The sequence below is a fragment of the Zea mays genome, chromosome 5 (assembly GCF_902167145.1).
Source record: "Zea mays cultivar B73 chromosome 5, Zm-B73-REFERENCE-NAM-5.0, whole genome shotgun sequence".
Lineage (NCBI taxonomy): Eukaryota > Viridiplantae > Streptophyta > Magnoliopsida > Poales > Poaceae > Zea > Zea mays.
This window is the reverse complement of record NC_050100.1, coordinates 102,884,747-102,956,835: the sequence shown is the minus strand read 5'-3', so window position 1 is coordinate 102,956,835 and position 72,089 is coordinate 102,884,747. Positions and strand designations below refer to the sequence as shown.

At 46.0% G+C, this 72,089-nt stretch overlaps 3 protein-coding genes and 1 pseudogene across 3 annotated transcripts; 3 read left to right on the top strand and 1 right to left on the bottom strand.

Annotated features, from left to right (window-relative positions):
- Positions 1–2,664: 2,664 nt before the first annotated feature.
- On the top strand, positions 2,665–3,802 carry LOC100276201 (uncharacterized). The gene is made up of 2 exons (NM_001150046.3): positions 2,665–2,933; positions 3,037–3,802. Exons 1-2 carry the CDS (start codon positions 2,837–2,839, stop codon positions 3,303–3,305), a joined length of 366 nt encoding a protein of 121 aa, NP_001143518.2. The 5' UTR covers positions 2,665–2,836; the 3' UTR covers positions 3,306–3,802.
- A 16,011-nt stretch (positions 3,803–19,813) lies between these two features.
- Positions 19,814–34,106, top strand: LOC118471952 (protein NARROW LEAF 1-like; annotated as a pseudogene).
- A 1,877-nt stretch (positions 34,107–35,983) lies between these two features.
- On the top strand, positions 35,984–37,790 carry LOC100383002 (pink scutellum 1). Its single transcript, NM_001175684.1, has one exon. The coding sequence runs from the start codon at positions 36,031–36,033 to the stop codon at positions 37,501–37,503; it is 1,473 nt and encodes a 490-aa protein (NP_001169155.1). The 5' UTR covers positions 35,984–36,030; the 3' UTR covers positions 37,504–37,790.
- A 143-nt stretch (positions 37,791–37,933) lies between these two features.
- Positions 37,934–52,448, bottom strand: LOC103626758 (protein STRUBBELIG-RECEPTOR FAMILY 8). Its single transcript, XM_008647131.4, has 16 exons — positions 51,716–52,448; positions 51,461–51,593; positions 46,123–46,194; positions 45,982–46,047; positions 45,838–45,909; positions 45,663–45,734; positions 41,626–41,697; positions 41,472–41,537; positions 41,334–41,399; positions 40,924–41,252; positions 40,176–40,429; positions 39,474–39,745; positions 39,258–39,393; positions 39,013–39,152; positions 38,773–38,929; positions 37,934–38,505 (listed from the first exon to the last, which is right to left on the bottom strand). The coding sequence occupies exons 1-16, from the start codon at positions 51,801–51,803 to the stop codon at positions 38,347–38,349; spliced, it is 2,154 nt and encodes a 717-aa protein (XP_008645353.1). The 5' UTR covers positions 51,804–52,448; the 3' UTR covers positions 37,934–38,346.
- Positions 52,449–72,089: the final 19,641 nt, after the last annotated feature.

Here is a 72,089-nt window from a genome sequence, read left to right as displayed (position 1 = left end):
AACTCAATGGTTCTTCACAAAATCACAAAAGAGGCTAGGGATGAACCTAAGAACTAAAAGACTCCAAAAACTTCAGCAAGGCACAAACTGAGATTGAAGCCAACCAAAAGCTATGGGTGGTACCGACCACCCTTCCTCAGATTAATTGTTGCAGATTACACAAATGCAGTACAAAACTATTTGTGGATCTCAAGTAGGAGCAACCTAGACAGAAAACTAGTGCTCTCTCTCAAGTGGAAGTCTAAACAAGTGCTCAAAGAGATGTGGCTGTCGATATGGTTGTAACAACTGCCCTACCCCTCTCTTTATAGATGGTTATTACCCCTATGTACATAGAGCGTATACACTTCGTTCGGCCAAAATGGACCAACTCCTGGGATTTTGATCTGATTGCCACACGTTCCACATGAAGTTGCTTTTTTCCACAACTGCACACTACAAGCCAACAGACATGGTCGTCTACATATGAATTGAATGGATCACATGCATAAGGGGGTTCAAATAGTTGCATAAATGATTGACTCTAGTGCAAGTGGGAGATTATTGAATATAAGTCCAAGAGATAACCATGATCTATGTGAACGCTAACATGTCTTTAGGATAAAAGCCATTAGCAAGGGTTTATATACGAAGAAGCTGGTGTTGCTTGAAGACTATCTTAGCCACTACCACCGCCTCTCCCTAGGCTTGCGAGCATTGTTATCGTTTCTTTCTCTACACGCATGGTAATAACACACGAGCGTTGTGGCATTTCATCCCCACATGCATGGATATCATAGAGACGATGTTGATATTACTTTGGTGTTGATCAGCAACTAACTTGACAAGGATGGGTGAAAATGTTGTGTTGTTAGTACGCAAAGACGTTCGACTATTTCCACCACATCGATGTGTTCTTTCAATCTGTTGTACGTCTAGTGGTAACAATCTATATATTATCTAGTCATATATTATTATCGTTAAACGATATAGATATGATAGTGTATAGTGTACATTTTTTCTAACGATCTCCATACCCAATAAAAAATAAGAAGGGATGCTGTTCCATGAACAATGCTAATGAAGACAGCATCGAAGTGATGACGATGCCGGAGATAATGGCCTGACTTGGAGGACGGATTAAAACATGGAGAAAGATGAGAAGGACGATGTGGATAGTAAATAGAAAGACAAGGGTTCCAGTAAAAAAGAAAAAATATATAAAAGATTTGAAGATAGCTTAGAGTTCTTAATTTAAAATTGTTTATTACCCTTTTGTTATCTTTTAAAAATGGTCAAATCTATCGCCGTATATGTTTGATAGAAATTTATGGTTCCTTTATAGAACGCACGGACGTAGGTACGTAGTGATGGCTGATGGGTAGGAATAAACGATTCGTGTCAATTGACATCCAAATCGACGGCACATATCGTTTTAGCCGGCGCGGCTCCGAGTTGCGAGCGAGATCATGCCGTACATGGGACGGTGGAGGAATAGAGGATGCACATGCCCCCTTGAAACGGCAGCGCTAAGCAAACATGCATGAGACTGGGACCTCCCTTCCAAAAAGACCGAGTTGACTGTCTCATGGGAATAAAAAAAAGAGACTGGCGCGCAGTTCGTTGTAGTAGTGGTGCTAGACTACACTGCAGTCACTACTGCTAGCCGTTCAGTTTAATTCGGACCAGATCGACGCCTAGCCACCTCTAGCAGGTTTTGCATTGGTAGCTCAAGTTCGTGGATTGTTCAACCACTAAAAGCCGATTAAACCGCCGACGGTTCAATAGTTCTGAACCGGTCATGAATACTATAAACCAGTTGTGACTTACGTTTTCACGCTTCAGACTTCCTAGAATTTCTGATAGTCGGTTTGTTTTCTTTCATTCGACAATACTATTACTGGCCAATTAGTTTTTAACGATAGATATAAGGTGTTTCAAAGAATACACAGAAGAGTACTTTAATCAGTTTTTAACGACGGTTTGATTACATGAGTGGTCTTCTAGTTGAATCGAACAGTTATAATGTCTAGTTCGGTCTTTTACTGATCCATCGGTCCGCGATATATACTACTATGCCACGACGTCGACGGACACCTCTCCTCGTAACCAGCAGGAATAACATGCAGCACGTCCCGGTGTCGAAGCCATGGCACGCAGGCCGTCGCGGGTTTCGGAATCATGCCGCCATGATTGGCGCGAAGGGCCACGCCTCAAGTCTGAAGACGAGGCCAGAAACCATGCGCCCGTGTCGCTCACGTACGCAATACCATGGCGCGGCACGGGCGTCGTCGTCTTGAATCCAGACGGCTGCACTGGCCCACGCGGCGTCGTGATCAAGACCGATCTTCAACCCCAGGCAATGGCGAGGCCTCGATCCAAGTTTTTTTTTTTTACTTTTACAGCAACTCAGAAGCTAACAAGACGTGCGTAGCAGCTTGACAAGTGACAAGGGACAAACTGACGATCAGGCCAATGACAGGCTTGGTTAATATCATGTCGATCGCAAAGCCCCGTGCACCAGCGAGGGTTTAAAAGTACACCGAGGGGTTTAAAAAGTACAGTACAGTACAGGGACGACAGCACACCATGCTTGCATGGAGTCCAAAGCTTTGACCAATGGTGCATGTGTACGTGTGCGTGCCTGACTCTGAAGTCTGAACCAGAAACAGAACTAATAATAATAAATCTCCTTTAAAACATCTCTGCATGCCAGCCTTTATTTCCAGTTTGTTCTCCTCTCCCTTTTTCCCCATCAGACTTGAGTGTTCAGTCAGTCAGTCAGTCGGCCGGTCGTGTTATTCACGCTATCTTCTTTCGGAGGAGCAGGCGCAGAGGTAACAACAACAGGGTAGTTATGCGGCGGCAGTTGAAGTGCGTCGGCCTGCTGCTCCTGCTGAGCCTCCTGCTGCCCGCGCTCAGCCCCGTCGTCGTCGTCGCCACCGCGCGCAGAGGTAAACCAAACACACGCGCGCGCACTTCAGACAGATTCTGTTTGTTGCGCATGCAATGCGGCTGGTGCTTGACGCATGCACGATGCGACTCTTCCGTTTGCAGAGCTGCTGCCGCTAATGGCCACCGGCGACGAAGGGCGGCCGCAAGACGTGAGCAGCTCAGGAACTTGGATGCCACCGGGAGCCGCGGAGGAGGCGGTCGTCAGGAGGAAGGACGAGGCGATGAAGACGAACGGCCGTCGTTTTAGAAGAACCAGCAGCTGGAACTGGAAGAAGATGCCTGCCGCTGCCTCGCAGGTTAGCTTCGGTGGCCGGATACCCTTCACCGCCGACTACCACTCCGTCCACAGGCACCCGCCCACGCACAACTAGCTGCTAGAAACTTGCCATGTAAGGTAAGCTAGCAGCAGAGCAGCCTAAGATTTGCGCCTTTGAGGAGTTCTCCTGTCTTCGTCGCAGCGAAAGAAAAAAGGAAAAAGAAAGGAGATCTGCTTCTCTGAATATCACTCCTCCTACCGAATAGTTGCACCAGTGTTTAGTTTTTTTATATATAGCCTTTGTTGTGGTTTAGGGTCTTTAGTTCATTAGTGGTAGTGACATATATACTACGCGTGGAAGCTGCATTGTTATGTTACCTTTTTTCTAGGTTTAGCTCTCTAGTGACGATATATAAATGGGTACGCAAGCTGTACGTATATGTTGGGGCCATTTTGCCTGAACATGTAGTCATCAGTGTAAGGTCTCGTCACAGGGAGAGTTGCTGACGGATCCATGTTCTCTTCAGCTTCCATCCTCTGTGTATGTGTGTACTAACAAGTGGGGTTTATGAATTATGATGAACATGGTCGTCATTTCGAAATAATGTTCAACCCGTGCGCCTGAATATTTTCACTGAATTTAGATGCAAGACAATAATGAGTTAAGGATGTACTCCCTCTGTTCATTTTTATTTAATGTCGGTCAGTACAAAGTTGAATTGTATGGCGTCAAATATATAAAAACGAATGTAAAACAACAATTGTCAGCACGGATATATACATGGATGATCCGAGTATTCTTTGTTGTCAATTGCCAGCCTGTCTAACTGTAGCCGCTAAAATTATAGCCTTTTAAGATCATTTCCAACAGACTAACCAAATAATTGGTCAAGCCAAATTTTGACTATTTAACCGTAAAATAACTCTCCAACAAACTAGTCATCCAACTCGTCAAGCTATCCAACTGTCCCCTCTAGCCAAACTAAGAGCATCTCTAAGAGACTCTTTATTTTTGGCTCTCTATTTGACTCTCTATTTACCTTTTCATAAAAATTACACTCCATGATAGAAGACGCGGTCCGATCTTCCGTGAGATACGATAACTTGATTGAGTGGAGATCTCGGCGTTGATGATCCAAAACTCCGAGCAAACGGTTCCTCGCAATCACTACACCACGACTCCGTTGGTTATCACCCGTGACACGAATGACCTCGCCACGAAGGCTTATCCCTACAAGCGCAATCAAGAACACAAGCAAGAACAGGAAAGAAAGGCAACCAAAATTGTATTGATTACGGGATGGGGTCTCACAAACCGATGACGGCGATACTGTTCGATGACAGAATTGATCTAAGCAAAACCCAAAACCTAATGTGGCGGTTGCTGCTGAAAAAATAGAGTATTAGGGTGTGCGTGACCCCTAGACTCGTCCCTAATAGGCTTCGACGCGATACACGGCCCAACGGCCCAACAGACGGTGTCGCAGCACCAAAACAGAATCTGAATGCTGAATTGTTTTGACGATTCCCGTTGACTCCGGATGAATTTTAAGGTGGAACCAGTTGGGTTGGTTAGATAATCTCTTTATCTTTCCCACCATATCAAGTCTGTTGCAATCGGAGTCCGGATGCATCCTGGGCGTCCATTTTAGTGCAGACTGGTCCTGGAACCCGAGATGGAGTCGCAGTCGAGTCGGACTTGATCTCCTTCCTGTTGTGGCCGCCCTTGCTGCTCCTCCTCAACACCTTGGCCTTTCCTAAGTCCTTGCTGGTCCTCTCCAAGGTACCTAATCATCAAAACATCCATGGCCCCAAGCGTAAGCTCTAAAACACAATTGACTAGGGTAGAATGTACCTGGAGATTTAGCTGTCGTGCACGAGATCATGTTATCGGTCCATTCATTGTATGTATAGAAGTGATGTCCTCATCATCCTCCTCCTCTTGAATTGGAGTCGTCCTTGACTCGATCTCATCTTCGTCACCCATATATGGCTTCAAATCTGAAATGTTAAAGGTGGAACTAACTCAAAGATCTGGAGGCAACTCAGGTGGTAATTCAGGGGGGTATCTCAGAGGGAAACACATCCATATACTCTTGCAAAAGGTTAGCAATAGCCGGTGGCAAAGCAATAGACGTATCATCAATGGAATAGAAAACATTTTTGCACACTAAGGCATAGCAAAGTCCAACAGAGGCATGTAACTCATCAAAATCAGATTTAGTGGCTAGCAAAGTAGGAGTTTTTAACTTAATATGTTGCTAATTTTCAGAGTTCAAAACACCTTTTTGCTTAGCGTTTGTCTTTTTCTCATGTTCAAAGTGGACCATTTCAGTGGGAGTCATAGGAAGCAACACAATTTTCTTTCCCTTATGCATGAAAGTATATTTATTAGATCTACCATGGTGAATAGCATCAGTATCAAACTCCCAAGGACGTCCCAGTAAAACAGAGCAAGCATCCATACTCACCACATCGAAATCAGCAAAGTCATGGTAAGAGCCAATATAAAAATGCACCCTTGCTGTTTTTGTTACCTTAAACTTACCACTGTTGTTAAACCATTGAATGTGATAAGGGTGGGGATGTTGTCGTGTGGTCAAGCCAAGCTTCTTGACCACCTCAACGTTCACCAAGTTGTTGCAGCTACCACCGTCAATGATGGTATGTACACGGCAGTCCTTGACGATAAGGAACATGTTGAAGAGGTTGTGGTGTTGTTTGTTGTCGTCGTCACTAGCCGTGGCACTCAAAGCTCGTTGCACAATCAAGGCCTTATAGGTCTCGGTCGCTGTTGTACCAAGAACCTCTTCATCACCATCATAAGTCTCTGCAATGTTAGCTCCAACAGTATCTTCATCTTCCACATCAGAAGCACTAACATACCCACCATCACCAGTAGCAATGTATGCCCGTTTGCTGGGGCAATCTCGCTGAATATGTCCAAGTCCCTGGCAGCGGTGGCACTTGATGTCGGAGGAGCGGCCTGTGGAAGAGGTGGTCGTAGCAGGTTTTGCTGCAACACCCGAAGGCACCAAGGACTTGCTGTTGTCGTGTCCCTGTGATGCTGAAGGTGCGGTGCTGCGTGTGCCACTGGTGGAGGAAGATGTGGACGTTCGTACGCCCGAAGAGGATGACGCCTTGGCTGGCGCCGGTGGCTGGTGTGGCGCGAAAGTGCTGCTCCTCCGCTGTTGACGACCCTACAATTCTTTTTCTGCCAACATAGAAAGATAGAACAAGTGTTGTATAGAATGATATTCTTTATAATCAACAATATCCTGAATCTCCCGCCTCAATCCCCCATAAAACCTAATCATTTGATCCTTTGGATCCTCAATTACCCCACATCATAGCATACCTTTCTGAAGCTCTTGGTAGTATTCCTGTACCGACATGTCTCCCTGATCTAAGCGTTGCAATTTTTTTCGAAGATTACGTCTATAAGAAGGGGGAGCAAAACGAGCTCGCATCTCCTCTTTTAACGCATTCCATGTTTGAGGTGCAGCACGTGTGTTAACAAGTTCATTCCACCAAATGATAGCAAAATCTCTAAATTTACTAGTGGCTTGTCTAACCCTATGCTGCTCAGGAACAAGATGGGAATTAAATTTTTGTTCTACCGTCATCTCCCAATCTAAGTAAGCTTCAGCGTCATAAGAACCCATGAACGATGGAATAGAGAACTTAATCTTAGCAAATGGATCATGGTCTGGTTCAGGATTATGATGACGATGTCTACCATTACCTCTCATACCTTGTCGATTACGTGTGAGGCGTTGTCACAACGGTGCATAAACATCGTCGTCATCGTCGTCGTCGTCCACAGGAGAGTGAGCTAGGGCTGGAGTTGGTGGGGGGACGAGCGTCCAGTACGTCCATGCGTGTGACAAGTTCAGCAACTCGTCGATCAAGCTGCTCAAAGGATGTCGCCTCAGAGTCCTGGTATTTTTTAAAAGCTTCAGTCATCGTGTGCATCATCTTCTTCAATTCCAGCTGAGAGACACACTCATCGTCATTAAGCTTAAGCCCCTTGTCCTTGTCCATTTGATTCTTTGGTCCTGTCATTGTTAGCACAAAACAGAGACAAAAAGGCAACAAACAATGTGAACCCTACAACTATCTCTCAGGGTGGTGGTGGTGGTGGTGGAATACAAATTATGAAGCATATTACCTCACCCTTACAACGTTCTTACCAACACTACAGGTGGCAAACGGTGACCGGTGCGACTGTCCAATGAGCGTGGGTGTGATTGCAAAGGAGTACCTGTTCTGCTCGAGAGAAAGCTGGAGTTCTGGTAAGGCTGACTAAATATATATATGTGGCACACAAGTCAGTAACAGATAGTGAAAGGGAAATAGGGTCAAACCTTTTCCTAAATGATTTTGGTGGTTGAATTGCCCAACACAAATAATTGGACTAACTAGTTTGCTCTAGATTATAAGTTCTACAGGTGCCAAAGGTTCAACACAAACCAATAAAAAGTCCAAAATAGGGTTCAAAAAGAAAGGAGCAAAACCAACCGAAGGTTGCCCTGGTCTGGCGCACCGGACTGTCTGGTGTGCCACCGGACAGTGTCCGGTGCACCAGGGAGATCAACTCTGAACTGCTCAGCTTCGGGTTTTTGGACAGCCACTCCGCTATAATTCACCGGACTATCCGGTGTAGCACCGGACTGTCCGGTGTGCCATGCGGAGCAACGACTACTACGCCAACGATCGTCTGCAAAAGTGAACAGTGAATGTGAACAGTGCACGGACAACGCGCGCAGAGTCAGAGCAGCGCCAGAAGGCGCACCGGACAGTGAACAGTGATTGTCCGGTGCACCACCGGACTGTCCGGTGGTCCCAGTTGTCAGAGCTCCAACGGACGAACCCTAATGGTTGGGTGACGTGGCTGGCGCACCGGACAGTGTCCGGTGGCGCACTGGACTGTCCGGTGCGCCCATCGACAGATAGCCTCCCCAACGGCCATTTTGGTGGTTGGGGCTACAAATACCCCCCAACCACCACACTTCAAGGTATCCAAGTTTTCATCCATTGCATTCAATACAAGAGCTCTAGACTTCACTCCAAGACACAAAACAAAAGATCAAATCCTCTCTAAGTCCCAAACTCATTCCAAAGACTTAGTGGCTTGTGAGAGAGAGACATTTGTGTTCATTTGAGTTCTTGTCGCTTGGATCGCTTTTCTTCTTCCCCATTCTTGTTCTTAACACCTTTGTAATCAAAGCAAGAGACACCAAGTTGTGGTGGTCCTTGTGGGGTCTAAGTGACCCAATTGATTGAGGAGAAAAGCTCACTCGGTCTAGGTGACCGTTTGAGAGAGGGAAAGGGTTGAAAGAGACCCGGTCTTTGTGACCACCTCAACGGGGAGTAGGTTTGTAAGAACTGAACCTCGGTAAAATAAATCACCGTGTCACACTCTTCATTTGCTTGTGATTTGTTTTCGCCCTCTCTTTCGGACTCGACTTTATTTCCAACGCTAATCACGGCTTGTAGTTGTGCTTAAAGTTTATAAATTTCAGATTTGCCTATTCACCCCCCTCTAGGCGACTTTCAATTGGTATCGGAGCCGGTTCTTCATTAGAGTCTAACCACTCGAAGTGATGTCGGGAGCATCCACCAAGAGGGAGATCGGGACCGGCAGCGACAAGTCCGCAAGCTCGGGGAGAACCCATTCGAGGGAGTCTGCCCACAAGCACAAGGAAGAATCCTCTTCCTCCATCAAGTCACAACGGAAAGGTGACAAGAAGAAGAAGATGAAGAAAGTGGTCTACTACGAGACCGACTCTTCGTCACTTTCCACCTCTGGCTCTGAATCGGCATCCGCCACTTCTAAGCGCCATGAGCGCAAGAAGTATAGTAAGATGCCCCTCCGCTATCCTCGCATTTCCAAACGCACTCCATTACTTTCTGTTCCCTTAAGAAAACTACCAGTTTTTGATGGTGAAGATTATTCTATGTGGAGTGATAAAATGAGGCATCACTTAACCTCACTCCACAAAAGTATATGGGATATTGTTGAGTATGGAGCGCAGGTACCGAAGGAAGGGGACAAGGACTATGATTCAGAGGAGGTCGACCAAATCCGGCACTTCAACTCCCAATCCACTACTATACTCCTCGCCTCTCTAAGTCGAGAGGAGTATAATAAGGTGCAAGGGTTGAAGAGTGCCAAAGAGATTTGGGACGTGCTCAAGACCACGCACGAAGGAGATGAGGTGACCAAGATCACCAAGCGGGAAACGATCGAGGGGGAGCTCGGTCGATTCATGCTCAACCAAGGGGAGGAGCCACAAGCCATGTACAACCGGCTCAAGACCTTGGTGAATCAAGTGCGCAACCTCAGGAGCACAAAATGGGATGACCATGAAATGGTCAAGGTTATTCTAAGATCACTCGTTTTTCTTAATCCTACACAAGTTCAATTAATTTGTGGTGATCCTAGATACAAGCTAATGTCTTTCGAGGAGGTTATAGGAAAGTTGTGAGCTTTGAGTTGATGATCAAAGGCTCCAAACAAATCATCGAGCGAGGCGCTACCTCTACACTCGAGGTGCAACCCATCGCATTCAAAACGATGATGGAGAAGAAAGAAGAGTCTACGTCAAGTAGGCTCCCCTTCGACGCATCCTAGCTCGACAACGAGGAGATGGCGCTAATCATCAAAAGTTTTCGCCAAATCCTCAAGCAAAGGAGGGGGAAAGATTACAAGCCTCCCTCCAAGAAAGTTTGCTACAAATTTGGTAAGTCCGGTCATTTTATTGCTAAATGTCCATTATCAAGTGATAGTGAAAGGGGCGACGACAAGAAGGGAAGGAGGAAGGAAAAGAAGAAGTACTACAAGAAGAAGGGCGGTGATGCCCACATGTGTCGGGAATGGGACTCCGATGAGAGCTCCATCGACTCCTCCTCCGACGAGGACGCCACCAACATCGCCATCAACAAGGGCCTCCTCTTCCCCAACGTCAGCCACAAGTGCCTCATGGCAAAGGATGGCAAAAAGAAGAAGGTAAAACCTAGAGCTTCCACTAAATATGCAACATTTAGTGATGAGGCTAGCTCTAGTGATGATGAGGATGATTTGCTTACACTTTTTGCCAACCTAAACATGCAACAAAAGGAAAAATTGAATGAATTAATTAGTGCTATTGATGAGAAGGATGAACTCTTGGACAGCCAAGAGGACTTCCTTATTAAGGAAAACAAGAAGCATGTTAAGGTGAAAAATGCTTATGCTCAGGAGTTAGAAAAATGTGAAAAATTAACTAGTGAGCTTAGCATTTGTCATGACACTATCTCTAACCTTAGAATTGAAAATGCAAAATTAATTGCTAAGGTTGAGAAATTAAATGTTTGTGATGATTCTCTTGTCAACCTTAAAAAGGATAATGCTAGTTTGATTACTAAGATTGACAAGTTGAATGAATCTCTTTCTAGCCTTAAGATTGAGAATGATAAATTAATTTCTAAGGCTAAAGATTTAAACGTTTGCAATGTTTCTATTTCCAATCTTAGAAATAAGAATGCCATGTTACATGCTAAGATTGATGAATTAAATGCTTGCAAACCATCTACATCTAGTGTTGATCATGTTACTATTTGTACTAGATGTAGAGACATTAATGTTGATGCTATCCATGATCACCTAGCTTTAATTAAACAACAAAATGATCACATAGCTCAACTTAGTGCTAAAATTAATGAGCATGACTTGGAAAATGAAAATTTTAAATTTGCTAGAAGTATGTTTTATAGTGGTAGACGCCCTGGCATTAAGGATGGCATTGGCTTCTAACAGGGAGACAATGTCAAGCTTAATGCCCCTAAGAAATTGTCTAACTTTGTTAAGGGCAAAGCTCCCATGGTTCAGGATAACGAGGGATATATTTTATATCCTGCTGGTTATCCCGAACATAAGATTAGGAGAATTCATTCTAGGAAGTCTCACTCTGTCTCTCATCATGCTTTTATGTATAAGAGTGAGGCATCTAGTTCTAGGCAACCCACTCATGTTAAATTGCCTAAAAAGAAATCTCCTATTGCATCAAATGAACTCAATGTCTCATTTAAGACTTTTGATGCATCATATGTTTTAACTAACAAATCAGGCAAAGTAGTTGCCAAATATGTTGGGGGCAAACACAAGGGCTCCAAGACTTGTGTTTGGGTACCCAAGGTGCTTGTTTCTAATGTGAAAGGACCCAAAACCGTTTGGGTACCTAAGAACAAGGCCTAAATTGTTTTGTAGGTTTATGCATTCGGGGGCTCAAGTTGGATCATTGATAGCGGGTGCACAAACCACATGACTGGGGAGAAAAGGATGTTCTCCTCCTACGAGAAAAATGATGATCCCCAAAGAGTTATCCCATTCGGGGATAGAAATCAAGGTTTGGTCAAAGGACTTGGTAAAATTGCTATATCACCCGACCATTCCATTTCCAATGTTTTCTTGTAGATTCCTTAGATTATAACTTGCTTTCAGTTTCTCAATTATGCAAAATGGGCTACAATTGTCTTTTTACGGATATAGGTGTTACTGTCTTTAGAAGAAGTGATGATTCAGTAGCATTTAAGGGAGTATTAGAGGGTCAGCTATACTTAGTTGATTTTAATAGAGCTGAACTCGATACTTGCTTAATTGCTAAGACTAATATGGGTTGGCTCTGGCATCGCCGACTAGCCCATGTTGGGATGAAGAATCTTCACAAGCTTCTAAAGGGAGAACACATTTTGGGACTAACCAATGTTCATTTTGAGAAAGACAGGGTTTGTAGCGCATGTCAAGCAGGGAAGCAAGTTGGTGTTCATCATCCACACAAGAACATCATGACGACCGACAGACCGCTTGAGCTACTCCACATGGATCTATTCGGCCCGATTGCTTACATAAGCATCGGCGGGAGTAAGTATTGTCTTATAATTATGGATGACTATTCTCGCTTCACTTGGGTGTTCTTTTTGCAGGATAAATCTCAAACCCAAGAGAGCTTGAAGGGATTCTTGAGACGGGCTCAAAATGAGTTTGGCTTAAGGATCAAAAAGATTAGAAGCGACAACGGGACGGAGTTCAAGAACTCTCAAATTGAAGGCTTTCTTGAGGATGAGGGCATCAAGCATGAGTTCTCTTCTCCCTACACACCACAACAAAATGGTGTAGTAGAGAGGAAGAATAGAACTCTACTTGACATGGCGAGGACCATGCTTGATGACTACAAGACTTCGGACCGGTTTTGGGCGGAAGCAATCAACACCGCTTGCTACGCCATCAACCGTCTCTACCTTCACTAAATCCTCAAGAAGACATCATATAAACTCCTAACCGGTAAAAAGCCCAATGTTTCATATTTTAGAGTCTTTGGTAGCAAATGTTTCATTCTTGTTAAAAGAGGTAGAAAATCTAAATTTGCTCCTAAGGCTGTAGAAGCCTTTTTACTAGGATATGATTCAAACACAAGGGCATATAGAGTCTTTAACAAGTCCACTGGACTAGTTGAAGTTTCTTGTGACATTGTGTTTGATGAGACTAACGGCTCCCAAGTGGAGCAAGTTGATCTTGATGAGCTAGATGATGAAGAGGCTCCATGCGTCGCGCTAAGGAACATGTCCATTGGGGATGTGTGTCCTAAGGAATTCGAAGAGCCTCCACAAGCACAAGATCAACCTTCATCTTCCATGCAAGCATCCCCACCAACTCAAGATGAGGATCAAGCTCAAGATGATGAAAATGAAGATGAAGAGGAGCCACCTCAAGAGGAGGACAATGATCAAGGGGGAGATGCTAATGATCAAGACAAGGAAGATGATCAGGGTCCAAGACCGCCACACCCAAGAGTCCACCAAGCGAAACAACGAGATCACCCCGTGAACTCTATCCTCGGCGATATTCATAAGGGGGTAACCACTCGATCTCGTGTCGCTCATTTTTGTGAACATTACTCTTTTGTGTATTCTATTGAGCCATACAGGGTGGAAGACGCATTAAGAGATTCGGATTGGGTGTTGGCAATGCAAGAGGAACTCAACAACTTCACGAGGAATGAGTTATGGCATTTAGTTCCAAGTCCTAATCAAAATGTTGTAGGAACCAAGAGGGTCTTCCGCAACAAGCAAGATGAGCATGGTGTGGTGACGAGGAACAAAGCCCGACTTGTAGTTAAGGGACATTCACAAGTCGAAGGTTTGGATTTCGGTGAAACCTATGCACCCGTAGCTAGGCTTGAGTCAATTCGCATATTACTTGCCTATGCTACTTACCATGGCTTTAAGCTTTACCAAATGGACGTGAAAAGTACCTTCCTCAATGGACCAATCAAGGAGGAGGTCTATGTTGAGCAACCTCCCGGCTTTGAAGATAGTGAGTACCCTAATCATGTTTACAAACTCTCTAAGGCGCTTTATGGGCTCAAGCAAGCCCCAAGAGCATGGTATGAATGCCTAAGAGATTTCCTTATCATTAATGGCTTCAAACTCGGAAAAGTCGATCCTACTCTCTTTACTAAAACTATTGCAATTGATTTGTTTGTATGCCAAATTTATGTTGATGATATCATATTTGGGTCTACTAACAAATCTACATGTGAAGAGTTTAGTAGGATTATGATTCAAAAATTCGAGATGTCTATGATGGGGGAGTTGAAGTATTTCTTAGGATTTCAAGTCAAGCAACTCTAAGAGGGCACCTTCATCAGCCAAACCAAGTACACTCAAGACATTCTCACCAAGTTTGGAATGAAGGATGCCAAGCCCATCAAGACACCCATGGGAACCAATGGGCATCTCGACCTCGACACGGGAGGTAAATCCGTAGATCAAAAGGTATACCGGTCGATGATAGGATCTTTACTCTATTTATGTGCATCTCGACCGGATATTATGCTTTTCGTATGCATGTGTGCAAGATTCCAAGCCGATTCTAAGGAAGTTCACCTTAGGGCCGTAAAAAGGATCTTGAGATATTTAGTTCATACACCTAAGTTTGGTCTTTGGTACCCCCAAGGGATCCACTTTTGATTTAATAGGTTATTTAGATGCTGATTGGGCAGGGTGTAAAATTGATAGAAAGAGCACATGAGGGACTTGTGAGTTCTTGGGAAGATCCCTGGTGTCTTGGGCTTCAAAGAAACAAAATTCAGTAGCTCTTTCTACCACCGAAGTCGAGTACATTGTCGCAGGCCATTGTTGCGCACAATTGCTTTGGATGAGGCAAACCCTTAGGGACTATGGTTACAAATTAACCAAAGTCCCTCTCCTATGTGATAATGAGAGTGCAATCCGCATGGCGAATAATCCCATTGAGCACAGCCGCACTAAGCACATAGCCATTCGGTATCACTTTTTGAGGGATCACCAACAAAGGGGGGATATCGAGATTGCCTATGTTAGCACCAAAGAACAATTAGTTGATATCTTTATCAAACCACTAGATGAGAAAACCTTTACCAAACTTAGGAATGAGCTAAACGTCCTTGATTCTCGGAATTTTGATTGATACTTTGCACACATAGCTCATTTATGTACCTTTGATCATATCTCTTTCATATGCTATTACTAATGTGTTTTCAAGTCAACTCTTATGCTAAGTCATCGATTGAAAGGGAAATAGAGTCTTCGGCGAAGACAAGGCTTCCACTCCACTCCATCGTATTATTTATCCTTTGCGTCACTCCGCATCGCTCTCCAACTTTGGTATAATTTTCACTCATATTCATTTGTACCATTGGGGAGAAAGTAAAAAGGGCTCTAAAGACTCCGTTTTTTGCGATTAATGCCAAAGGGGGAGAGAGTATTAGCCCAAAGCAAAAGGACCGCACCACCATGCCAATTTTCAAACTTTTTCGAAACAAGTTTAAATTGTTAAATGTTTTTTCAATTGGTATCTTTGAAATTAGTATTGCTCTAAGAAATTCTATCTCAAATTGTATCTATATTTTAAAGAGGAGTTTTTCAAAATTTGGTATCTAAAATATTTGATATTCTTTCAATTTGAAAAAAACCCTCTTGAACACTAAGAGGAGAATTTCATTAAGGGGGAGTTTTGTTTAGTCAAAGGAAAAGCATTTGAAACAGGGGGAGAAAATTTCAAATCTTAAAAATGCTTCTCGAAATCTTATTCATATCCCTTTGACTATTTGCAAAAGACTTTGAAATAGAATTTCCAAAAACGTTTGCAAAAACAAAACAAGTGGTGCAAGCGTGGTCCAAAATGTTAAAAGAAATAAAGCAATCCATGCATGTCTTATAGAAGTTTAAATTGGTTTAATTCCAAGCAACCTTTGCACTTACCTTATGCAAACTAGTTCAATTCTGCACTTATATATTTGCTTTGGTTTGTGTTGGCATCAATCACAAAAAAGGGGGAGATTGAAAGGGAAATAGGGTCAAACCTTTCCCTAAATGATTTTGGTGGTTGAATTGCCCAACACAAATAATTGGACTAACTAGTTTGCTCTAGATTATAAGTTCTACAGGTGCCAAAGGTTCAACACAAACCAATAAAAATTCCAAGATAGGGTTCAAAAAGAAAGGAGCAAAACCAACCGAAGGCTGCCTTGGTCTGGCGCACCGGACTGTCCGGTGTGCTACCGGACAGTGTCCGGTGCACCAGGGAAATCAACTCTGAATTGCTCAACTTCGGGTTTTTGGAGAGCCACTCCGCCATAATTCACTGGACTGTTCGGTGTGCCATGTAGAGCAACGGCTACTGCGCCAACGGTCGTCTACAAAAGTGGATAGTGAACGTGAACAGTGCACAGACAGCGCGCGCAGAGTCAGAGCAGCGCTAGAAGGCGCACCGGACAGTGAACAGTGACTGTCCGGTGCACCACCGGACTGTCTGGTGGTCCCAGTTGTCAGAGCTCCAACGGTCGAACCCTAATGGTTGGGTGACGTGGCTGGCGCACCGTACTGTCCGGTGCGCCCATCGACAGATAGTCTCCTCAACGGCCATTTTGGTGGTTGGGGCTATAAATACCCCCAACCACCACACTTCAAGGTATCCAAGTTTTCAGCCAATTCATTCAATACAAGAGTTCTAGACTACACTCCAAGACATAAAACAAAAGATCAAATCCTCTCCAAGTCCCAAACTCATTCCAAAGACTTAGTGGCTTGTGAGAGAGAGACATTTGTGTTAATTTGAGTTCTTGTCGCTTGGATCGTTTTTCTTCTTCCCCATTCTTGTTCTTAACACCTTTGTAATCAAAGCAAGAGACACCAAGTTGTGGTGGTCCTTGTGGGGTCTAAGTGACCCAATTGATTGAGGAGAAAAGCTCACTCGGTCTAGGTGACCGTTTGAGAGAGGGAAAGGGTTGAAAGAGACCCGGTCTTTGTGACCACCTCAACGGGGAGTAGGTTTGCAAGAACCGAACCTCGGTAAAACAAATCACCGTGTCACACTCTTCATTTGCTTGTGATTTGTTTTTGCCCTCTCTTTCGGACCCAACTTTATTTCCAACGCTAATATTGGCTTGTAGTTGTTCTTAAAGTTTATAAATTTCAGATTTGCCTATTCACCCCCCTCTAGGCGACTTTCAGATAGCAATGCTGAATAAGTGTTCCAAATACTCGTCCTAGTTGCTGGCCTAACAAATATAATAGAACAGTTGGACTAAGGCACAAGAAAGGATGTACAAGTATATGAGTGCAGCAAGAAAACAGGCTTGGGGCAAAATAATCACAGAGGTGCACAGAACACTGGCGTTTCTGGTTATGTGCTACCCTTCTTTTTTTGCGATTTTTTTTCAAATATTTTTTTTTATATTTTTCTATTTTGCAGCAGCACATAAGAAGATAACACACCAAGTTTCAGATTTTTTGTGCAATGACGAGTCCTCTGAAATTTCTGCAAGTTTGCCCTAAAATCGGAATAAATGTTTGCAAAATGAGAAGTCCTATTTCCAAGCCAAATTTTGGAATTTTAAAAACAGCGAATCCTGCAAAGCCGGAAAGAATCGGATGCAAAATTTAATTCTGTGCGATTTGAAAAAATGGGCCTGATTCGAGTTCCGAGGCGAAAGTTATGTCCGTTTTAAGTTTGGACTCCGAATCAGGGTTTCTGGCGAGGTGTTGGAAGGGTGGGGGTTCGGTTTTTTTGATAGGGTCGGTTTTAGAGATAGGATCTATTTTGTGGATATGGTAGGTTGTATAGATAGGATCTATTTTGTGGATAGGGTCAGTTTTACAGATAAGATTTGTTTTGTGGATATGGTCGGTTTAGATACAGGATCTGTTTTGTGGATAGGGTCGGTTTTAGAGATAGGATCTGTCTTGTGGATAGGGTTGGTTTTAGAGATAGGATCTATTTTGTAGATATGGTCGGTTTTGTAGGATGGAAGTGGATGGACACAATCAAACTGAACTAAAACAAATCTAAACCAGCAGCCAAACTCAACCTAGAACACAAACTCAGAACTGCGGACTCTAAAACTGAATTGTGCAAAGGCTAAAGCGATGGTTTTAGGTCACAACAAACTGATCGTAATTATTATTTTTTTGGCTTTTGTGGACTATGGGACAAAACAAAACTAATCTAAAGGTAGGATTATACCTTACGGGCAACCTGGAAATCTGATACCAATTGATAGAAGACGCGGCCCAATCTTCCGTGAGATACGATAACTTGATTGAGTGGAGATCTCAACGTTGATGATCCAAGGCTTCGAGCGAACGATTTCTCGCAATCACTACACCACGGCTCTGTTGGTTATCACCTGTGACACACGAATGACCTCGCCACGAAGGCTTATCCCTGCAAGCGCAATCAAGAACACAAGCAAGAACAGGAAAGAAACGCAACCAAAATTGTATTGATTACGGGATGGGGTCTCACAAACCGATGACGGCGATACTGTTCAATGACAGAATTAATCTAAGCAAAACCCAAACCCTAATGTGGCGGCGACTGCTGAATAAACAGAGTATTAGGGCATGTGTGACCCCTGGACTCGCCCCTAATGGGCTTCGACGCGATACACGGCCCAACGGCCCAACAGACGGTGTCGCAGCACCAAAACAGAATCTGAACGCTAAATTGTTTCGACGATTCCCGTTGACTCCAAATGAATTTTAAGATGGAACCAGTTGGGTTGGTTAGATAATCTCCGTATCTTTCCCACCATATCAAGTCCGTCGCAATCGGAGTCCGGATGCATCATGGGTGTCCATTTTAGTGCAGACTGGTCCTGCAACCCGAGATGGAGTCGCAGCCGAGTCGGACTTGATCTCCTTGCTGTTGTGGCCGCCCTTGCTACTCCTCCTCAACACCTAAGTCCTTGCTGGTCCTCTCCAAGGTACCTAATCATCAAAACATCCATGCCCCCAAGCGTAAACTCTGAAACACAATTGACTAGGGTAGAACGTACCTGGAGATTTAGCTGTCGTGCACGAGATCATGTTATCGGTTCATTCATTGTATGTATAGAAGTGATGTCCTCATCACTGCATATGTAGCATTTCACTCCAACAGACTGTTGAGCACCAAAATGATCGGGCGGACGGTCCGCGCGTGCGCAGAACTAGTTAGGGTTCCGAGTTTCTTGCGGGATTTGTTAGCTAAATCTGCAGAATTAACTCTAGAGCCAGCTTGTAACGGCTTCAGACCTCCCCCTTTATATATATGAGGGGCTACGACCGATTGGGGACACCAACAATCGATCAATCAATCAATATACATCTAGTTCTTTATATTTTGCCCTAGGAGTAGATAGTAAATTAGATCTCTCTCTTTAAGTCTTCATCTCTCTCCAGCACTACGTCGATTAGAGGCGTCTTGGATGGCATGCCGATCCCAAGACAAAGCCTAGGATCTCTCCTCTCCGACGGGGTCTCTCCCAGGAGCGAGATCTAGGTGCCGTCGGTGAACTCTGCCGCCCCTGCGCACGCGCGGACCGTCCGACCACCAGGCACGGACTATCCGGCTCATCAGACAGGAACCTAGCCCCTGTGCCAGGTCGCGGACCGTCCGGCCCCTAGCCGCGAACCATCCGCGCCTCCGCAGAGAGCACCACCGTCGGTTCTCATCGTAGTGATTGACGCCCGGATCGGTGCCAACACAGACAATCTATCTAGTTTTGCTAGTCAGGTAGCTAGCCAAATTTGACTAGTGAGAGAGCCAATTTGGAGAGTCAGATAGCTAGGCGAGTCAAATAGCTAATCTGTTACAGAGCTATTTTGTTGTGGAGTAGACAAAATTTGGCTTGACGAGCCATTTAACTAGTCACTTGGAAATGCTCTAACTTAACTGTTAGAGAGTCTATTGGAATGAGATGATATATATAGAGTTTAACTTTTATGGAGAGTTAAATAAATAGTCAAATATGGAGTAAAAATAAGAGGGTCTATTGGAGATGCTCTAACAACTATTGGCTAAAACAGATTAACCGCTTATTACTAGGATGTACTAATATATTTAGATTACTAGGTAAGTGCCCGTGCGTTGCAACGGAGATATATAATATCACGGTAACTTATATACAAAATGTGTGTTATACTATTATGAGAAAATATTTCATAATCCATTGGTGATCCTGGTCATACATAAATTTTGTTGTTTTAATCTAATTGTTTCACCACTACATTGCAACCATCAGTATCATACCGACTTCGATATATGTCACGATTTCCATGGTCTCATCATTGGAGAGCACGCCCCACGCCTGCCGGAAGAAGTTCTCTCGTACATCGTCAGTCATCAGGCACGTACTACCATACGCGCTTGCTCAAACAAAAAAGCAATTATGTGTGTTTGCGAAGAGAATTAAAGGCAGACCAGCACAAAAAGCTACCCCGACGGTGGGGAGTATGACGAACTGATCATTGCTACCGGTCCTCCTGTGCGTCACCTCCGGCACCGAGATGATGCCACAGTCTATGATAGTAGTCGTCGAACGTTCGCGACATATCGAGTACCGATGACTCTTGGTTGGGCTGCCAGACGAAGTGCACCTCGGGCTCATCAGCAAGATAGTACACCTGGTCGTTGCATACACGGTGCACTACTCCTCTATATACATCATGTTCGAGGACACTCACACAACGTCAGCAACGACCGTCGTCCGAGCGCACAAGAATTTATGACCGGTCAATAGCGACTTACATGGCAGATTGGGCTTCAAATGGACGATAAGCTGGATGACGTGATGGCGTCGTCGTTGGATGCGGTGCCCAGGACAACCCGAGAGTCGCCGACGTTGGCAACGACCATGAGGTCCCTATGCTTGACGATGGACAACGCGGTACAGCTGCTCTGGACCGAGTCCAAGCGGCGGCTGCGTCGGAGCTTATCATACATAGCGGCTCATGCGGCCACGTAGGAATGCTTCTAGAGGTCGAACTGGCAGTTGTCAAGCTTCTTCTCATCGTCGATGAGCAACGCTAACGTGAGCGCCTCCTGCTAGTGGTGTTTGTTCGGGGTTTCCAAGCAAAAAACATGGATTCATCCTTGGCGTTGGTTTATAAAATTGGCTCATAAGTCATATCCATGGAAAAAATATTATGGAGAATAAATGTCACGCATGCAAAAAAAGGAATTTAAGTTGAAAATATTGTTCAAACAAAAGAAATTGCATGCAAGACTCTTCTTTAAATACTACTTCTTCCATCCAAAAATATAATTCAAGAATCTCGGTGATACTTATCTACTACTACGCATTGTGCAAGGGTAGTATGGTAGGCTTGGAAGAGATTTAGTAGATATTTTCCTGTCATAGACATAAACACACATGTGGTGTAGCGGTAGCTACTGCTCACATTTGCCTAAGAAGAGGTTGCGGGTTTAAATCTCCTTGGGGTCATTTGTGTTTTTTAATTTTTAGGTAGATGTGGGCTGTACGTGGAAATGAGAATGAGAATGGGTTTTACGGGGAGGGGGAAATGAGAAAGACAGAACACGAAATGACAGAACATGGAATGATGGCAGACTACTCTTACAGTCTTAATAAGTAGTAGCGATTTTAGAACGAATGCACGAAACGTTACAATATGACATGGCAACTTAGGTGTAAACGAGAGGTTCCAGTTCTGTAAAACTGAGTTGCGGAGAAACATAATTTTCTGCATGTGACTACGAGGTGCGTCTAGTGTCAAGTGTGTGCTTGCTAGTAATCATTACCCAATTTATTTGGAGCTTGTATCTTGATTTCCCGAGGAATAGGCGTCTAGTGTCAAGTGTGTGCTTGCTAGTAATCATTACCCAATTTATTTGGAGCTTGTATCTTGATTTCCCGAGGAATAGGCGAATAGCATCAGATCGGCAGAGACGCGAACTGCAGGCCAACCTTCCTGTCAGGATCAACTGGAACGTTGGTGCCAACATTCAGCATTGCACATGGGCCAAGGATTGAACTCTGAAGTGTGAACTACAACCATCTTGATGGGCTCGGCCTGAAGCCCACAAATCGGGATACCAGAATGGGCCGACCCAGTACACGATTTGCTGGACACTCCCACCGATTAATTCCACCTTGGTTGCTCGATTGAGCAGAAGCCGGCTTAAATGTTCAGCTCTAGAGCCTCACAGCACGACCTTACTTGAACATATTCTGTTTTATAGGATCATACCGTTGCATCCTTGATTAATAAAGAGGCAAGAACTTAAGTACATGCTCTTTTTATTTTTTGTAATTTTTTTAAGCGTTGTTCGTTCTGCAATTGAAGGGGGGAATTTATGCACAATGCAGACTGTCAACGCTTCAGGCTCTTTTTATTTTGTACTGCAAGTGTTTTTCAACGTTGTGTTCTGCAATTGAAGGGGGGAATTTGAGCACAATGCAGACTGTCAACGTTTCTGTAACGCCCTGAATTTGGGGGTAGAATTTTTTTTCTTCTTTTCTCTCACCAAATTCAGGCGATACCCTTTTCTTTTCTCGTTCCCTCGCTAAACCTTGACCTTTTCCAAAGTTATAGCGAGACTTGGTTTGGATTTTCCCGTGTAAAGAAAAACCCTAAATTACTTTATGTTTTTTGATGCACCATGCCGAACCATGCATTCTTCGATTGCTTAGAAATGTAAGTGCATTCATCTAGGAAGATCGGATTTCGAAAAGGAGAAAAACCCTTTTCTCCCTTTCTTTCTTTTTCTTTTTCTTTCTCTCTCCCCTCTTTTTTCTCTCTCCCGCGCCGTGGGCCGCCCCTGGCAGGCCCAGCCGCCCCCCCCCCCCCCCCCCGCGCGCGCGCCCCCTTTGGGCCCATTGGCCCAGCCGCCCCCTCCCTTTCCCCCAATTCCCCCAAAATCCCTCTCCCTCCCTCTCATTCTCTCTCTTCCCCACCCCAGCCGCCGCCCCCTGCCCTAGCCGCCGCCCCCTGCAACTCGGCCGCCCCCTGCAGCTCGGCCGCCCCGTCTCCGTCCCCGGTGAGCCCTCCCCTCTCCCTTCCCTCTCCCCTCCCCTCCCTCTCCCCGGTCAGGCCGCCGCCCGGCCCAACCGCCCCTGCCCGCGCGCCCAGCCGCCGCTCGGCCGCCCCTGTGGCCGCCCGGCTCGGCTGCCCCCGTGGCCGCCCGGCTCGGCCGCCCCTGTGGCCGCCCGGCCTCGGCCGCCTCGGCCCCGGCCCAACCGCCCGCCCGCCCCTGCCCAGCCGCCCCTGCGCGCCGCCGGCTCGGCCGCCCCCTGGCCGGTTCAACCGCCCCCCTTTTATTTTTTTTATTTTATTTTCTTTCATTACTGTTACTTATTTTATTTTAGGTAGGTTAATCATTGTTCATGTTATTGAAATAGGAAACTTAATTTAGAATTTCGTTATGCTAGTTAATTCATATAATCAATTGTTTATCCGGTTCAATGTTGGTCAACTAAAAATGACTAGGTTTCCATTAGTGCATATAACTAAATTCTTTTGTTAGAACCAATTGTAACTAATCATTAGTGCATAAGCTTTAACCCCCCCCCCCCCCCCGCGAGACCTTTTCCCGTTTCTTTCTAACCATAATGAATGCGATATCGAATGTCATACTTGATGCATATTCACTTTATTTGTTCCCTTGTATGATGTACTGTTTGTTTCCCAATTTGAATGGATGGATGTATGTATGCTTGCAATCGCATAGAGAACGATCCGGTCGAAGAGCCCGAGGAACTCGCAGGAGAAGCCCCTGAGCAGCAGTCGTTTGGTGGAGGCAAGTGTCCCTTGACCTATCTCTGTCCTATTCATTATTTAATTCACCTCCCGCTTTACACATTTATGCCTAAGGATTGACTAGCTTTTGTTAACCATGTCCTTGTTCACCTATTTGGGTTGGATTATTACTGTTTAGCTTTATGCTATTGCTCAACTATAATCAATGAACATGATGAGATTATCTATGATACGTTGTTTTCCCTTCTCTTATTATGATGTTATACTTGTGGTCTTCAAGGGGGCTCGAGCGGTTTCTCGAGTGCCTCTCCGTAAGGACCTGTTCTATGGATGACCGCCCGGGAAAACAGTGCAACCATGAGGGTGGAATGGGATGCCCTTAGCTGAATAATTAGAGGATCCAGGGTGTAGTTCACTTAGCCGTCGTGCCGTCAATGGGGCTCGGTGTATGCGGCTCGCTCTGCCAAGTTTGGGTTCGCCCCTTGGGGAGGAGTGCGGTGCATTTAGGAAACCTAACGGGTGGCTACAGCCCCGGGGAATCTTTGTAAAGGCTACGTAGTGATGCCCTGCTGGGTCACCTTGGTAGTGATCAATGGAGAGTCATGATCTCCGGGCAGAAAGGGAATCACGGCTTGTGGGTAAAGTGCACAACCTCTGCAGAGTGTTTGAAAACTGATATATCAGCCGTGCTCGCGGTTATGAGCGGCCAAGGGAGCTCCAGTGATTAGTGGTACTTGATCGGAGATACTTTGGTACAGGTGGTTATGAGATTGATGGTTTCGGTTATGACTATGGTGCTGGTAAGTGGTATTCTTTCCGTTTGGAAAGGGTACATCGGGTTAATAACTTGGGTTAATGCTAAAACTTGGCTTTCTACTAGTAAGTAATAATCTGACCAACTAAAAGCAACTGCTTGACTTATCCCCACATACAGCTAGTCCACTACAGCCAAACAGGATGCTTGCTGAGTATGTTGATGTGTACTCACCCTTGCTCTACACACCAAACCCCCCCCATCCCCAGGTTGTCAGCATTGCAACCACTGCTCAGGCGAAGATGAAGCTGTGGAAGGAGACTTCCAGGAGTTCCAAGACTACGACGAGTTCTAGGTGTGGGTTAGCGGCAACCCCCAGTCGGCTGCCTGTGAAGGCCGCGGTTATCTACGTTTCTTTTCCGCACTTTGATTTATTGTAAGAACTATATGGACGTCTCAGACGTATGATGTAAATCAACTATTTCCCTTCTTAATACTATTTTGAGCACTGTGTGATGATGTCCATGTTATGTAACTGCTGTGTACGTGAATAACTGATCCTGGCACGTACATGGTTCACATTCGGTTTGCCTTCTAAAACCGGGTGTGACATAAGTGGTATCAAAGCCATGCTGACTGTAGGACCGCTAACCTAGAGTAGAATGGTCGTTCTAAGGACTATAGACCTCTGTCCCTGCCTTGACTTTGATATCCCTTCAAAAGTTGGTCATACCGACCAAACCTATGTTCTACTATATATTATACCTTGCTGAAAATCATGTTTTATTCTAATCCTTCATTTACTTATGATTCATTATTTGCTGGTCATATTAATTCTGTTCTCACCCTTTTGCTTGCGATGTCTTTTGTAGATGGCTCGACTTAGACACACTGCACGAAAGTCAGTCATCCCCTTCTTACCCTCCCGCCTTGCTGAGCGTCCGCTTCGCCGTCCCGTGGCCGGACAGTCCAGCCACTTGGAGAGACTGCACCACCGCCTGCATGAGGAGCAGGAACGTCGACGACAGGAGCAGCAGAGCTCTTCCTTCTCGCTCCACCAGGAGATAGAGTCTGTGAGGAGCTGCTCCCCTGTGCTTCCTCTGGAGGCGTCCCCCTGCACCACCACTGGGCGCCCCAGCTTCTGGAGTGGCTGCTGGAGGAGACCCAGACGACAGAGATGGCGACGACAGCTCGAGCCACGACACCGACTTCTCTGCTAACCCTGAGCCGGAAGGATGGGTTGCTCGACCCATCACTCGCGACGCTGCTCGCGGGTGTCACTTCCACGATGCGCTCGACACCCTGCTACGTCGGGCATTTAACCGACATACTTGGTCCGTCGAGTATCGCTGTGTGGTCTACCAGCACAGTCGCGGGGTTTACCCGGACCGCTGGGAGGCAACCTGTTTGGTGCGCTGCCCGGAGAACAGTCTCCAGGGTGCGGAGGCCTGCTCAGAGCACTATTCTATCTCTGAGCGGGACTCAGCTGAGGCAGCCATGCAAGATGCTGCACGGCGTGCGCTTTCGCACTACTGCTCGGTTTTCGGTGGGGCAGCTGACGGTCTTGACCTGAAGTATTACCCCCGCCGTCCATCTGGCAGCACAGGAGGCGTGATTGTCTCACCTGTTGGTGAGGGCAATCCTAGGTTGAGCAGCACAGTCAACCTAGCCGCCGTGCTAAACACGGAGCTGGACCATGCATTAGACGAGCTGAGTAGGGCTCGTGCTGAGATCGCCCTGCTGCGGGCTGAGCGCGCGGAACGTCGTCACCTGGACGGTGGTTCCCCCGCTCCCGTCGGGACTCAGCACCCGTACCGCTCACCTCAGCGTGGACACCAGTCTTATGGCAATCTCGACTGCAAGACCAAGATAACTCTAGAACCATAGATCGTTAGAGTTGGATCTTGTAATTAATACGAAATATATACATAGAAGCTACAGTCTTAGCGTTAGTCTCGCTCTTAGTTAGTCTTAGTTAGACAGGGTAGTTTGCTATATCCTGTGCATCTATGTTTGTCCTGATGAACTATGTTTGGTTTGGATCTTTGTAATGACTGTCACCAGAGTGTGGGTATCCCCTGCATTTTGGTTTACCTATTATGTTAATGGAGTTAGTTATATAGTTGGGAAAACCTTTTATTCCAATTTCCTCCTTATCTGAGAAGCTGTGTGGTCTGTGTTGGAGATCAGTGAAGATGCCCATCTGTTCAGTGCTGTTGAAGAATTCTATACTCTTTTCTTATGCTGCAAGATTTGCCAGATCAGTTCTGATGTGTGGTTGCATTCTGCAGATGTCAGAGAACATGCGCAGAGGAGGAAGACGTGCTCAGCAGGAGCGAGCCGCTCAACAGGAGGAAGTGCCCCAGCAGTAGCACCTGCCGCCCCCGCCCCCGATGTCCATCGAGCAGATGTTTCTGATGCAGACTCAGGCAGTTCAAGCCATCGGTCAGACTTTGGCCGCCATTCAGCAGCAGCAGCAGCAACAGCAGCAGGCCCCACCTCAGCCTCAGATGCCTCAGATGCCCAGAGACAAGCGTGCTGAATTCATGAGAGGTCATCCACCAACGTTTGCTCACTCTTCTGACCCCATGGATGCTGAAGACTGGCTGCGCACTGTGGAGCGGGAGTTGCATACCGCTCAGTGCGATGACAGGGAGAAAGTTCTGTATGGCCCCCGTCTGTTGAGAGGAGCGGCCCAGTCATGGTGGGAGTCCTACCTCGCCACCCATGCCCACCTTGACGCCATCACCTGGGAAGAGTTCAGAGGAAGCTTTCGTCAGTACCATGTTCCTGCAGGTCTGATGACAGTGAATAAGGAGGAGTTCCTGGCCCTCAAGCAAGGGTCATCGTCTGTCAGTGAATACCGGGACAGATTTCTGCAGTTGTCTCGCTATGCTCCTGAAGATGTCAACACCGACGCCAAGCGACAGTACCGTTTCCTGAGAGGCTTGGTTGACCCTCTGCAATACCAACTGATGAATCACACCTTCCCGACATTCCAGCACCTGATTGACAGAGCAATCATGACAGAGAGGAAGCGTAAGGAGATGGAAGATCGTAAGCGCAAGATCAGTGGACCCCAGCCTGGAAGCAGCAATCGTCCTCGTTTCTCAGGCAATCAACCTCAGCAGTTCAGGCAGAACCAGCGTCCACCTCAGCAGCATCAGCAGTTCCAAAGGCAGTATCCTCAGCACCAGTACCAGAACCGTCAGAGCAATCAGTCAGGAGGTCAGTTTCAGAGGCAGAATCAGCAGGCACCTCGTCTTCCTGCCCCAGCAAACCAGCAGAACAATCAGGCAGCACCAGCTCAGGTTGGAAATAGAGCATGTTTCCACTGTGGAGAGCAAGGCCACTGGGTGATGCAATGTCCGAAGAAGGCAGCCCAGCAGCAGTCAGGCCCCAATGCCCCAGCAAAGCAGAATGTGCCTCAGCCTGGAGCAGGCAATCGCTCTCAGCCGCGCTATAATCATGGAAGGCTGAACCACTTGGAGGCTGAAGCAGTTCAGGAGACCCCCGGCATGATAGTAGGTATGTTCCCAGTCGACTCCCATATTGCAGAAGTGTTATTTGATACTGGAGCAACGCATTCTTTCATTACTGCATCATGGGTAGAAGCACATAATCTTCCAATTACTACCATGTCAACCCCCATTCAAATTGACTCAGCCGGTGGTAGAATTCGAGCCGATAGCATTTGTTTGAATATAAGTGTGGAAATAAGGGGGATAGCGTTTCCCGCCAACCTTATAGTAATGGGTACTCAGGGAATAGATGTCATCCTAGGGATGAATTGGCTAGATAAGTATCAGGCAGTTATCAGTTGTGATAAAAGGACCATCAAGTTGGTGTCCCCACTAGGAGAGGAAGTGGTGACCGAGTTAGTCCCGCCTGAGCCAAAGAAAGGAAGTTGTTATCAGACAGCTGTTGATAGCAGTGAAGCAGACCCAATTGAGAGTATCAGGGTTGTGTCCGAGTTCCCAGATGTGTTTCCAAAGGACCTACCGGGTATGCCACCAGAGCGGAAAGTTGAGTTTGCTATAGAGCTTCTTCCTGGAACCGCCCCTATCTTCAAGAGAGCTTACAGAATATCTGGACCAGAGTTGGTTGAACTTAAGGAGCAGATTGACGAGTTGTCAGAGAAAGGTTACATCCGGCCAAGCACCTCGCCTTGGGCCGCCCCTGTCTTGTTCGTGGAAAAGAAAGATGGCACCAAAAGAATGTGTATCGATTATCGAGCTTTGAATGAGGTCACGATCAAGAACAAGTATCCCTTGCCCAGAATAGAAGATCTGTTCGACCAGTTGAGAGGAGCCAGTGTGTTCTCCAAGATTGATCTGAGGTCAGGTTATCATCAGCTCAGGATCCAACCTTCGGACATTCCGAAGACGGCATTCATTTCCAAGTATGGTTTGTATGAGTTCACAGTGATGTCTTTTGGTTTGACCAATGCGCCAGCATTCTTCATGAACTTGATGAACAGTGTATTCATGGATTACCTTGATAAGTTTGTGGTGGTATTCATTGATGACATTCTGGTTTATTCTCAAAGCGAAGAAGAGCATGCAGATCATTTGAGGATGGTATTGCAGAGATTGCGAGAGCACCAGTTGTATGCAAAGTTGAGCAAGTGTGAATTCTGGATCAATGAAGTCCTGTTCTTGGGTCACATAATCAACAAAGAAGGATTGGCTGTGGATCCGAAGAAAGTGGCAGATGCTTTGAGCAGAAAGAGTCAAGTCAATCTGATGGTCGCTCGTCCGATGCCTTATGAGTTGGCCAAGGAGTTTGACAGGTTGAGTCTCGGATTTCTGAATAATTCGCGAGGAGTCACAGTCGAGTTGGAACCTACCTTGGAGCGCGAAATCAAAGAAGCGCAGAAGAATGATGAGAAGATCAGTGAGATCCGGAGACTGATTCTAGAAGGCAAAGGCAAAGATTTTCGAGAAGATGCAGAAGGCGTGATATGGTTCAAAGACCGCTTGTGTGTTCCCAATGTCCAGTCTATTCGGGAGTTGATTCTTAAGGAAGCTCATGAGACAGCCTATTCGATTCACCCTGGCAGTGAAAAGATGTATCAGGATCTGAAGAAGAAATTCTGGTGGTACGGAATGAAGAGGGAAATCGCAGAGCATGTGGCTATGTGCGATAGTTGTCGAAGAATTAAGGCGGAGCACCAGAGACCTGCTGGATTGTTGCAACCGTTGCAGATCCCTCAGTGGAAATGGGATGAAATCGGTATGGATTTCATAGTCGGATTGCCTCGCACTCGAGCCGGCTACGATTCCATTTGGGTAGTAGTGGACCGCTTAACCAAGTCAGCCCACTTCATACCTGTCAAGACCAACTACAGCAATGCAGTATTGGCAGAATTGTATATGTCTCGGATCGTTTGTCTTCATGGTGTGCCAAAGAAGATAGTGTCAGACAGAGGAACACAGTTCACCTCTCATTTCTAGCAACAGTTGCATGAAGCCTTGGGCACACATCTGAATTTCAGTTCAGCTTATCATCCGCAGACAGATGGCCAGACCGAAAGGACCAATCAAATCCTTGAAGATATGTTGAGAGCCTGTGCGTTGCAAGATCAGTCCGGATGGGACAAGCGATTGCCTTATGCAGAGTTTTCCTATAACAATAGCTACCAGGCCAGTTTGAAGATGTCACCATTTCAGGCGCTTTATGGAAGGAGTTGCAGAACTCCGTTGCAATGGGATCAGCCCGGAGAAAAGCAAGTGTTTGGGCCAGACATTTTGCTTGAAGCCGAAGAGAACATCAAGATGGTCCGAGAGAATCTGAAGATAGCGCAATCGAGGCAGCGAAGCTATGCAGACACAAGAAGAAGAGAGCTGAGTTTTGAAGTCGGAGACTTTGTCTATCTGAAAGTGTCACCGATCAGAGGAGTCAGAAGATTCGGAGTGAAAGGCAAGCTAGCACCCCGCTACATTGGTCCGTATCAGATCCTTGCAAGACGTGGAGAAGTGGCCTATCAGCTCAGTTTGCCCGAGAATTTGTCTGTTGTGCATGATGTCTTTCATGTGTCTCAGTTGAAGAAGTGCTTGCGTGTGCCAGAAGAGCAGTTGCCAGTGGAAGGTCTTGAAGTCCAGGAGGACTTGACCTACGTTGAGAAACCAGTGCAAATCCTTGAGGTTGCAGACAGAGTCACCCGAAGGAAGACCATCAGAATGTGCAAAGTCAAATGGAATCATCACTCTGAGGAAGAAGCAACCTGGGAGCGTGAAGACGATCTGATGGCTAAATACCCTGAGCTCTTTGCTAGCCAACCCTGAATCTCGAGGGCGAGATTCTTTTAAGGGGGATAGGTTTGTAACGCCCTGAATTTGGGGGTAGAATTTTTTTTCTTCTTTTCTCTCACCAAATTCAGGCGTTACCCTTTTCTTTTCTCGTTCCCTCGCTAAACCTTGACCTTTTCCAAAGTTATAGCGGGGCTTGGTTTGGATTTTCCCGTGTAAAGAAAAACCCTAAATTACTTTATGTTGTTTGATGCACCATGCCGAACCATGCATTCTTCGATTGCTTAGAAATGTAAGTGCATTCATCTAGGAAGATCGGATTTCGAAAAGGAGAAAAACCCTTTTCTCCCTTTTCTTTCTTTTTCTTTTTCTTTCTCTCTCCCCTCTTTTTTCTCTCTCCCTCGCCCTGGGCCGCCCCTGGCCGGCCCAGCCGCCCCCCCCCCCCCCCCCCCGCGCGCCCCCTTTGGGCCCATTGGCCCAGCCGCCCCCTCCCTTTCCCCCAATTCCCCCAAAATCCCTCTCCCTCCCTCTCATTCTCTCTCTTCCCCACCCCAGCCGCCGCCCCCCTGCCCTAGCCGCCGCCTCCTGCAGCTCGGCCACCCCCTGCAGCTCGGCTGCCCCGCCGCTCGGCCGCCCCGTCTCCATCCCCGGTGAGCCCTCTCCCCTCCCCTCCCTCTCCCCTCCCCTCCCTCTCCCCGGTCAGGCCGCCGCCCGGCCCAACCGCCCCTGCCCACGCGCCCAGCCGCCACTCGGCCGCCCCTGTGGCCGCCCGGCTCGGCCGCCCCATGCCCGCCTGGCTCGGCCGCCCCTGTTACCGCCCGGCCTCGGCCGCCCCGGCCCCGGCCTAACCGCCCGCCCGCCCCTGCCCAGCCGCCCCTGCGCGCCGCCGGCTCGGCCGCCCCCGCCCCTACCCCGGGCCGGTTCAACCGCCCCCTGGCCGGTTCAACCGCCCCCCCCCCCCCCCCTTTTTATTTTTTTATTTTATTTTCTTTCATTACTGTTACTTATTTTATTTTAGGTAGGTTAATCATTGTTCATGTTATTGAAATAGGAAACTTAATTTAGAATTTCGTTATGCTAGTTAATTCATATAATCAATTGTTTATCCGGTTCAATGTTGGTCAACTAAAAATGACTAGGTTTCCATTAGTGCATATAACTAAATTCTTTTGTTAGAACCAATTGTAACTAATCATTAGTGCATAAGCTTTAACCCCCCCCCCCCCCCCCCCCCCCGCGAGACCTTTTCCCGTTTCTTTCTAACCATAATGAATGCGATATCGAATGTCATACTTGATGCATATTCACTTTATTTGTTCCCTTGTATGATGTACTGTTTGTTTCCCAATTTGAATGGATGGATGTATGTATGCTTGCAATCGCATAGAGAACGATCCGGTCGAAGAGCCCGAGGAACTCACAGGAGAAGCCCCTGAGCAGCAGTCGTTTGGTGGAGGCAAGTGTCCCTTGACCTATCTCTGTCCTATTCATTATTTAATTCACCTCCCGCTTTACACATTTATGCCTAAGGATTGACTAGCTTTTGTTAACCATGTCCTTGTTCACCTATTTGGGTTGGATTATTACTGTTTAGCTTTATGCTATTGCTCAACTATAATCAATGAACATGATGAGATTATCTATGATACATTGTTTTCCCTTCTCTTATTATGATGTTATACTTGTGGTCTTCAAGGGGGCTTGAGCGGTTTCTCGAGTGCCTCTCCGTAAGGACCTGTTCTATGGATGACCGCCCGGGAAAACAGTGCAACCATGAGGGTGGAATGGGATGCCTTTAGCTGAATAATTAGAGGATCCGGGGTGTAGTTCACTTAGCCGTCGTGCCGTCAATGGGGCTCGGTGTATGCGGCTCGCTCTGCCAAGTTTGGGTTCGCCCCTTGGGGAGGAGTGCGGTGCATTTAGAAAACCTAACGGGTGGCTACAGCCCCGGGGAATCTTTGTAAAGGCTACGTAGTGATGCCCTGCTGGGTCACCTTGGTAGTGATCAATGGAGAGTCATGATCTCCGGGCAGAAAGGGAATCACGGCTTGTGGGTAAAGTGCACAACCTCTGCAGAGTGTTTGAAAACTGATATATCAGCCGTGCTCGCGGTTATGAGCGGCCAAGGGAGCTCCAGTGATTAGTGGTACTTGATCAGAGATACTTTGGTACAGGTGGTTATGAGATTGATGGTTTCGGTTATGACTATGGTGCTGGTAAGTGGTATTCTTTCCGTTTGGAAAGGGTACATCGGGTTAATAACTTGGGTTAATGCTAAAACTTGGTTTTCTACTAGTAAGTAATAATCTGACCAACTAAAAGCAACTGCTTGACTTATCCCCACATATAGCTAGTCCACTACAACCAAACAGGATGCTTGCTGAGTATGTTGATGTGTACTCACCCTTGCTCTACACACCAAACCCCCCCCATCCCCAGGTTGTCAGCATTGCAACCACTGCTCAGGCGAAGATGAAGCTGTGGAAGGAGACTTCCAGGAGTTCCAAGACTACGACGAGTTCTAGGTGTGGGTTAGCGGCAACCCCCAGTCGGCTGCCTGTGAAGGCCGCGGTTATCTACGTTTCTTTTCCGCACTTTGATTTATTGTAAGAACTATATGGACGTCTCAGACGTATGATGCAAATCGACTATTTCCCTTCTTAATACTATTTTGAGCACTGTGTGATGATGTCCATGTTATGTAACTGCTGTGTACGTGAATAACTGATCCTGGCACGTACATGGTTCGCATTCGGTTTGCCTTCTAAAACCGGGTGTGACAGCTTCTCTCAATTTTAAAGGAGCAGATATTTCGCTTGTTTCACCATTAGCAAAGATAGAAATTTTAAGTACACAGTTTGCTTGTTTAAAGTTGCTTCTTAATCAGTGACTGGATGTGAATCTGCAATGTGGGACACATTAGTGTCGAGTCATCCTGATTATTTCTACTTGATCTACAGGATATAATCTTCTATGAAAGGGATCCTACATAAATATCTTTTGGTAACTGACTCTACTGGATATGTCTAAATTTTAAGGTTATAGATCTGCAGTGTCCACTTAATAGGGAGGCGAGTATGCAAAATCGGCAGAAGTTCTGGCCACACGACTGGAACTGTGATGGCTTATGCCCTTGAGTACAATTACCAGAAAGGAATAAGCTTCTTCACTGACCTCCTTGTCGTCAGTGAGAACCGCCAAACATTTGATCTAGAAGGTGATAGTGGAAGCCTCATTATCCTAACTAGCCAGGACAGCGAGAAGCCGCGTCCCATCGGGATAATGTGGGGTGCCACAGCAAACCGTGGGAGGCTAAAGCTTAGGTGTGACCATGGCCCTCAAAATTGTACCAGTGGAGTTGATCTTGGCCACCTTCTGGATCGTCTTGAACTTGATCTTATCATAACCAGCGAATCACTCAAAGGTTCGGCATTTTCCTTGCTTTCAGTCATATATGTGTTTTACTCGTTTTTGCATCCCTTTTCAGATACTGGAAAATCCACTATGATGTACGCTTCTGTTGCTTTTTGTTCCATGACAGATAACTAACATAATTTATCCTCGATAAAATGTCGTGCAGCAGCAAAGGCGCGCGTTGGTGGCTGTAGCTAATTCTGCTGCTGGGGAGTCGTCGATAGCAACAGCTCCCGTCCTAGAAGAGGTGTAGGATATCTTCGAGCCTCTGGGGATCAAGATTGAGCAGCTGCGTCGGCACGACATTTCGGCCTTTGAAGGGGAGGAGGCATCTGGGATCGATGTGGAAGAGCGCCAGTTCATCTCAACCTTTGTGGCAGGTCCCCTGTGCGTGATGACCAGGGTGCTCCAAGGCAAATTGCGAACCTGAACAATCCGTCAGAGGAAGAGCTCGCCATGTTGCTGCACCTAGGCGACCAGTAGCCCAAGCGGCTTCGCAGACACAGAATCCGACCTCGACTGGAAACGGTGAAGCGCTCATTTCAGTGTGTCTACATCGAAGAGTCACAAGTAGTCCGAAGAAGGTCACCTGTAGTTCAGCAAACTGAACCTGCAGTAGTAGCTTAGACCAGCAGCTTCCTGGCACAAATATTATAATGAACTATGCTGAAACTTGATTCAGCACTTACATGATTTGGGTGGTATTCCCTTCAGTTTTGTTGTGCTCGTGAAGACTTTAATATGTACAATGTTGAGTCCCTGTATCAAAACAATGCAGGTAGTGAAGGTTCCTTGTTCAGCGCGAGCAGATTTTCCTTGTTCAGCGCGAGCAGATTTTCATCCACTTTTGTTGTATAGGTCTGAAGGGAATGAAGTGTCTCTGGATGCATCTACAAGAAAACATACCACAGAGGCACCATCGAGCTCAGGCACAACGAGTGCAAGGAGGGAAGGATGTCTCACGGAGTTGGTAGTTTCTGAGAGGCGCCCTTCGTGTAGGTGGCGTCGGTGGCCGCGGAGGGCGGGAACATGCGGAGCACGGAGGTCGACAACGCTGCCGCGGCGTGGGACTACTCGCTGGAGTCGTAGAACATGGCGGAAGAGGACACGTTCTTGGATGCCGGGGCCGGCGGGTGAGGGAGGCGCTCGACGACCTCGTCGAGGACGGGGACCAACACGTCGTCTGCAAGCTCGAAGTTGGTGGTGGCATGGGGCCCACTTAGCTGGATGGTGGCTGAGTGCGGCCTCCTCGGTGGTATCAAAGTCGACGAGTCAGATGCGCACATGACGCTAGGGGTCGCGGATCTCTGCTGTGTACTTGCCCCATGGTCGGCGCCGCACTCTGTAGTACTGGGGCTCGGTGTCGGCGTCGTTCGACTTCCTCTCCCGCTCTGTGAGGGCCAACAGCCTGGGCCACTCCCTCGCCGTGGCCCGCATGGACGACGCCTCCTCCTTCAGTGCTCGCTCCAGACGGATCTCCTAGATGTAGTGCTTCACCCTATGGACGGCGAGCACCATGGACGGCGGCTGTTGCGTGGGGAGCGGGGTGCGGGCGACAGAGCGTAACGGCGACGGGAGCGGAAGGGCGCCTAGGGAGGCGTGGAGCACGGGCTGGGCCAGAGCAGGCACCGCCCAGGCGATGCCTCCGGCGCTGGGGACGCAAGGCAGGGGCGGGGGATGTGCCACTGCGTGGGCGTGGGCGAGATCCAAGGGCGGGGGCTCGGCAGGGGTCGCGAGTGTGGGAAAGAGAGAGGCGGGGGCACGACGGGGGCATGGAAGGTGTGGACGCCTTCGTTGTAGTCTTAATAGGAGTAGTATAGATTAGTCATAGATCTAAAAGTGCACTGCATAATACAGTAGTTAGCTTTTTCTTGCTTTAACCTTTATGTTACATGATCGAAACTCGCATTAGGCCAGTCGCCCAGACACAGAGAGGAAACATCGTCTGGTCATTGTAAGGCCTGAATAAACATGGGGTCGGGGCATGGCAATTCCCGGTAACCACCAGCGCAATTTGGACGGTTTGAAAGGTGACAAGTAGTGGGGGTAAGCTTCCGATGCTGCGCTCGTGGTGGTTGTGAAGGCCGGCGTTGTCTCTTACCTGCGAAGGCCGGCGCAGGATCTATCGGTAGAATCGGCCAGCAGCGTTTTCGTGGACTTGTCCTTCGTCTTTAAGGCCAAAAGTAATATTCAAAAAACATTTGAGGTGCTTGGGTGAAGAATGCCACAATGGAATTGGATCGACGGTGGTGCCCCCACTCAAAGCAGCTGCAGCTTATCACCACCGCCTCAGGCTCAGGATTGCACGGCTCCGCCGCGCTCGAATTCCCCCCACCTTCCACCAGGCCAGCACCATGGCCACTACCGCCCTCCTCCTCCGCACTCACCACCATCCCTGCAAGCCGCCGGCGCCGCGCGCGTCCGTACTCTGCCGCGCCACGGCGGGGATGGCTGGGCCGGCGTCGGCCGCGGCGCTGCGGTCCCTGGCCCCGCCCACGCGGCCGGAGCTGCTGTCGCTCGACCTGCCCCGCTACGACCCAGCGCCCGCCCGCCCCGTGGACCTCGCCGTGGTGGGCGGCGGGCCCGCGGGCCTCGCTGTGGCGCAGCGCGTCGCGGAGGCGGGCCTGTCGGTGTGCGCCATCGACCCGTCCCCCGCGGTCGTGTGGCCCAACAACTACGGCGTGTGGGTGGACGAGTTCGAGGCCATGGGCCTCTCCCACTGCCTCGACACCGTCTGGCCCTCCGCCTCCGTCTTCATCGACGATGGCGGCGCCAAGTCGCTCGACCGCCCCTACGCCCGCGTCGCGCGCCGCAAGCTCAAGTCCACCATGATGGACCGCTGCGTCGCCAACGGCGTCGTCTTCCACCAGGCCAAGGTCGCCAAGGCCGTCCACTACGACGCCTCGTCCCTCCTCATCTGTGACGACGGCGTCGCCGTCCCGGCAAGCGTCGTGCTCGACGCCACGGGCTTCTCGCGCTGCCTCGTGCAGTACGACAAGCCGTACAACCCGGGGTACCAGGTCGCCTACGGCATCCTCGCCGAGGTCGACGCCCACCCGTTCGACATCGACAAGATGCTCTTCATGGACTGGCGCGACTCGCACCTCCCCGAAGGGTCGGAGATCAGGGAGCGCAACCGCCGCATCCCCACCTTCCTCTACGCCATGCCCTTCTCCCCCACCAGGATCTTCCTCGAGGAGACGTCCCTGGTCGCGCGCCCGGGGCTCGCCATGGACGACATCCAGGAGCGCATGGCCGCGCGCCTCAGGCACCTGGGTATACGCGTCCGAAGCGTCGAGGAGGACGAGCGCTGCGTCATCCCCATGGGAGGGCCGCTGCCCGTCCTGCCGCAGAGGGTTGTCGGCATCGGCGGCACGGCAGGGATGGTGCACCCGTCCACGGGCTACATGGTGGCGCGCACGCTTGCCACCGCGCCTATCGTGGCGGACGCCATCGTAAGGTTCCTCGACACCGGCACCGGCAACGGCATGGGTGGCCTGGCAGGGGACGCGCTCTCCGCCGAGGTGTGGAAGCAGCTGTGGCCAGCCAACAGGCGGCGGCAGAGGGAGTTCTTCTGCTTCGGCATGGACGTCCTGCTCAAGCTGGACCTCGAGGGAACGCGGCGGTTCTTCGACGCCTTCTTCGACCTGGAGCCACACTACTGGCACGGTTTCCTGTCATCCAGACTGTTCCTGCCGGAGCTCTTGATGTTCGGCCTCGCACTGTTCGGGAACGCCTCCAACTCGTCGAGGCTGGAGATCATGGCCAAGGGCACCGTGCCTCTTGGCAAGATGATTGGCAACTTGATACAGGACAGAGATGGGTGAGGAGGGTATGTATACCTACATTTTTCACGTGAAGATCTGATCTCCATTGGATCTCTGATTTTGGTATCGATGATTTTCACTGTATTTACGATTTGCAAAGATGGATTCACAAAACACAGTTAGCAACAGCAGTTCAGGACCTCCTGTCAGATATAGGAATTGCTGCTGCAACGCTACTTCAGTATGGTGATTACAGAGGTGTATAGTTGCACTTGCACACTGAGGGATGTCGTGAGAATCTACGTATCAGATATCATGGTCTTCATATAAAAGATCAAATTTCCAACAAAATATGAAATTGACAGTTGTGTATTATGATAGGGTGTTTTCGATATTTCAAGAACATAGAAAGAACGGGTGATAGGAATTGGGTACACTGTTCTTGTTCTAGGAACAAACCGGAGAATACGAAGTAGGAACCGGGCTGGACTGAACAGAACGGGAAGATTTTATATCATATTGGTTTGAAATCAAAACAATCTATCCAGTATGTGCGAATGGCTGTAGAGTCTTGAGGTTTCTATCATTAAAACATAACGGAGCATCAATTTTACATTTCTTTTCCTTCTTCTCTACCAATAATCAGCTATACACCACCATCAATTTGAGTCTCGTTTTAAATACAGCTGCAACAAGTATACTGACTGAAAATGAGACGAATGTAGAAGAATGAACAAAGTTGAACAATAGGCAACGAAATTATCTTCTCAAAACTCATCCGATCCTGAATTGTTGCGGTCAGCTCGAGTTCTCCAATCGATATGACTATACGAGTGCTCTAGATATTTTCTTTGCACATTAAGCCTCCAAACTGTTTTGCGCTTCTATCGTGGACGCACTTGCTCAGAAGGAAATGTCTCTCAGGTCTCCTTCTCGTTCTGGGACTCTGTATGAAAACCCTAGCTCTTCTCCTGATTGCCGCCTCACGATGCTAGCCCTCTGCATCAAGCGCACAAGTTGCTGGACAACCTCTGACATGGGTGGGCGGAACTCTGGCTCAGGCTGCAGAAACAAAAGACATATAAGTATTCCAAGTACTTAAGGAAAAACAGGAGCCCAAATGAACAAGTAAAACTTAACAGCGAATGATTTTGTTTGGTTAAGCACCCATGACCCAACACAGTAGTAGACTCCAAATATTAGCATTTTTTTTACTACTCTGCAAGACAGTTTCTCCACGAATGATTTTTTCCCCTTTAATTTTTAGGCCACCATGAGAGCGCCATTACAGATCAATAACATAACATGTGTCACAAATCAAGAATATACCTGAACGCAGAGTGCAATTACGTCTGCAAAACGAGAGAGTGATTTAGCTGGGTACATTCCGTTTAATGCTGGATCAACCATCCTAGCAAGTGCATCAATATCATGAAGTTGAGGGGTAGCCCATCTAACAAGAGACTGTTCTGACCTCTCTCTGGAACTGCAATGATCATCCAAAGGCTATTTCAACAACCACTTCGAAGCTGAAGCGAACCAGGATTGGATACAATCTAGATCACATACCTGTCTAGTGGCTTCCGCCCTGTCAATAGCTCTAACATTACCACTCCAAAACTGTATACATCGCTCTTTACAGTATAAATGCCAGACATTGCAAACTCTGGGGCGCTATAGCCAAATGATCCAAATACTTCAGTTGAAACCTGCAGTGACAGGCCAATTAGTTAATACATGGAATAAGTAGAAACTATCCAGAAATGGGTATTTGAAGAAAAGAAACCTCAGTGGAAGAGATGTGTGTTACTTGCCTGTCTTTCAGTATTTGGAGTCAAGGCAGCAAGTCCACAGTCAGATAGGTGTGGATTATGCTCCTCATCTAGTAGAATGTTTGAAGACTTCAAATTTCTATGAACAAGAGACGGCATGCACACCTCATGCAGGTACCTACAAGAAAACTTGGAAGACATTATATGCATCCTCTGCCATAACCTTTGGAGTAAAAATGCAGTACGGTCCAAACTTACTCAAGTGCTCGAGCAGTGCCTAGTGCTATCCTTACGCGGATGTTCCATGTAAGCTTCCTGCTTATTTCAACAGAGAAGTGCAACATATCATGCAGCGTTCCATTTACAATGTACTCATAGACAAGAAGTCTTTGCCCATGTTCAACACAATATCCTGTCAATGGCACGATGTTTGGATGCCTTAGCCGAGACATGCTCGATACAGCCTCAAGGAAATTGTCTTCTTCCTGTAAAGAAAGTGCGGCGCTATCTATCTTTTTAACAGCAAGAACCTGTATCATAACACACAACTCAGGTGCAGCACACAGGATGACCAACAAACAACTGTCATGCAGAGGGTCTGAAAAAACATGTATATTCGTGGACCACTACCTAAATAAATAACAAAGACTTGGCCTCACCGCCATATCATTTATAGAGAATGTAACAAGCCTGATCTACTGATAAATGACACTACATGGATTCATAATGCATTAGAATACTTTGCAGTCGGGTATTATCAAGAAGGAAATACATCTAGTGCCGGAGACTCCCACATGAGTGGGGTCCAGGAAAGAGATACAATACAACAAATATATATATATATATATATATATATATATATATATATATATATATATATATATATATATATATATATATATATATATATATATATATATATATATATATATTTTTGATTTTATTATAAGCACACTGTACCTTTCCATTCGGGAAATCGGCCTTATAAACACGACCAAGTGAGCCCTCACCCAGAAGAGAATCTTGACAGAAACTATTAGTAGCAACTTGGAGAGAAGCGACAGTATAAGGTGTTGCAGTTATGGGGACCTTTGTCTTTCTTACAGAACCATTTTTACCGTAAACTCTCTCAGGAGTCATTTTCTCAGCAGGTGGGAGCTTCACAGTTGCTATAGACGTGTCATCCATCTGCTCTGGGATTTCCCTGCTAGAAGCTAGAAAAACAAAAACAAAAACAAAGAGAGCAGTGAGATATCAACTATCAAGGGACCAGAATATCAGAGATGTAATTGCACTCTCTTCTGGTTGTAATAATCTTCTGAACAAGTAACCTGATACAATTATAGCTAAATGAGGCCATTAGATATATTCATAAAACCCTCATGTTTTTAGTTTTCTGCCATAGTATTATATCTGTCCTAACTACAAAACTATATTACACAACTATACTGATCTTGAGAGTGAGTGCATGCAAAGGGAGCAAATTCCAATTGTTCAAGTTCTGATCATAATTCAACTACAATAAATGTTTAATTATCATCAGTGTCTTCAATTAGTGGTTTCCAGATCAATCAAACAGTTGTCCAGTCAAAGGCTACCACTTTAACAAAAAAATGGCATCTTAGCTAACTGAATAATCTATATTGATCTAGCATCAATCAAGAGGTGTATTGCAACATGACAATATACACCATAAAAAGTGTCATACCTCTCTCAATGTTTACTGTTAGAGGTCCTCCAAAATCTTTTGATTCACTGCTGGCATCATCAGTTCTTTTCTGAGCATTGCACATGCAGCATAACAGAAGCAGAAACACACATAAAACAGCAACTATTGATCCAGCAATTATGCCCACAAGCGGACCTGTCCCAAGGCCTTGCTTCTTGTTACTTTGAACAGTGTGGCTTTCTGAACCTTTAGGAGCATCTCCTGGCCCCTGAGGATGCTTAGGACGATTCCGTGGCCTTTGAGGGGGTGGTGGCATAAAAGGTGGCGGCGGGGGAGCAGGTCCATTGGCAAATGAGTTTCCTTCAAGTCTGCGATTGCATTTACAGAAAGCCATTAAAACCCAGCATTGACAATTTCCATACAAAAGTGAAGTAAGACTTGGAACATACGTTACATCTGGAATGGAGCTGAATTCTTTTGGTATCCAACCACTGAAATTGTTGTTTGCTATGTTTCTGTTTAAAACAGTTATTAGTTATCAAGCAAGCATGAATATAAGTCAAACTATTGTCTGACAATTCACTTACAATGTAGTAAGGCTTAGCCCACGGAGAACATTGACAGAACCTGTTAACTGATTGTTCTGCATATAACTGCAAAAGCGAGTAAACATGAATCCATCATTATTGAAAAGCTAATGCAAAGTAGAAGCTTTCTTTGAAGAGATTGGTTAATACTTACAGACTTGAAAGATTTGATAAAGAACCAATAGAATTGGGAAGATCCCCTGTCAATTTGTTGAAAGACACATCTCTGTCAAAAAGTACAAATTGTATAAGATAGATTCAAGAAACCAAGTGGACAGTATGTTTTTTGTGTCAAGTAAAATGTTACTTCTTATGACCATTATAAATGTTATGTTTTTCAAGGAACAATTGCATGTACTCCTAGTCTTAAGTCTTTAGGCTTTGTTTGGGCACTCTAGTATTGACCCCAATCCACGTGTGTTGAGGTGGATTGGGTGTAAATTAGTTTAAGTTACACCCCCAATCCACCTCACTGATTACATATCGTCCGACTAATCATGATTAGTCGCTATTAGTCGGTCTGATCAGTTGTTAGTGCTCGATAAGAGGTAGCGATTCGATCAGGGTAGTTGATCGTCCTTATCATCCGCCTAATTGGGATTTATAGCGATTAATCGCTGTGTTGGGCGATCAGCCGATAAGCCTGGCAGTCCAAAAGACATTTTAGGCTTAAATGTTGTTTGGGGAGGCCAAAGGACACCCAGTCGGCCAGTCCCTTCAAATACGGCCTGGGTAGACCAAAGATGAGCAGTCGGACAGTCCCTTTAAATGCTGTCTGGGGAGGCCAAAAGCCATTTTAGGCTTAACAGCAGCTGAGCAGCCCATCTTCTACGGTTCTACCTCCAGTCCTCCACTCTCTTCTCCGGCCTATCTTCTACCACCAGTCCAACCGAAGATGAGCAGCTCTTCTGAAGGTATGGATGTCGTGCTGCTTTTGCCTGTTCTTCACTCCTCTTTGTTCTCTGCTCTCTCTCCCCCTCTGTTTTTCACTCCTCTTTGTTCAGCAAGGTCTGGACTCTGGAGGAAGAGCTGCTATTAAGATGTTTGACGTCGCAGATGTGCATGGACATCATGGTGATGGACGTCGTGCTGCTGCTGATCAAGTCATCTTCCTGCAGTCCCAAATTGCCTGAGGGAAGACGTCCTCTGTGGCTGAAACTGGCATCAAAGGCTATGCAAGTTGGTCTATGTGAGCTACAACAGGAAGATGAACAACAGATTTACAAAGATAAGAGAGCAAGGTTCAAAGGGAAAGAAAAGCAACCCACTAGTGCTTGAAGAGCTTTTGTGGGAAAATGAGTGGGTTCAGGAGTCTGAAGAAGATGAGGAGCTTTGGAGTGCAGTAGATGAAGTTTTAGGTGCAACTCAAGCTACCCAGGGCAGAAACTTGCCTAGGGCATCAGCTGCACGTGGTGGGAGGACCTACTCCGAGACCTATGTTAGGAGTAGGAAGCGCCAAAAAGTTGCAGTAGCTCAGGACTTGCAGCAAGGAGATGGCAGTGACAGTGACAGTCACAACGAAAATGATCATCAAAAGCAAACTCAAAATGACCAAGATGCTGCAGGAAAAGCGATTGATGAAGAAGAAGAATCTGTGGCTGCTAGTGATCAATTCAAGCTGGATGATGATCTCATATAGGTGTTGCCTTCTTGGTCATAATCTACTACTCCACTGGTCTAGTAAGTTGTAGACTTTCATAGTCTTATATAAACTTGTAGCTGTTGTGCTGTTATGGACTATTTAAGTATTTATACTGTTGCAAGCCTCTATACTATATAAGTATATATCTATATATAGTGTTATATATGAATATATATATATATATATATATATATATATATATTGTATTTATATATTACACCTGGGTGCATTCAATATAGAGAATGCACCCAGACCGAACCTACGTGCCAGGTCCGAGCCAACCGTCCCACCCAGGCCGTCTTCGTCCCTCCCGCACGTCTTCGTCGCTCCCGCACGCTCCCGACAGAACCTTTTCACTTTCCCACCCACGCCCCTCTTTCTCCACGAACGGCTCAACCTCTTTACATAAGTTGCAATTACACCAGACAGCAGTTGCAATCATTGTTTTGTTTAACAGATTTTTGGACATAGTTATATAGAAGTTGCAATCACACCAGACCAGCAGTTGCAATTACACCAGAAAGCAGTTGCAATCACACCAGATGCAATCATTGTTTGTTTAACAGTTTTTTGGACATAGTTATATAGAAGTTGCAATCACACTAGACCAGCAGTTGCAATTACACCAGACAGCAGTTGCAATCATTGTTTGTTTAACAGATTTTTAGACATAGTTATAAAGAAGTTGCAATCACACAAGACCAGCAATTGCAATTACACCAGACAACAGTTGCAATCATTGTTTGTTTAACAGATTTTTAGACATAGTTATATAGAAGTTGCAATCACAGCAGACCAGCAGTTGCAATTACACCAGACCAGCAGTTGCAATCATATTTTTTAACAAAATTTCCTAGAGTTATTCAGTACTTGCAATCACATCAGAGCAACTCAGCAGTTGCATCCACACCACACCAGCAGTTGCAATCATTTTGTTTACATTTTTTAACAGATATTTGGGTAGAATTATACAGCAGTTGCAATCACACCTAATGCGGGGGACAGGGAGGCGCGCTGACAGAGAGGCGCGCGGCAGCGCGGGGACAGGGAGGCACGCGGCGGCGCGGAGACAGGGAGGCGCTCGGCGGCGGTGGGGAGAGGGTGGCGCTCGGCGGCGGTGGGGGAGAGGGTGGCGCGCAGCGGCGAGGGGCAGGAAGGCGCGCATACAGGAGGGCCGAGGCGTGCTCGGGGTGTTATTGCAGGTGGGTGCATTCAATATAGAGAATGCACCCAGGTGCATTTTAGTGCCGCCGTGTGTGTATATATATATATATATATATATATATATATATATATATATATATATATATATATATATATATATATATATATATATATATATATATATATATATATATATATATATGCGTGCGGGTGTGTGTGTGCGTGGGTGGGTGTGGGTGTGTGCGTGCATGCGTGCGCGTGTGTCCTGGAATACACAGGACGACCAGGGGGACGATTAGGGTCGATCAGGGGCAACTAATCGCCCTGATCGACGCCTAATCGCGACTAATCGCCTGATCGCCCAGTGGCTTCGATCAGGCAATCTGAAAACTATGATCCACCTCACTACATGTGGATTGAGCTCAATACTAGAGTACCCAAACTAAGCCTTAATGGAGAAAGCCTTCATACTTTACGGAGTAATTCAGATCCTCCAAAAATTCAAGTTATGAAAAAGGTATATGATCCATCTGATATGGGGATGTTGGTTTTGTACGCTACAAGAAACATCAAACTATCTGAAACTCCAGTTCTAACAGCCAAAACAGTCATGTTTTCATCTGCTGATCAACTTCTACATCTTAGTGCTCCATATGGACTGTGAAGCGAACTTGCACTCTATGGAGTTTTACACAAAGATCTGAAGAAGAAAAAAGGGCACCAGATGGTTTATATTAAAGCAAGTCAAAGATAATGTTGCAGAAGGTATCTCAAAAATGTGATAATAGTAAGATTGCCTAAGGCCATCTCCAGTGAGGTGTGTAAATCGATATATCATCCCACGAGGCAAGGCAATGAGGTGATTCAATCACTTGTGGACATTAAACCACGGAAGAAGAGTCAATGCAAACATATGCATCGATTCATTGCGAATAAAGAAAAAGATCCATTCACTGGCTGGCAGAGCTGCAGCAGTGCACATCATGGGTCTAGGCGTCTAGCGCCTGCAACCGATTTCTTTTGTTTGTTCTTGATCCATTAGTCGTCTCATTTGCTGGAGGAGGGATGAATCAGTTTGGCTGTATAAGGAATTTAAGCATATGTGTCACAAGGGTGAACAATTGTTCGACGCAAGTATGCAACCACTGCAGACGCCCTAATGATACACTCAGTTCTTACCCATTCCATGTTTCCAGAGAGGAAGCACAGTCATTCTTAGTCGATGTCTTAGGATTTTAAGAAAGAGCAACTATGCCATTCCTAATGATACATTTTAGAGAACACGATTCATCTGCTTATTGGGCATTGGGATGAAAGAGGGGTGGTATACGGAATTAATGAGGTAAAGTTAAATCTTGTAATGAAGAAAGGATAAGAAATCTTACAAGTCTGAAAGTGAGTTGAGGCTTCCAAATATATCACCCAGTTGCTGAGAAATTGAGTTGTGACTGAGATTACTGCATCAAAAGTTTCAGTAGATTATACTGTTCCAGCATGATCTAACAGTATATTGTGCAAACAAAACGTAAAAAGGCAAGGCTGCACTGGTTAGCAACTTACAGGTATTCAATCGAAGCCATATTTGATATAGAGTATGGAAGGTTGCCATTGAAATTGTTGCTACCCAGATTCCTGCATCACCAATCACAGTGAAACGCCAGATACTACAGAACAAATATACTACGAGGGACAAAAGCCGCATACAGATTAGTGAGATTAGGTGGCAGCTGGTAAGGGATTGAACCATGCAAGTTGTTATTGCTCAAATCTCTGCATGTTATGAAATTGTGGATCAACACGGTGACTAGAAGAAAAGAAAAGGGCTACAGACAAGTTGCAGCTCACAGTGTTTTCAGAGAGAACAGGTTGGAGAGCTCGTATCCCAGAGAACCATCGAGCCCTGTCCCTGGAAGTTTGCTGCATATTTTAGGACAGAAGAAACGCAGAATTAATTATCATGAGGTCTTTTCATGCCTAGGATTCCATAGCCACACAAGTAAATAAAGGAGCTGAGAGCCTGAGACACCAAAGACAAAAAAAAAATCGAATAGAGAGGCAAGTGAAATAGCAAAGGTGTTGAGAAACAATGAAACATCAAATTTGATTGTGTCACAGCGTACTAATCCCAAATTGCCATTACTCATTACATAGCATGAATGCATATATGAACAAATAAAGTTGTAAAAAAACATAATGCTAATAGTTTGTGGTACCGTCTAAACTTGAGACTAGCGCAGGAAACACCATTACATCAGGTGCTCCCATTCCTATCAGCCAAAAACTTAAAGTACAACAATGATCAAACACCGGAAATCAGCCAAAAAAAAGCCATATGGTCATTTCCATCAGTGAACCCACCTAACGGTAAGAGGGATCATCATGGAACTGAAAAGGCAATCAATCTACACGGTGATGCAAGATACCTACGAAGTGTTAATGTATGGCGCCTTGACCTTCATAGGTCACGCCTTCTCATATTTATAGAAGAGGATTACATGATAATAGAGGATTACATGATAAGGACTCTGTAACAAACATAGGAGAAAAAGGAGGTGCAGCTCCACAAGACCAGGAGAGAATATCTAGTCCCCTAAACCACCTTTCTATAGATGGATATAAACTATATCTCTAACATCCCCCCTCAATCTGGACGGTGCGACACTAAGTGCAGATTGTGCCGGAACATATTAAACGCCGATCCTGATAAAGGTTTCGTCATAATATCAGCAAGCTGATCCTTCGATGATATGGGGCGAACATCAAGTTGATTGGCAGCAACACGCTCTCGAACAAAATGGTAATCAACTTCCACATGTTTTGTTCGACGATGAAAGATGGGATTCTTGGTCAAATAAGTAGCACCGATATTATCACACCACAGACTCGGAGGTCGATGTTGTGGGACACCAAGTTCTCGAAGAAGAACCTGAATCCAAATAAGTTCAGCAGTGGTGTCTGCTACTGCCTTATATTCAGCCTCCGTACTGGAACGAGATACCGTCGATTGTTTTCTGGATGCCCAAGAAACTAAATTACCACCAAGAAATATGGCATATCCTCCGGTGCTTCGACGATCATCCGGATTACCAGCACAATCAGCATCCGAAAAAGCACTCAATAAAGAAGAGCCGGACTTGGTAAAGCGCAAGCCATAATCAATGGTCTGATGTAAGTAACGAAGAATCCTCTTGACAGTCACCCAATGCACCGTAGTCGGAGATGATAAAAATTGACAGACTCGATTGACACAGTAGGAAATATCAGGCCGAGTCAATGATAAATATTGTAGAGTGCCAACCACACTCCTATATCTCGTGGTATCTTCAGCAGAGAGAATATCACCACCATTTAGAGTCAATTTCTCATCCAGGAGCATAGGGGTATTGACTCCTTTGGACGCAAGCATGTTAGTCCGGGCTAACAGGTCCTTGATGTACTTGTGTTGCGTCAGTATGAGACCATTAGGAGAATGAGTAACCTGAATGCCGAGAAAATAATGTAGAGCACCTAGGTCCTTGACAGCAAAATGTCTCCGAAGTTGTGCCAAAAACTTCTCAATAGCCGAGGGGGAGGAGCTGATAATAATAATATCGTCAACATAAATAAGTATGTACATCCTGATATCCTCTTTGTTGAAGATAAATAAGGACACATCAGCCTTAGATGCTATAAATCCCAACTGAATGAGCGTAGAACTGAGGCGAGAAAACCAAGCACGTGGGGCCTGTTTAAGACCATAAAGGGACTTATCAAGTTTGCAAATATATTCAGGATGCTTAGGGTCAATAAATCCAGGAGGCTGCTTCATATAAACATCTTCTTTGAGAATACCATGAAGGAAAGCATTTTGGATATCTATCTGACGAATGGCCCAATTATGTGATACAGCAAGAGATAGCAAAAGCCTAATAGTGGTAGGCTTGACCACTGGACTAAAAGTGTCATCATAATCAATTCCATACTCTTGTTTAAACCCTTTTGCAACTAAGCGTGCTTTGTAGCGGTCAATAGAGCCATCAGGCTTTTGTTTCAACTTGTAGACCCATTTGCAATCAACAATATTAACATCATCACGTGGAGGAACCAAGTGCCATGTGTGATTCTGAATGAGAGCTTGGAATTCTTCATTCATTGCTTGCCGCCATAGAGGATCTCCCATAGCAGATTTATAAGAGGTTGGTTCAACTGATGACGAAGTGATAGCTGAATACGTGACTGTGCCATCCGTACGAACCTTCGGTTTCCGGATGTTATTTTTCATTCGAGTGCCATATGGATGTTGAACAGCAGCTGGTGACACCGTAGCTTCTGTAGAGGCAGGATTGGGTGATAGAACCAGATCAGGTGCTGATATGTCAACCAAGCTCTCCACAGGCTGAGGTGGATCAGGAGAGCTCTCATGTGGATGATGGAGCGTACCAATAGCAGGTGCAGAGGGCTGAATACATGATTCCGTAGGCTGGTTGGCCATTGTAGAGGTTGATACGGTGGGGCTTCCTGCATCCAAAAAATTAGGAGAAACAGGTGCACACATATGGCCTTGCATCAATATAGTACTGCTGCTATCCAAATGCAAATTACGCGATGTGGAGTTAGGATGAACAGACTGAGCAGCCTGAGAGCAATTCGAAGAAAGACGTTTAAAAGGAAAAATAGTCTCATCAAAGACAACATCTCGAGAAATATAAACACAGCCAGAATCAACATCGAGACATTTATATCCTTTATGTAAGTTGTTATAGCCAAGAAAAACACACTCTTTTGAGCGGAAAGAAAGTTTAGTTTTATTGTAGGGTCTAAGATGTGGCCAACATGCGCAGCCAAAGATTTTTAAGAGGGAGTAATTAGGAGGACTATGAAGCAGGCGTTCAAGGGGACAAGTATTATCAATGACACGGGTTGGGAGACGATTGATGAGGTATGTAGCTGTAAGAAAAGCCTCGTCCCAAAATTTAATGGGCATGTCAGCATGAGCAAGAAGAGCTAAGCCAGTTTCCACAATGTGACGATGCTTTCGTTCGGCTGAGCCATTTTGTTGGTGTGTATGTGGACATGAAACACGATGAGTAATGCCAAGTGAGCGAAAAAATGTGTTATGAATTTTCTCATACTCTCCACCCCAATCAGACTGAACACATTTAATTTTAGCATTCAAAAGACGCTCAACATGAGTTTGAAATTGTGAGAATATGCGATGGGCATCCGTGCGATCATGCATCAAATATATCCAAGAGAATTTGCTATAGTCATCAATAAAACTAATGTAATATTTAAACCCAGAAACAGATTTAGGGGCAGGACCCCACACATCAGAAAAAATTAATTCTAATGGTGAAGTGGATTGATGAAGAGAGACAGTATACGGTAGCTGATGACTTTTAGCTAATTGGCAAGCATCACAAACGGACGCAGAGGGTTCACTAGTACATCGAATATTATTAAGATGTAAAATGGACTGAACTACTTGTGAAGAGGGATGGCCGAGACGGGCATGCCACTGGGTCTTGCTTGCAGACCTGCTGAGAAGAGCATGTTTGAGTGTAGTAGCTGCAGACGATCGGATGGGGTAGAGACCGGACTCACATCGACCGGTCAGCAGGCTGCGTCCCGATTGCCGGTCCTTTATAGAGAAATGCCATGGATGATATTCAAAGAAAACATCATTATCTTTAGAAAATTTATGAACTGAAAGGAGATTTTTAGAAATTTCAGGAACATGTAAAATATGGCGCAAAGCAAGAGGACGAGCAGCAGTAGTAATTGAAGAATGACCGGTATGTAAGATGTGCAAACCTGTGCCATTGCCTACTCGGACTTGGTCGTTGCCGTGATAACGTTCCCGAACAGCAAGGCGATCTAGATCGCTGGTGATATGATCAGTAGCACCCGTGTCAGTGTACCAATCGGGATCGACGTTGTAGGAGGATGAAGCAGCTAATGCAGCCGACGGCGGTACTTCATCGTAGGAATCATCATGACGATACCAGCAGTGAACTGCAGTGTGACCCTCTTTGCCACAAATCTGACAAGTTGGTCGAGTAGCCGATCCTCGATTATCCCCTGAATAACGAGGAGAAGTATCAACACGAGGAGGCGGGAACCGACCACGGCCACGACCACGACCACGGCCACGGCCACGGCCACGACCACGATTCATTGGTGTTCCGCTACGTCCGGCATAGTTGGCAGATGAACCAGTATGAAGTTGTAGCTCGGCCTGATGCTGAAGTTGGCGGGCCTCAAACGCCATGAGGTGGGCAAAAACATTATCCAAAGTAATGGTTTCAGATCTGGTGGTCATCGATGTGACAAAAGAATCATAGTCTGAGCCAAGGCCGGCCAGAAGATATGCTATTATCTCATCATCACGTAAAGCAGCACCTGCAGCAGCAAGTTCATTGGCCAGCCCCTTGATTCGACGAAAAAAATCAGCCGCAGATAGATCTCTTTTCTTGGATGTAGCCAGTTCAACTCGAATTTGCACCATGCGAGCACGAGTAGCAGAGAAGAACATTCTCTGCAAGATATCCCAGGCCTCCTTTGATGTGGAGGCTGAGATCACATCCCGCAGAACCTCTTCAGACATGGATGACAGCAGGCCGCTAAGAACCTGCTGATCCTGGTCGAACCAGCGATCATAATCTGGATTGGAGACCATGGTGATGCCATTGTCAGATGTAGATGCAATCTGCTGAGCTGGAGGGGAAAGAGAACCATCGAGATAGCCCATCAATTTGGCGCTGCGGAGAAAGGGCAGTAATTGAGCTCGCCAGAGGAGGAAGTTAGACTTCGTGAGTCGTATTGTAACAGCATGATGAATAGGAATTGGCACAAAGGAAGACGCCATGGAAGGAAGCGTGGTAGTAGTGGTGGAAGGAGAGGAGGAGGAGGTAGAGGATGAAGTTAGATTTTGCTGGAAAATTTATGGCTCTGTTACCATGTTAATGTATGGCGCCTTGACCTTCATAGGTCACACCTTCTCATATTTATAGAAGAGGATTACATGATAATAGAGGATTATATGATAAGGACTCTGTAACAAACATAGGAGAAAAAGGAGGTGCAGCTCCACAAGACCAGGAGAGAATATCTAGTCCCCTAAACCACCTTTCTATAGATGGATATAAACTATATCTCTAACACGAAGAAGGTTCCTTTGATGTGGGCGTTCACGGGATCTTACATTTCGGTGACGCCGGCGCCAGAGCAGGCGACGCCCTGCCACGCCGCGCCGCAGGGATCGCCGCCGCTGGCCGACCACCCAGCCAGCTGCGACGGGCTGTTCCAGGAGGTGTAGAGATTCGCCAGCGCCGCGGCTGCAACACGGAACCGAACCATCAATCGCGCGCGAAACAAGAAAGAAAAGGAAAACCCACCACGCCATCCCAAGAAACCAAGAAACTCAGCCGGAACCGGGAGCGCCGCCCAGGGCTCTTACCGTCGTCGGGGTCGGTTTCGGCTCCCGCTGGCGCCGCCGCGAGGGCAAGGACAAGGCCGGTGGCGAATGCGGCCGCCAGTGCCTCCATGCTTGGTCTGGTCCCCACGCAGTCCCCCTCCTGTGATCCGCACAGCGGAAGGTTGCTGCTTTCCTGGGTTGCTTATCCCCTACCAGGACACGGCCATGGTGTCCAGCACGGGGATCACCGTGGTTCACCTCTCTCTTCTCCGCTGGTTCAGTACCAGCGATGACAGCTAGTAGGAGAACCAAGAAAGGAAGCACGCAAGAAACGGCGGATGCCACGGCTGCTTCCAGTTCCAGCAGAGAGGGAAATTTGTGGTAGGGAGGGGTGGTGCAGGTAAAGACTGCAATTTTTTTGGATCCCCCTCTTAAATGTATGTTGGGTTCTGGGCTGCTTGCTGTTCTTGACTCTGCTCCCTCTCACACGCACATACTCTTTCTCTCTCCTCCTCGATGCACAGGACAGGAAGGAAGGTGCTCTTGATCCGGTAAAAAATTAATGGCGGAGCAATGGGAGTAGGTGAAAGGCGATGAAGTCGGAACAGAGCTTGCAGAGGCCACCAGGAAGAAAGATGCATGCTGATTGATGCCCTGCTAATGGTGGATGGTGGGGTGGACTGTGGACAAAGGTTGATGCCAGTACAGTCAACCATGAGCCGTTGTTTGACTGAGCAAGACAAAAGTTTTCACCACTGCATGCTCCATTCCATACCATGTTCACCTCTCTCCTCACCTAAAACCACGGTTTATAAAACCGTCAGTGGAAAAATCGTTACCTACCTGTAATATTTAGTGCCAGTAAACCAGTAAAAACTGACCGGTTTGTACAATCTAAACCAATTTAAATTTGTACCGATTTACCGACGAAAACCGGCGATAAACCATCCTAAAACGCCGGTTTTCGCTGTTTTATAGAAAAATAGAAAATTTGGACATAATTTATTTGTAATTTGCTCAATTCACATTGCATAGTAAATATTAATTGATCCACATGACATATATTCACAAAAATAACATACAACATACATATACAACCACAAACTCCAGTTCTCATGCAACAAACAACCAGCGATCTTCGCAATACTCAAATACAAGTTCTTTTACAGCCCTCCAACGAGGCAACGACACATAGGTCGACTTATTTCACAGTACTCACATGTTCAGCTCGAGTCATTGTGATAGTACTGAGGCATGTTGTAAGGATCGTGATATTGTTTCAATCTGTCATAGTGATAGGTCTATACAAAAGATATGAGATACATTAGCGAGAAAACAAGAGCGGCAAATAAATACTTATCCACAAAGCAAAAATAACATACCAGTGCAGCGGAAACTTGTTCATACCCATAGTGTGGTCCTGGTGGATACATATTTGATAATTTTGAATATAGTGGTGGAGGGGTCCATAGTTTCCATACCCATGCATGATTGATGGTGGTACTTCACCTGATGGTCCCTGACCCGGTTGCCGTTGTCATACATAAGGGTTATAGACTAGGTCTTGTCCAGGCGGATAGTTAGAAGAACTAGAGCTACTTGAGCTACGGATTCCATCTTGGACAGGAAATGAAACCGAACGACGCCGACCACTTATTGTCTCCCGCTGTGAATGAGGTGCATCATGGTAAGAATCTTGGGTGGAATGGGTGAACCGACTACCTCCAATGGACCTCCAATCTCCTGCACCACTCCCTCCTTCACCATATAATCCAGCATCACCATGGTTGCCATCATCACCAGCACTAGGGTGGGTTGTGTTATCATCATTGTCTTCATCCTCTTCGATTTGATCGGTGATTTTGACCCTTTTTTCCTTTCCTATCTGATAGACCAAGTCTTGTCTCCGCTTGCCAATGTGGGTGTCGCCAACTATTTCATTGGCCCATTCTTGCACTTCCTCTTTGCCTCCTTGTTCACGTACAAGCGATGTAAACATCGTGCTAGGAAGAGGAGTGTCACTGATAGGTTAGTCTTCATCCAATGTTGGAGGCATTGGATCTTCCTCTTTCCATCCAATCTCTAATGGTTTCATTATGCCTGTGTAATGATAGATCCATGAAGGCCAAGGCAGGATCAAACTCACTAGGATCTATTGTATCAGATACTTGCCATCAATCTCTTGACCAGTTGGTAATGTGACCCCCACACCTGCATTTAAGGCAACAAGATTATGTCAACAACATAGATCAAATACAACAAAATATAATGCGTTATTTGTTACCTTGTTTTTGGGACTCCATAATTGCGGCCCTAAAATATGAGTTATCGACCTTTCGACCCGGGATGCCAATGGCATGACAAGCCTTTGCCCAATCCGTACCAAGAATCTATTTCGAGCTCCTTCCCTTACTTGTCCAGGGACCAGTATCTGTCCTCTGTTGCCTTGGTCTAGAGGCTTGAGCAAGATTGTAGTCTCTAACACTCTCAGGTACTTGTTCCCTACTCCTTCACATCATCCTATCAAGTGGCCCTTGAGATACCCTCTGGCTGGAGGATCCACCACCCCTGGCATACCTTGCACTAGCCCTCTGACTAAATTCGTGCTGCACATGTATGCAAAGGCTTGAAGTTCATCCTCATACTCATCGTCCCTAAAATGGGTTCGTGCTGCCTCATCTGCCCTCAGCTACTGCCTGAACCTAGAAGTCTTCTTTTTTCTTTGTCTTATCTATGTCAAGTTGGAAGTATGCATTTATGTCTGGAGGAATAGAGGGACATTTCTTGACATTCTTCCCTCTATGCGTGAATGCTCCTTCAATCGAGTACCACCCCTCCGCTCTTTGTTTCTCAACAATACTTGCATTTGAAACATGCACCAACCTTTTCTCCGTGCAACCAGACTCATCTATATCTTTATCTTCATCCGACATGTCTCCTACAGACGTGGAAAATATCATATAACTTGAAACAATAACTAAACCATAAATAATCCATAAACCATAAGCCACCTGTCACACCCGAGCTTTAAGGAACAAAGCCGGGTGCATCTCATACATGCGCTGAGAAGACAACATATATAATAACAGAGTGTATAGAGATAAATGTCACAATAACATCAAGGAATTTATTACATAGCGGAAGTCTTATTACAAAATAAAAGATAAAAGATAAATATAAAACGAACTAAGGATCATCCTTGGCGCAAAAGTTGACTGGGGAAACGCCACCTAGATCAGATCAAACTCCTCGCTTTGTGGCTCCTCCTGAACCACCTGTTCTTCTCCTGTGGGGGTGTGAGACAGCAAGGGTGAGCTCACACATGATCATAGCTCAACAAGTTGTGGGGAACCAGTGGCATGAACTCACCAAAGGTGGGAGTTCATGTGATGTGTAAGGCTAATCAACAATAGGGGTTAAAGCTGAGCATTGCTTTTAAGTAGTTGGTCAAAATTTTATTAGCAGTTACTAAATGTAAGTAAATACCAAACCTTAAATAAAATAATAGAACAAAATTAATAATAATCCTATGCATATGCAAATGACAAAATTGAGTTTAAGTTACATAAATTAATCATTGGAGAGTCCTAAGCTGCTCATGACCGTGAGCTCGGCTAGTATACCAGTTTTACACTCTGTAGAGGTTGTACCCTGTACCCACAAGTCATGTATCCCATGTCGCCAGGGTTAGCTAGACCCTTAGACACTACCGAGGTGAATGGCTAGGGATCCACTACGAGGCCTTCACAAAGTTCCACTAGCTTCTGAAAACCCGCTACAGTTTATGGGAAGAGCACTTGCAAGAATCCCCCGTCTGACCGCCATCGCAGCAAAATCAACCCGAGAACCTCCTTGCATGCAATCCCCTACTGCCCTTGCCCCTTTCGGGTAAGGTAGTCTTTCACTAGCTTTTCTAGTTAGTTGGCCAAGGGCGTCCCATTAAACCCTTGTGGTGGCACACGTTTCTCAAGTTAAGCTCCATGTTCCAATTAACATTAATGATCTTGACATGAACATAAATAGAATAACAAAATAAATGGAACATGGATATAATGAAATATTATCCCAAAACCATGTAAAGCAATAGCAAAACTACCCAAGTGATTCAGGGATAACAAGGTAAAATGGATAAACAGACTAGGATGACCTATTGGATCCCATCAAAATTAAGTCTATGCATGGTAAATGATTATAAGGAACATTATTGGGTAACAAAAGTGAATCAAGGGCACAAATTGCCTTCAATGAGCTCCTGCTCATCTACTTCTATCTGCTGGTCACCAGGATCCTCGGTCACAGGTTCTTCTACTCGCCACAATACAAACAAGCACAGTATATAGAGAAAATTAACATCACATCAAACATGTAAACAAAATACATAATAATAATCTACACATTAAAATAAAATCCTAGGAACAGAAATCATAATTTTTGGAGTTATAGATTTTAAGATATGAATTTCCAAAGGTTTTATGTGCTTAACATAGGATTAAGTGGGAAATTATTTTTCTTACTGTTGTCATGTCCAAACAGAGACTCTAAGTGATAGAGAATAATATAAAAAAATTTAGGAACTGGAATTGAGTGATTTGTACTACAAATGAATTTTCTATGAATTTTACAAGTTCTAGCACTAATTTATATATTAAAAATCCATTTAAAATTTAATTTCTCTGATTCTATACGGTTCTGGACTAGGCGCAACAATACTGATAAAGGCACGGGCCTCAGGGTAACTTTTCCAAGACACAGGGAATAGTGGCGAGGGACGGCGGGTTTGGTTTCACAAAAACAGAGGGTCTCTTTTGCAGTTTAACCATGGCGAAAGGGTATCATCAGATCTCGGTCGTTGGATTAGATGTGAGCGCACCAAATTAAATCCGAACCAAAACAAACCGGTACGCATCCAGGATCGTTGGATCTAAGATTGACGGCTACGGTTTTATGAGATCCAGATCTAATCTGAGCCGTCCAGAGAGCGATCAACGGCCATCACCAGTCGTGGCCAAAGAGTTACGCTCGACTTAATCCCCGTCGGCCAATCCTGATCTAACGGTGTGCGAGCGCCACCACTCCCCCTGAGCTAACGCGGCGGCGCCGCCCCATCCGTGCCGCGCCATCGCCGGCGAGCGCGCGATTCAAGCCCCCGGCGCACGATTCCACACCGCGACTGTTACTACGCAACGAGGGGGAGGCACTGAACTCAATTAGAGGCTACATACCGATTTTTTGGGGTCTGGAGCGACCAACAACGTGGCACGGCGGACGACGGACTCCGGCGAGAAATTACTTGCGCCCCACTGGTTCTCCGATCACCGCGACACTGCACACGCACACCACACCGAACGGCGAAGTCCCCGCCCCAAGCTCCGGAGGCAGTGCGTCCACAGGGGCGGTAATCACCGGCAGCGGCCCGCACGAGATGGTTCTCTCGGTCACGGGGGAGGACGGCTGGGTTCGTGCGGCTTTAGGGTTTAGGGTTCGTGGGTGAGCACGACATTTAACGCCCCAAACCCACGGAATCGGAGTCACGGCCGGCAGCTCCGGAAGAAGGGGGAAGGAGACTGTGCCGCCCGCCATGCGCGGGATTCAGTTGAAGGAGGAGCTGACATCACCGGCCCACACGTCAAAGAAACGGACACTACAGCGTGCGAGGGTCAAACGCGCCTGGCGGGTGGGTCCGAGGCGCTAGTGAGTACGCTATAGCGCGCGGAGCGAACTAACACGCGGGTCCCACCTATCGGTGTAATGGTGAATGAGCTGGGCTACGGGGCGAGTGTGGAAATGGGCCAGATAGGTGGCGGCCGGCCCATTCAGTGCACAGTTCTTTTTTTCTTTTTATTTTCTCTTCTTTTTTCCTTTGCTTTTGATTTGAACTTTAAATTTTGAATTCACAAACTGTTGTGGATTTATTATTCTCAACTAACACATAATTTGAACATACTAGTATTACTTTTATTTATAATATTTATTTTGTATATATTTTTTGTACCTCTGTTTCTTCTTCTCCACTTTTCAAGTTTCAAATTAGGGTTTAAATTCTATGGACCCATTATTATTGACCCTTTTATTTTTATTACCCACAAATGCACAATCAAATAAACTCCAGCATGATGCACAAGTTATTTATGTGTTCTTTGTTTTAATTATCCACTTTTAACTAGGGTTGATCACATGTAATGAATAGTAGAGGCCACAAATTATTGAGATTATCTCTATTCTCATCATTGCACTTTTGGGTATTACAAATCCTACCCCACTTAACAATAATCTCGTCCTCGAGATTTAGGAAGGACTAGGGAAAAGATGGTGAAAATCTATCTGAAGCTCTTCTTCTCTTTCCCATATTGCTTCATCTTCTCCATGGTGACTCCATTGCACTTTGCACATCTTTATGACCTTATTTCTTGTAACTCGAGTCAAAGTGTCAAGAATCTTGACATGATACTCCGTGTAAGTCAAATCACCCTTAACACTGAGCTCTTCAATTGGTAACTGTTCCTTAGGGACACAGAGACACTTCTTAAGTTGAGACACGTGAAATACATTGTGCACATCCGATAGACTATTAGGTAGTTCGAGTTGGTATGCCATCTCCCCAACTCGCCTAAAGATCATGAATGGTCCAATAAAGTGAGGGGGCAATTTGCCCTTGACTTTGAATCTCCTCATTCCACGAAGTGGTGACACCTTGAGGTACACATAATCTCCTTCCTCAAATTCCAGTGGTCTTCTTCTATTATCAGCATAGCTCTTTTGCCTGGTCTGAGCTACCCTCAAATTCTCCTGAATTATACGGACTTGTTCTTCTGCCTCTTGAATCAGTTCAGGCCCAAAGAGCTGTCTTTCTCCAGACTGATCCCAATATAGGGGACTCCTGCACTTCCTCCCATATAAAGCTTCGAATGGTGACATCTTCAGACTGGCCTGATAGCTATTATTATATGAGAACTCAGCATATGGTAGACTTTTATCCCAACTTCCTCCATGCTGAAGGGCACAAGCTCTCAACATATCTTCCAACACTTGTTTAGTCCTTTCGGTCTGTCCATCAGTCTGAGGGTGATAAGCCGTACTAAAGTTCAACTTTGTGTTCATATTCTCATGAAAGCTTCTCCAAAATCGTGAGGTAAACTGTGAACCTTGATCAGACACGATCTTCTTTGGTACTCCATGTAAACACACAATCCGAGCCATATATAACTCTGCTAGCTGAGAACCTTTATAAGTAGTCTTTACAGGAATGAAGTGAGCCACTTTAGTCAATCTATCCACAATCACCCATATAGCATCATATCCTTTCTGGGTGCGAGGTAATCCAGTAATGAAATCCATACCAATCTCTTCCCACTTCCACTTGGGTATCTTCAGTGGGTGCAGTAGTCCAGCTGGTCTCTAGTGTTCAGCCTTAACTCTTTGACACACATCACACATAGCCACATGTGCAACCACATCTCTCTTCAATCCATACCACCAATATTTTTGCTTCAAATCCTAATACATCTTGGTACTACCAGGATGAATAGAATAATTCGAGTCATGGGCCTCCTTTAAAATAGTCTCACGAAGGCTCTCAATATCAGGAACACATATCCTGTTCTTGAACCACACGGTGCCTTGCTCATCATCCGTGAATTCTGGACCTTGACCTTCAGTAATTAGATCCTTAATCTCTTGTATCTTAGCATCACCAATTTGTCCTTTGCGGATCTCTTGCTCCAAAGTAGGTTCCACATCAATAGTAACTCCTTCAGTGTGAGCAACTATCCCCAAGTAAGTCTCCTGAAATCCTCAACAATCTCATCGGGTAGCTGGGCAACAACAGCTGAATGAACATGCTCCTTTCGACTCAAGGCATCTGCAACCAAATTCGCCTTGCCCGGGTGATAGTGAATCTCCAAATCATAATCCTTAATAAGCTCCAACCAACGGTGTTGCCTAAGGTTGAGATCCTTCTGAGTGAATATATACTTCATACTCTTATGATCCGTGTACACTTGGCACTTGGTTCACATGATATAATGTCTCCAAATCTTAAGCGCATGCACAACGGCTGCCAGTTCTAAGTCATGAGTGGGGTAGTTTAACTCATGTTTCCGCAATTGACGAGACGCGTAGGCGATCACATGTCCTTCTTGCATGAGCACACATCCCAAGCCTTGGCCACATGTATCACAATAAATATCAAATCACTTATGTAGATCTGGCATAACCAACACTGGTGGTGACATCAATCTCTTCTTTAATTGATCAAAGCTGTCTTGGCACTTCTCGTCCCTCTTAAACTCTCTTCCCTTCTCCAGAAGTGAGGTCATAGGCTTAGAAACCTTAGAAAATCCTTCAATAAATCTCCGATAATATCCTGCAAGTCCCAAGAAACTCTGGACCTCAGTAACTGTAGTGGGTATGCTCCACACCACTATCTCCTTGACTTTAATAGGATCCACTGCTATTCCTCCATTAGAAATGATATGTCCAAGGAATGGCACCTTGTCAATCCAGAACTCGCATTTACTGAACTTGGCGTAAAGTTGATTATCTCGTAGCTTATGTAGCACCAATCTCAGATGTTCCTCATGATCACTATCACTCTTGGAATAAATAAGAATATCGTCGATGAATACTACGACGAATATGTCCAAATACTCCATAAACACCTTATTCTTCAGATCCATGAAGTAGCTGGTGCATTAGTTAGTCCAAATGACATAATGATGAACTCATATAAACCATATCAGGTCGAAAAATCCGTCTTGGGAATATCCAATGGCCTAATCTTCATTTGATGGTAACCCGATCGGAGATCAGTCTTCGAGAATACCCTTTGACATCTCATCTAATCAAATAAATCCTCAATGCGGGGTAACAGATACTTGTTCTTCACAGTGACATCATTAAGGGTCCTATAATCCACGCACATCCCTTGCGATCCATCTTTATTCTGTACAAATGCTTTTTAAGTTCCTTTAGTTCTTCTACAGACATCCTATACAGACGTTTAGAAATAGGAGCAGTTCCAGGTAGAAGATCAATTACAAACTCAACTTCCCTATTTGGTGGCATCCCTGACAACTCCTCTAGAAAGACATTCGGAAAATCTCTAACCACACGGATGTTGTCACCAACAAACTCCTCAGGTATAAAGTACATCACACGTCTGGAAGAGGTGGTTACTGCAATTTGAACTTGAAATTTTTCTCCTTTAGGGCTGGTGAGTTCTACCGTACCCCTACCACATGCTATAATGGCCTTTGCCTTTCTTAACCATGACATACCAAGGATCAGAGTACTGCTTGCCTCTAATATTATAGTAGTAGCTCCAAATTCTCTTCCCATAATTGTTAATGTCAATCTACGTGTCATATGATTTGCCTCAACAGGCCCTTTAGGTGTAATTACTATCATTGGTTTTCTCATATTTAGCAGGGGTATCTCATTTGTGTTGGCATATCGAGCAGACATGAATGAATGTGTAGCACCAGAATCAAATAATATTGTTGCAGGAATTGCATTAACGTAAAACATACCAAGTACAATGTCATCACCATCAGGAGTAGCATCAACGCTGACTTGATTAACCCTGGCAATAGAGAATCCCTTGCCAGATCCTGGAGTCTACTGCTTGTTCTGAACCAGGGTAGTAGCAATCCTTTGTGGGCAAACATTTGCATAATGCCCAGTCTTCCCACACTTGAAGCAAGTAGTGCCTGCACTCTGTCCTGAAAACTTCGTCGGGGTGCTAATGGGGGTAGCCTGACGAGTCGGTGGAGTCCTCTAAGGTGATTGCTGAACTGGGCGCTGGCCTGCGCCAGTGCAAACTGGTGTACCCTGGGGTGAACTATAGCGAGGACGAACATTGCTGCTTCCTTGTCCTTGAGATATAACCTTCCTCTTCAAATCTCCTAGCTGAACACGCTTGTGTTCAATAGCTAGAGCCTTATCGAGCAGCCTTTGAAATGATGGGAATGTATGTGCCACTAGAGCATATTGCAGGGGTCCATTGAGTCCTTCAATAAAATGCTCATGTTTCCTCTCATCTTCAGCGACTTCATCAGGCGCATATCTGGATAACTGGATGAACTTGTTGCGATACTCGCTGACTGACATGCTTCCCTGCTTCAGCGACAGAAATTCTTTCTTCTTAATCTTCATCAATCCAGCTGGTATATGATGGTTCTTGAACTATGTTGAAAACTCCGCCCATGTGATAGTGTCAGCAGCATCGTGGGCAGCAGTATATGAATCCCACCAATCAACAGCGAGACCTGTCAAACGTCCAGAAGCATATAAAACCTTCTCCCGGTCAGAGCACTGAGCAATGTTCAACATCTTCTCTACGGACTTTAGCCAATCATCTGCGTCCAATGGATCAGGAGAACTAGCAAATGTCGGTGGCTTATGGCTCATGAACTCCCGATGCTTATCTCGGGGTGGAACTGGTGGTGGTGGTGGAGGCAGTGGTGCTTACTAATGTTGTTGTTGTTGTTGTTGCTGTTGCTGCTGTGCCCTCCTTTCCTGGCGTATCTCTTCTCGTTCTTGGCGCAGCTCTCGACGTATCTCCTCCCGCTCTTGGCGCATCTCCTGGCGTTCCTGTTGCATCTGAGCACGCATATCAACCATAGTGTCAGCCATTTGTTGCATCATCCTCATCTGAGCTGCAACCAGTGGGTCAACTCCTGCTGGTGGAGGTGGTGGTGGAGGATCCATCTCTACTGGTTGTCTATATATCCTCCGAGTGTGTCGATTAGGAGGTAAATCAATTCCACCACCCTTCCTGGTATCGACCATCTGAGTTAGAAATATATGGTAAGAGAATAGTAGACAAGGCAGGTAGTTACGAATCATGTTACTTTGGGGGATTTATTAGCTGAGCAGATTAATGTTTTACCTACTAAAGCTAACTCAATATCTTATGGTGGTACATGCTAAGATGTCCATCTATAATAATTCAATCAATCAAAGAAGCAAATCAGACATTTATCATCAGAACAATCAACCAACATTTTTAAATAGTGAAAATAGTTTTAAATTTTGTCTTAGGTTCCCTATCTCTTAAAAAGGTCATAAATGTAGGAATCCAAGGTGTGAAATCCATCTTGTCTCAGAGTAGAAAAGGTAAGAATGATCAGAGTAGAACAACAAAAGGTGAGACATGATCAAGATAAGGTAAGTATGGAATGAATCGGAGTAAGGTAAGTAGATAAGGGTTTTGTCCATTTCTATCTAGGTTTCGTCCTACAATCAACATTTCCTCTGATACCACTTCTGTCACACCCGGGCTTTAAGGAACAAAACCGGGTGCATCTCATACATGCGCCAAGAAGACAACATATATAATAACATAGTGTATAAAGATAAATGCCACAATAACATCAGAGTATTTATTACATAGCGGAAGTCTTATTACAAAATAAAAGATAAACGATAAATATAAAACAAACTAAGGATCATCCTTGGCGCAAAAGTCGACTCAAGAAATGCCACCTAGATCAGATCAAACTCCTCGCTTTGTGGCTCCTCCTGAACCACCAGTTATTCTCATGTGGGGGTGTGAGACAACAAGGGTGAGCTCACACAAGATCATAGCTCAACAAGTTGTGGGGAACCAGTGGCATGAACTCACCAAAGGTGGGAGTTCATGTGATGTGTAAGGCTAATCAACAACAGGGGTTAAAGCTGAGCATTGCTTTTAAGTAGTTGGTCAAAATTTTATTAGTAGTTACTAAATGTAAGTAAATACCAAACCTTAAATAAAATAATAGAACAACAATTAATAATAATCCCATGCATATGCAAATGACAAAATTGAGTTTAAGTTACATAAATTAATCATCGGAGAATCCTGAGCTGCTCATGACCGTGAGCTTGGCTAGTATACCAGTTTTACACTCTGTAGAGGTTGTACCTTGTAACCACAAGTTGTGTATCCCATGTCGCCAGGGTTAGCTAGACCCTTAGACACTACCGAGGTGAATGGCTAGGGATCCACTACGAGGCCTTTACAAAGTTCCACTAGCTTCCGAAAACCCGCTACAGTTTATGGGAAGAGCACTTGCAAGAATCCCCCGTCTGACCACCATCGCAGCAAAATCAACCCGAGAACCTCCTTGCATGCAATCCCCTACTGCCCTTGCCCATTTCGGGTAAGGTAGTCTTCCACTAGCTTTCCTAGTTAGTTGGCCAAGGGCGTCCCATTAAACCCTTGTGGTGGCACATGTTTCTCAAGTTAAGCTCCATGTTCCAATTAACATTAATGATCTTAACATGAACATAAATAGAATAACAAAATAACTGGAACATGGATATAATGAAATATTATCCCAAAACCATGTAAAGCAATAGCAAAACTACCCAAGTGATTCAAGGATAACAAGGTAAAATGGATAAACAGACTAGCTAGGGTGACCTATTGGGTCCCATCAAAATTAAGTTTATGCATGGTAAATGATTATAACACTACAGGAAACACCTAAATTTTCGTGGGCCAAAAACCCACGAAAATAAGCCTCAACCGACGAAAATAGAGAATTTTCGTCGGCACCGACGAAAATGACTTATTTTCGTCGGCTTTCCCAAAGCCGACGAAAATTGTTGGTCGGCTCACTATTTTCGTCGGCCTCAGAGGCCGACGAAAATAAGAACATAATTTTCGTCGGCCCTGGGTGGTGGCCGACGAAAATATCTGGGCACGTATTTTCGTCGGCCACCACCCAGGCCGACGAAAATTCATGATACCCCCCCAAAAACAGATTTTTCTGCACCTTTTATTAATTCACAGCAAAATAAACATATACACAATCACATATACAGATTTCACAAACAATACAGTTTTTCGCAAACAACATTCACAAACACTTACATAATTGTTTCAAACATATTCCATACATATAGTCCATATATAGTCCATACATAAACAAAGTCACTCCATCCAGAACCATAAACAAAGTCTATACATATCCATACATAGTCCATAAACAAATTCACTACTCACTCCGGCGGGCTATGTGAGTTTTGGCCACTCCCTCCTCCGCCACCAGGAAGGTGGCCACTCCCTCCAGAACCATGGACGAGGAAGTCTTGGACGTTGACAGCACCCTCTGATCCCTGAGCATGTGACGCTGAACCCTGCAATTCATCAATCATTCAAATAAGGCTGTGTTTGGTCAATATTTGCATAAAACTAAACATGGAACGTCACCTGTGATCCATGGTGATGAGGAGGTTGTGCATGCATCCACGGGTACTGTTGTGCTGGCCACCCCTGAGGTGGTGGCACCCACCCCGTCGGTGGCGGTGCCATCCACGCTTGAAATGGCTGAGAGCCCGCCGGTGGCTGGAAGACCGGTGGCACCCATCCCGGGACTGGCTGCGATCCTTGGGGTGGTGGAGGTGTCCAAGTGCCTGGAGGTGCCTGCGTCCACCCAACACCAGTCCACTGTGGCTGCGACGCTGGAGCTTGTCCTGGCCACTGTCCCCATCCTTGTGCCTGCGAGCCATTTTTGATAATAAAAAAAGAGTTGCTATGGAATTGAAGTGTTCAGATAGTGTTACCTGGGGAGGGCGAAAAGCTGGCAAGTTCATATCAGGGCCGAGTCGAGTAGTCATTTCCTGCAAATGGATGAAACGTTAGAATCGCAACATTATACTTTGAATTCAATGACGACACGTGATGAGATAGACGGATTACCTGAAAATAAGAAGCCATATACTGCGTCAGCTGTCCGACCTGCTCCTGCGCTGCTCGAGCCTGCTCCTGTGCTGCTCGAGCCTGCTCCTGTGCTGCCCGAGTCTCCTCCTCCAGCTGAGCCTCTCGAGCAGACTTGGAGGAGCGAGAACTCCCTGCCGAAGACGATGCTTTCCCTTGACCTAATGTCCTGTTGTACTCCACAACGCCGGTGCCAAAGGCAAACCTGCATGATACACATAGTTGAGCCATTAAGTGGACACATTCTTGTTAATGAAATTGTCGAATCAAAGACAACCACCTCACCTGCCATGCTTTCTACCCCCACCACTGTGGTACAACGCCGAGGCATCTAAGTCTGAATGCATCCAGTCGAAATCAGGCCCATGGCATTGAGTCATTTCCTCCCCATATGCATTCTGCAAAGAAAGTTAGAGTTGGAGTTAGACACAAAACATGCAATTTAATTCGTAAATACAACTTGTTTACCATTTTCTCCCTTGCCGCCTCGCTGCATAGCTCATCAGGGTTCGCCGGATCAGGGCCACGGTGACCACGGACGTAAACCTCCATAAAACTTGGAGCAACTCCACTTTCAGCTTCCTGCATGAAAAAGAAGAGTTAAACCATAGAATTGTAATAGATGTAACATAAAAGTTTGATTTATATACTTACCATGCGGCGTGCGGTACCAAGGTGTCCATCGGCCCCGTACCTGTGCCCCGGTCCTTCAGTGCCACGGTTGGCACGGTGCTTGTTGGACTCTGCAATCCACTCAGGCGACGCCCATCTCTTTGCCAACCACCTCCAGGCTTCCATGTCCTTCGCCAGCCAATCCACAACGCTCTCCAGGTACTGCTCCTCTGTGAGGTAGATCTCATTGGCCCCTAATGCTTTGCTCATTTTCTGCCCCTTTATCTTCTTGTAGTAGTAGTTGACGGCCGCGATGCGAGCATTGTACATGGCATCCTTGATGACCTTATCAGCGCACTTCCGAAAGTGCCTCTTCACACGTGCCCACTGAGCCTGATCGTCCTCGATGTCATCCGGCAATTCGAACCTCCCCTACATATCAATGGAGAAGTTAAGTTAAAGTAAGATTAGGAGAAGCAATAATTCAGTGAATTGCTTATATACGAAAGTAAACTCACCCAGAACTCGTCCCACACAGCCACCTGACAAGTCCTTCGTTTTTTTTCCGAACTTCCCCCTCCGCTACTGCTTTCCCCTGACTCCCCTGGCTGGACATAGTCCTTTAGACCCCAGTCAGCCCACTGCATAGCCGCGAACCTCTCGCCATTGAGCTCCACCATGCCAGGGTAGTAGAAGCGACAGAGGCTACCCAACACCGCGTTCACCTTGGGACGTCTGCCTGTACCGTCCCAAGTCAAGTCTTCCCATGACCTACAAACATTAATAAAACAAGTAAACCAGTGCAATCACGTTCACATTAAAAAATTAACACAACAGAAATAAGCCCCACCATTCTCCATGCGGCCGGATGAGCCTCCTCTCGGCAGGTCTCGGACCAAGCGCATTGCTCTTCTTATACCTAAGTATACAAGTAAATTCAATATGATGAAATGATTAAAAACTAATATCAATTAAACTAATATGCATAATAATACCTGAAGGACGTAGAACCATCTGACGCGTCGCCCGCGCTGCCTGCCCCCATGGGGTCAACCTCCTCATCCTGCTCACCCTCCTCACCCTGCACATGAGCATCCTGCTGAGGAGTCTCCTGCTCACCCTCCTCACCCTGCACTTCGTCTAGACAGTCGAGAAGTTGCTGCTGCCTCTGTCGGCTCTGTGAGGTGCCCTGAAAAAGCCCACTGCCCGAGCTGTCCTCGCTGGCCGCGCTGCCCCCACTCCTCCTCGATCTCCTATGCTTGAACATGTTCAACTGTAGATAAATTAATGTCAAACCACAGTATATGGAACAAATAATATGAAAATTAATAATGTGGAAATTGGAATACATAGCTTAATTGATTAACGAAAAGAAACATACTAATCAAAAGTCATCCGCATCCGATGATGCTTCTTCGGCTCGTTGTTTATTCATACGCTCTTGATTTCGTTGGATCCTTACTGATCTTCTAACGACGACAGGTCGTTTGCGCTTTGACCTAGGTTCTTCAATTAAGTCGCTTGAATTGCAACAGAGATTTTCAAGTCCTTCTCCATTGGTCACATGGAATCGGTGAGCTATGTCTTGATTCGATGCCGCTTCTGGTTGAAAAACAGCATCATCGTTGTCCCTGCTCGTACTCACGTAGTCAGCACTCTCTGGAGCGACGACTTGTGGGTTGACTTTGATTGCAACCCACCAAGCCCTAAGGCTTGGGTGAGGATATGGCTGGTAGTACACCTGTTTTGCCTGATTTGCAAGGACAACATCGCTCATACTGCTCAGAATCCTAGAGCTATGCTTCACCTCGACATTACCATACTTGTCGACACGAGTCCCACTATGAGCATCAAACCAGTCGCACTCGAAAAACACGACTTTAAGTTCTTTGGGGCCATCGAAAATCAACTCAACAATGTTTTGAAGAACACCGTAATAGCCTTGTTGCGAACAGACGCCCTGAGCTTTTTCAACGCCCTTTCTATAGGATACATCCACCTGAATTGCACTGGTCCGCCTACCAAAGCTTCCCAAGGCAAATGCACAATTAGATGTTGCATCACATTGAAGAATCCTGGCGGGAAAACCTTTTCAAATTTACAAATAAGAATTGGAATTTCTTTCTCAAATTTCTGCATCAACCTCTTCGATACCGTCTTTGCGCATACTTCCCTATAGAAGTAACTCAACTCTGCAAATATGCTCCAAAGCTCATCCTTAAAATAGCCTCGAAACATCACGGGCATCAGCCTCTCCATAATAATATGGTAGTCATGGCTTTTCAAACCGATCAATTTACCGGTCTTCAGATTGACTGCCCGTTTCAGATTTGCCGCATACCGATCTGGAAATTTCAGATTCTTCAACCACTTAAATATTTCTTTCCTTTCATCTGGCTTGAGGCAGTAATCAGCTCGCGGCCTACTCTCATTCCCTTTATCGCTTACTTTCAACTCGAGCATCGGTCTCTTACAAATTTCAGCCATGTCTTTTCTTGCCTTCATATTATCTTTCGTTTTATCAGTCACATCGAAACATGTGCTTATGATGCTTTCAGCAACGTTACGCTCTTGGTGCATCAAGTCTATGTTGTGCGGCATGATCAAGGCTTTTGCATACGGAAGCTCCCATATTGATGAAATATGGGTCCAGTTGTGGTCCTCCCCGTAGCCTTGAAACCTATCATTTTCTCCTTGCTTCAGACAAGCATGCCATGCCATTATCTGCGGTGCAGTTTGCCTCTTTGGTGGCCCATTTCTGATTTTGGCTCCACTTCTGAATGCAGTAAGCGAATTCCTGAAATCATGCTTGAATGGAGTCCAACGTCGATGAGCATCAAAGAATGACACTTTCCCACCATGCTTCAATCTGAATGCATCCGTATCATTCATACATATGGGACAGCACAACCGACCATGAACACACCATCCAGACCAATCTCCATACGCCAGCAGATCATGCACTGACCACAAATAAGCAGCGCGCATGGTAAACTCCTTTTCAGTATGGCTGTCATAAGCCTTCACACCTCTCCACAATTGTTTCAGCTCTTCAATTAAAGGGCGAACAAACATATTCAGCTTTGGCCCTGGATGCTTGGGGCCTGGGATGACTAGTGCAAGGAACATGAACTCTTCTTTATTGACCAACTCAGGAGGAAGATTATATGGCACAATGAAGACAGGCCAACACGAGTAAGGGCTTGCACTGGTATTGAAAGGGGTGAATCCATCCGTCGATAGACCAAGCCGTACACTCCTAGGGTCGTTTGCAAATTCAGGATCAAACTCGTCAAATGCCTTCCACGCATCACCGTCCGACGGATGGACCATTATGTCTGGATCAGTGACGAGACGTACACCATTCTTTGGCCACGTCATATGCAGAGCTATTTCCTTGTTGAGGAACAACCTTGAAAGCCGAGGAATGATGGGCAACCAACGAAGTTGCTTAGCTGCGACCTTCGTAACTACCAATTCACCCTCATCATTTGTCACCTCGACATATCTAGATGCTTCGCAATGCTTACAACGGTCCAGCTTGTCATCCTCCTCAAAGAATAGCATGCAATTGTTGGGACACACGTCGATCTTCTCATATGTCATCCCAAGACCAGCCAACATCTTCTTTGCGAAGTACATATTCTTTGGCAACTTATGATTCTCCGGGAGAACCTCGCCCATCAGTTGGACGATGTCGTTGTAAGCACTGTTTGAAATGTTGTGCTTCGACTTTATCGCCATTAGTCTTGTGAGAGTCCCAAGAACTGACATCTGAGTGTGCTCGTGCAGTCTCTCTTCCCCCGCGGCGAGTAGCCGGAAGAATTCCTGAGCATCGCGTGGAAGCTGCCCCGGCTCCTCAGCGTTCATTTCAACATCCCTACCAAGATCATGCAACATGTCGTCCATCCTATCATGATCGTCATCAAGTTCCACCTCCGCGTCAACGTGTTTAATAGACTCTCCATGCCGGTACCATACAAGGTACTTTGGCATAAACCCACTTTTGCAAAGGTGTTTCTCCATTTCTTCCTTCTTCTGAGGCCACTTGTTCTCGCATCGATTGCAAGGACACTTCACTAGACGACCAGTTGCATTTTTGAAAGCGTGCTCAAGAAAAGCCTTTGTTACACCCATCCATTCATTCGAATGTGCCCCATCCTTTCTCCACCCGTCATACATCACCCTCCGATCACCGTCCATTTCAAAGGCTAATTAAACAAAAGACAAATAACATCAACGATCGTCCGTGGCTTAGGTGAACTCCCTATTAGGTAAAGGCCCTAAACCCACCCAAGAGTGTAGGTCGATGCTTGTGATCTGTGACGTGTAGCCTACGATTGCCGTGAAATTTCGGCAGCATAACCCCGCTGCTCTCCAAGCACACGCCTGAACATGGTGTGTTGGAGAACAACTGGGTTACACAACCGAAATTCCCCGTCAATCGTAAGGCACATGTCACAAATCACAAGCATCAGCCTACACTCTCAGGCTGTCCAAAATACATGGACAATTCCGGAACGGCGAACCTCACAAGCCAATGTGACGTTCGCCGTTCCCGAACGGGTGACGCGTACGGTTCGCTACGGTTAACGATTAAAACTAAACTCTAAACATTAAAAAATAACTCGGAGACAAATATGAATTTGAATTAAAACAATCAAACTAAGTATATACGAGAATACTCTTTGCACTGCTCTTGGGTTGGGGCAAGAAAATTATTATCAGAGAGCAACGAAAGAACCAAAAGAACATACATGGACATGAAGCATGCACTGATGGTTAGAGCAGCTGCAAGTACACATGCATGCATATGATGGGGATGGATCCCGAGAAAGAACTAATAACACGAATACAAATAGCAGCCACAGAAGCCTTTGGTCTCAAGAATATCTCGCTTTCCTAAGTGACAACTGACCTGGACTAGCATAACTTAAGGCAAATAGAGCTTGCTCATGAAAGGTTTTGCCTTTAATGCAACAAAGTGATTTACTTTTTTCAGTCTATAGCCCTTAATTACTTAAGCTCATGACCTTGAGAAAAGCACAAGTTGCTATTAACTAGCACAGGCTAAACCGACAATTATGAATAACAAAAAATAGCAACCAGGAGTTCTTACAGTACTATCACTTTACAGAATTAAGAGAAGGAAACATATATAAGTCACATAACATATATAGTTTACAGTAGACTAATTACGAATGCTTAATAACGCATAGGAAAGAAAACACAAAATTGCAGGCGTGGAAGAAGGGAGACGGGGAGGCTCACCGCGGGGGAACGAGAGCGGCGTGGACGGACGGAGGGCGCGCGCGACGGAGCTCGGTGATCGTCGCGACGGCGGCGTGGACGGACGGCGGGCGCGCGCGACGGAGCTCGGTGATCGTGCGACGGAGCTCGCCGAGCTTGCGTGAGAGAACGGCGGGCACCCGCGACGGAGCTCGCCGAGCTTGCGTGAGAGAACGGCAAGGCGGGGAATGAGCGAGGCGAGGCGACGGCAGGCGCGCGCGACGGAGCTCGCCGGCGCGAGCGCGGCGAGGCGGGGCGCGAGCGCGGCGAGGCGACGGCGGGCGCGCGCGCGCGACGGAGCTCACCGGCGCGAGCACGGCGAGGCGACGGCGGACGAGCGCGATGGAGCTTGCCGGCGCGAGCGCGGCGAGGCGGGGCGGGGCACGACTGCGGCGGGATTGGGAACGGTTTAGGGCAGGCTGGGCGCGAGCGAGAAGGTGGAGACCGGGATGCACGATTTAGTGAAACTATTTTCGTCGGCCTCAGTGAGGCCGACGAAAATATTGGTCGGCCATTGAACTATTTTCGTCGGCCGGGTTCAGGCCGACGAAAATACGCTGCATTTTCGTCGGTTATGAGGCCGACGAAAATAAGTTCCCTATGTTCGTCGGCCTGCCGACGAAACTATTCACAGGCCCACGAAAATACGCTACATTTTCGTCGGTCACGAGGCCGACGAAAATAACATCCGTATTTTCGTGGGCCGGCCGACGAAAATAATTAAGCCCACGAAAATTTATGCGTTTCCTGTAGTGTAAGGAACATTATTGGGTAACAAAAGTGAATCAAGGGCACAAATTGCCTTCAATG

Excerpts from the sequence above, each read along its gene's own strand:
- LOC100383002 (NM_001175684.1), top strand. The coding sequence starts at position 36,031 with ATGGCCACTACCGCCCTCCTCCTCCGCACTCACCACCATCCCTGCAAG.
- LOC103626758 (XM_008647131.4), bottom strand. The coding sequence starts at position 51,803 with ATGGAGGCACTGGCGGCCGCATTCGCCACCGGCCTTGTCCTTGCCCTC. Across the intron at positions 45,910-45,981 it reads CCACCTAATCTCACTAATCT|GAATCTGGGTAGCAACAATT; the intron begins GTATGCGGCTTT and ends TTGGTGATGCAG. Across the intron at positions 39,153-39,257 it reads CTCCAAATACTGAAAGACAG|GTTTCAACTGAAGTATTTGG; the intron begins GCAAGTAACACA and ends CTGTCACTGCAG.
- LOC100276201 (NM_001150046.3), top strand. The coding sequence starts at position 2,837 with ATGCGGCGGCAGTTGAAGTGCGTCGGCCTGCTGCTCCTGCTGAGCCTC. Across the intron at positions 2,934-3,036 it reads CGTCGCCACCGCGCGCAGAG|AGCTGCTGCCGCTAATGGCC; the intron begins GTAAACCAAACA and ends TTCCGTTTGCAG.